The sequence below is a fragment of the Leuciscus leuciscus genome (assembly GCF_965113295.1).
Source record: "Leuciscus leuciscus genome assembly, chromosome: 19".
Classification (NCBI taxonomy): domain Eukaryota; kingdom Metazoa; phylum Chordata; class Actinopteri; order Cypriniformes; family Leuciscidae; genus Leuciscus; species Leuciscus leuciscus.
The window spans coordinates 14124621-14196709 of NC_138743.1; the positions used below are offsets into that span (position 1 = coordinate 14124621).

A 72089-nucleotide genomic window follows, 5' to 3' on the forward strand; every position below is an offset into this window, starting at 1 on the left:
GCGTCTCGTTCCCTATCAGGGAACCAGGGTTACATACGTAACCTGAGACGTTTCTCCAGCCTGTGCTCATTAGCTCTAATGTGACCACACACACGTGCGCAAGAGCAATTGACATGCAAATCGTCCACGTGAAGGAATGCAGACCTGTAAACGCCCTCATTACCTCTAAACAAAGAATCAGAGACTTCAGCACTCCTCTGCTTTTCATCGAGTTTGGAAGATACGTTGTGTTTGTGCTATGCTGTGGTGTTTACCTTGGATTTACCTCAGAAGAATTAGAAGAACACAATTTGAAGATGAGAAAGATTTTTAAGGTAAGAAATTTCCACTCATAATAGTAAGCATGTTATTGTTGCATAAACTTTACATTGTAGATACTAGTTAAACTGGTGCCAGACTAAAATGTATGTATATTTAATATAGGCTATATAGACAGAAACATGTTGAAATACGATGATTAAATCCTTGAAGGCACAGAATTCATCTCTTCTTGACCAAATTGACGATCTTGAGAATAGATCCAGAAGGGCTAACCTGCATATTAACAATATTCCAGAAGGCAATGAGGATGGAAAAGACCCCATCGGATTTATATCAGGGCTGCTTAAAGATACCATGGAGACCGTGTTTGACAAACCTCCTGAACTTGAGCGAGCGCATCGCGCGCTTCGCCCCAAACCTGGAGCAGGGCAATCTCCAAGACCATTAATTGTCTGCTTCCACCGATTTCAGGAAAAGGGAAAGGCACTTCACTGGGCCAGGCGAAAGGTTACTAAATTCAACGGAAATGTCACTGCGGCTATACTTGGATACAAGCGCAGCTTTAGCAAAGAAATAAAGCTAGCGCAAGTTCTGCCAGGGAGACTCAATCATTTACGTCACTAATTGCCTTATCAACTACCCTATCATTTCCTTGCTGTAGTATAAAAGGGCAGCCCTTACTCATATCTGAGTCCGCAGATGCTGTTGTTCCAGCCACCACCTTCCTCCCCACCACCACTAAGACGGATCTTCTCCTCCATCCTCCCCCATCACGACCACCCAGGTGTCCACTTTCACCATCCCTAATATCACTAGATGGGCTCTTCTCTCCAACCTGAAGTCTTCAAGACGCCCTCCTTTCCATCCACCCCACCACCACCAGAGGGCCCCCTTCATCGCCTCGGGGGGTGAGCGGCGCCCCTGCCTTCATCTTCAGTCAGCAGTCGCTGATTCAATACCCCTGGAATTCGAGTCATGAACGGGGCCTCCGCCAAAGAATTTGATTGCTTGCTGAGCTCATTAATAAATGTCTATGCTACAGCATTAATTCTCCCGAGTCTTTCTGGCAGAAATGCGCCGGATTCAAAGAAGTCAAACAATCCCTCTATCAGAAAGGCATAAAGTTTCAACTTCTGTATCCTGCACATCTCCGTGTGAAATTCGGAGAGGAAACTCACACTTTTGATTCACCGAGGCTTTTTACAAACAACGCGTCCTTGTACAAGACTAAAGACCGACTCTGGCCGTAATATATTGTCTGTGAAGTTAAATGGCACAGACAATATACTTCAAGCAATAAGGTGACTTTATCTATTCTTCTATCACAAGTTATCTAAAACTTTAACAAAAGACGGCATGTTTGTTTATGTTTATTGCCTTAAAGCTCATTCAGTACAATGCGTAATAATGACGCTATGCTGTACTCCGTGTAAATATTGTGGTTTGGAGTCTCTCAAGAAGATCGAGAGGTAAAGACTGGATAATCGGGAGCCATGCAATTTAAATAGGTTTCTGCGGCTTGTTTCAGTTGGGGAAGCAAGCATTAGGAAAATGTTGGGAAGTTTCATTTATCCAAAAAGTATTGGAAAAGTTTTGTTTTATGTTATGTTTTTAGAAAAACTGAATAGTGAGGAAACATTTATGTTGCTGATTGCATTTTTGATCTGTGAATGCTTGACTAAATGTATATTTGTCCATATCTGATATGGCCGATTTAACTAAATCTCCTGGGGGGTCGAAAGTTAGATTTGTTATCAGGAATGTCAAAGGCCTATATAGCCCAGTCAAAAGAGTGCAATTTTTGCATACTTAATTTTTTAAATCTGGAATAATATATTTACAGGAAACCCACATACAATCATCTCAGAATTAGGAAATCATGGGTGGGGCAAGTTTTCCACTCTAACTTTAACTCTAAGGCAAGGGGAACTGCCATTTTGATAGCATTAAATTTACTGCCTCTGCTTCTATTGCAAATCCTCAGGAAAGATATGTTGTAGTCTCTGGGGTATTATATATTGTTCCTGTCATATTTGTTCATGTATTTGCGCCTAACTGGAATGATGTGAGTTTTATTAATAAGCTAGTTTCTTTATTGCCAGACCTAAACTCCCATCTTATGATTTTTGATGGTGACATAAACTGCGTAATGGATCCGTCCCTTGACCATTCTAATCCCAAATCTTTATCCTGTTCTAAGATGGCCCAAGCCTTATATACATTCATAGATCAAGTGGGGGTGGTTGATCCTTGGCGATTTCTGTTTCCACACAGCAGAGAAAATTCCTATTTTTCACATTCATCACTCCTATTCAAGAATTTATATTTCTTTATTGATAAATCTCTCCTTCCTTCTGTTGGACAAATCGAATATTTACCTATTGTGGAATCAGACCATGCTCCCTTGCAATTAGACCTTATTTGCAATTTGAGGAATAATGAACGGCCTTTGTGGAGACTAAACATGGCCTTGTTATCAGATCCTGTATTTTGTACATTTGTATCAACAACTATAGATAATTTCTATTTCTATTTCTATTACATTACAGGTCCAAATCTACTACAGCATCTACATTGTGGGAGACACTTAAAGTAGATATCAGGGGAGAAATAATTTCATATACTTCAACTCTCAATAAAAAACGTAAACAAAAACTGGACGATTTAATTGATTCTTTAAGAAGGGTAGATTACCTCAATTCCACGTCTCATGGACTTTATAAAGAAAGGCTGAACCTTCAAGTTCAGTACAATCTGTTATCAACAAATAAAACTGAATGGTATTTATCATGTTCTAAAGGTTATATATATGAACATGGAAAAAAAGCAGGACGACTTCTAGCCCACCAGTTAAAATCTAAAGCTGCCTCTCAACTTATACCTCACATTTGTAACAGTAATAATGACTTAATAGTTAATCCAATTGAAATTAATAATACTTTTAAGAACTACTTCTCAAATTTGTATTCTTCTGAAAGCCCTGAATCTAACTCTGAAATTTTTGAATTTTTAAACAATATAGATATACCCACCCTCAATTCTGTGCAGAAAACTTATTTGGATCAGCCCATACAAATAGAAGAAATTTTAAACTTGATCACATTAATGCAGAGCAAAACAACTCCTGGCCCTGATGGCTATCCAATAGACTTTTATAAAAATAAAAAAATGCAGATAAATTAGCCTCTATTCTTCTTGATATGTTTGAGGACTCTTTGGAAAAGGGTAGCTTGCCACAAACCTTGAATGAAGCAAACATTATACTTTTACTAAGACCTGGAAAGGATCCCTTGAAATGTAACTCTTACAGGCCAATCTCTCTCCTACTCCGATGTAAAAAATTTGCCACAGTAATAGAGAACTTGATTTCAAAAGACCAAACAGGTTTTGTCAGAGGTCGACATTCTTTTAATAATATCCGGAGATTGTTAGGGGTAATACACTCGTCTAAACTTTCTCAGGATCCTGTCCCTCAGGTAGTCATCTCGTTAGATGCTGAAAAAGTATTCTACAAGGTGGAGTGGAAATAATTATTCTTTGTGCTGGAAATATTTGGATTTGGTACATCTCTTCTCTCATTGATTAAGTTATTATACTTTTCCCCTAGAGAATCTATAATTACAAATAGAGTATGTTCAAAGTATTTTCCCCTATCACGGGGTACAAGACAAGGATATCGAACCACCGAGCCCCTATCTATAGCATTAAGACACTCACAGCATTTTACTGGCATTAGCAGTAGGGGCATAGAACATAGAGCATCCTTATATGCCGATGAGATGCTGTTGTATCTTTCAGATCCGATCTTAGGTATTCCACAGGTTGTTAAAATATTGAAACAATTTGGAACTTTCTCAGGCTATAAACTGAATTTTTCGAAAAGTGTTAAACAGTATATAACATAAACAGTAAGGGCCTCCATATTTTGAATACCGATATACAGTACCTTTCAGTTGTCTATATTGGGTTTTAGATATTTAGGGATAAACATCGCACAGGGATTCCCTAACCTTTACAAAGAGAACTTTGTTCCTCTAATCGACAAGTTAAAACTAGACCTCAAGAAATGGAATGCTATTTCTCTCTTGCAGGTAGAATTAATTGTGTAAAAATGAACATTTTACCAAGGTTCTTGTACTTGTTTCAATGCATTCCAATATTTTTAACAAAATCCTTTTTTCAGAATTTAGACAGACTTATTTAATCATTTATATGGGGTGAAAAAACCCCTAGGATTAGGAAGGAATTTCTCCAAAAACAGAAATCTCAAGGCAGATTAGCGCTTCCTAATTTCAGGTATTATTATTGGGTTGCAAATAATGTTTTGACAATGTTTTGGTTTCAAAGACTTCTCCATAGCCAGCCCTATATGCAAGTATCACTTATTCCTTCCAGCTCTATTGGACTCAGTCTTCAGTCAGTGGCAACACTCAGGTCTTGTCAAATTTAGCGATCTTTTTATTGATGATTTTTTCACCCCTTTTTCCAGTCTCTCCTCAAAATATAATCTGCCAAGATCACACCTGTTTAGATATTTTCAGGTTCGTCATCTGATCCAAAATCATTGTCCCACATATCCATCCATTCCTCCCAGTACAGGATTGGATACAATTTTAAACATTCCCTTACATTTGAAGGGAGTAATTTCTAATGTATATAATACTTTAATGTCAATAAAAAATATGAATCTAGACCTGGATTAATCTACCTGGAATAATGCATTATTTAGAGTGAATGGAACAACCTCCTGTACTCGCTTGGGTTTAATCCATGTCAAGGTCCTCCACAGACTTCATTACAGCAAGGTTAGGCTGTCCAAGATATATGCAAATGTATCGCTCTGCTAAAGCAGACCTTGCTCATATGTTTTGGGCTTGTCCCAGACTGCTGGATTACTGGACAGCCAGATTTAAAATTTGTCTGAGGCATATGTTAAGGATATCAGGCCTAGTTTTGAGATGGCTGTCTTTGGAGTACCTGTACAAGGTGTGGTCATGTCCAAAAATTTTGTTTTGGCTCGGAGAAAAATATTACTTGATTAGATATCAAGTAAACCACCTTTAGTTTCACTCTTGCTTAGTGATGTGATGCTGTTTTGGAAACTGGAGAAGATTAATTAATCTCTTAGAGGATCCACCAAACGTTTTTATTTAGTATGGACCCCAGGACGTAACTCTTCCCCCAAACTAAAACTAATATTGTTATAGGCCTGTGCACATTGGAACGAATAACGCAATCCGACACAATGGGCTAACAATGATGTCAATTCTTTTCTCACTGTTTGTAATATAAGAACTTCGAGATTCTGTTTTTCCATTTTGGAATTTGTTTTTATTTTGTTTATACATTGTTTATATATTTTATTATTATTTATTTATTTATTTATTTTATCTGTTCAGTGGGTGAAAGGGGGAAATTGTAAAAACAAGGAGCATTGTTAACTCTTTCTGTATGTGATACGTCACTCTTCCTCAGTGTATTTTACCATTAGAGATGCGCACATCAGCTCTCCAGCAGACCTGTTGAAGGTCTTACATCACGTGTAACACGAATAATTGTAATTTGACCATCGGGTGCGGTTCGGGTGCGGATATCTAAATCAGAGAAAATTATTGGTGTGGGTGGGTGGCGGGTGGATGATTTGTTTTTGGCTGCGGATTCGGGTGACGTTGGAACTGATCCACGCATCTCAAAACATATATATATAGTAATTTTTAAATCACAATTTTAACTCTAAAATGCAGCCCTATAGTTCTCTTACGAGAGGTTCTCTCGTACTGCGTAATAGCTTACGCTATGGGGAAATCTCTTTTCCGCGAGATACTGAAGCCAAAAATTATCCTTAATTTTGGAATAATGTAAAACGCGTTGCGGCAGCACGCAGACATAGGCGAGACAGCTCGCGCGCCTATTGGCTGCTCTGCGGCAACTGCAGCAGCCTATCGAAAGGACCCGTCGTGACGTCAGCTCCAATGAGGGTGCTTCGCGCCCACTGCTTCACGTCCCGCCGAAACGGGCGTGGCCTTGGGCTATAAATATAGCTCGAGAGGCTGGTATAGCTGATTTTCATCTCTTCAGCGGAGCTCACGCATCGCTGGATCCAGAGAGAAGAAGCCGCGCCGTCGAAAAAGCCTTTCAGCGGGACAAGCCTTGCATCGAAGCCGCTGGCCGAGCCGCCTTCTGCCGCCGTTCCTGCTGCGCTATCCGGCGCACTATATCCTTTTGCATACTAGTGTGTGTTCGCCGCCGCGACACACACTCTTTCTCTAAAAGAGCTCGAGCGTCTTTTTTAAGATGTCTCGCACCTTCTGTGGCTCGTGCCGAGCCCCACTCAGCGACGGGGACCGCCATGTCATCTGCGTTTCCTGCCTGGGTGAATGACATGCAGCTCTCGCTCTCGCTGACAGCGGATGCCCTCACTGCGAGCTACTGCCTATGGCGACTCTGAGGACTCGCCTGGCATCAATAGCCGATGCCATCAATAGCATGATGCGCCTGGCATCAATCAGCCGATACAAGCTCGCCGGTTCGCCCGCCAGCTTCACCGCCCGCTTCACCTGAGTCTCTCACTCCCGGACAACGGCCGCTGTCTGCCGCCGCTTCCGTTGTGGATGATGCTGAAGAAGTGGCGATTGTAGAGGAGGACAGCTGCTCTATCCTGGCGTCGGGCAGTGAGGATTGTTTGAGCTCTGTGGATCTCGCCCCCTCTGCTCGCGAGTCTTCCGGGAAAAGAGCGAGCATTGAAGCAGAACTGATGCGTCTGCTCACACAGGCCGTGGAGAGCCTCGGCCTCGAGTGGTCGACGCCTGCGGGGCCTGCGCACAACCGGCTGGATGGTTGTTTCCTGCTAGGAGACCACGTTTCGGCGCCTTCTAGACCCGCGCCGTTTCTTCCTGAGCTTCATGAAGAACTCGCGAAGTCCTGGTGTGCCCCTTTCTCAGCCAGGGTCCGTACGTCCACCTCAGCAGCATTCTCCGTGGTGGACGGTGCTAAAAGCAGAGGATTCCACGGGGTTCCTCCCGCTCGTTCTCTCTCAGCTATCCGCCCAAGGAGAGTCGAGTGCGGACAGGCTGCCCGCTGTGATCAGCGCGCCCCCCGCCTCAAAAGCTGCAGATGCGGCATCTATGTTACAGCATACCATAGCTCTACGGCCGCCACTATGTCACGGCCAGAGCCCAGATCTCATTCAACCCCTAGCTATTCGTGCGAACGCATGGGCAAAGCTCCCCGGGGTATCAGAATGGGTGCTGAACATTATAAAAAGAGGCTATTTGCTACAGTTCGCTCGACGCCCCCGCAGTTGCGCGGCGCGAATCGAAACCACGGTGGAAAAGGAAGTAGCACATCTACTTCGAGCCGAGATTGCGAAACTATTGAGCCAGCGAAGGGGGTCTGTACAGAAGATATTTTCTGGTACCGAAGAAAGACGGGGGTCTCAGAGCAGAGATGCTCACAACCAGGAAAATCCTCTCACAAATTCGCCAAGGGGACTGGTTTGTGTCAATAGATCTGAAGGACGCGTATTTTCAAATACAAATAGCGTCACGTCACAGGTGATTTTTGAGATTCGCCTTCGAGGGCCAGGCATATCAATACACAGTCCTACCGTTTGGCCTGTCCCTAGCACCCCGTACATTCACGATGTGCATGGACGCGGCCCTCACTCCCCTGAGACTTCGGGGAATGCGAGTTTTGAACTACTTGGACGATTGGCTGGTTCTAGCTCAGACTCACTCAGAGCTCATAGAACACAGGACCATGTTACTCGAACATCTCGAGAACTTGGGTCTCAAAGTCAATTGGGCAAAGAGTTCACTGTCTCCCAGTCAGAGAATATCTTTTCTGGGCACAGAACTGGACTCGCTGTCTATGACAGCTCAGCTATCAGCGCAGACTGGACAGCGCAGTCTGGGCTCTGACAGCGCAGACTGGACATTCAGCGCATGACGGAAACCTTCCGCTGCGGCGCTATAGTCTCGCTCAGAAAGTTTCAAAGGATGCTGGGTCTCATGGCCTCAGCATCATCAGTACTCCAGCTGGGTCTGCTTCGCATGCTCCCACTGCAGTTCTGGTTAAAAGCGCAAGTGCAGCGCCGAGTATGGACCTCCAGTCTTTTTCGCCTCAAGGTCGATCAGAAATGCGTCACAGCCCTGAAACCTTGGAAAGCGATCGACTGGTACCAGTCAGGTGTAAGCCTGGGGACTTCCTCGAGTGTGAAGGTGGTGTCTACGGACACCTCCACCTCGGGATGGGGAGCGCTGCTCGAGGGCAGACCGTTCTTTGGCCAGTGGTCAGAACGGGAAAAGCTTCTACACATAAACTGCTTGGAAATGATAGCAGTCGACAACGCGCTGAGGCGCTTTTGTCCCCAGATAGCAGGGCACCACGTCTTGGTCCGTTTGGACAACATGTCAGTGGTGGCCTATATAAATCGCCAGGGAGGTATCAGGTCCCGAAACCTTTACAGGCTGACAGAATGCCTCCTGGTCTGGGCTCAGCACAATTTGCGCTCGCTGAGAGCAGCGCACGTGCCCGGCCACCTGAATGTGGGACCAGACAGACTGTCCAGGAACAATGTTCCAGCAGGAGAATGGTCCTTACACCCACAGACAGTCCAGCTGCTGTGGGAGACATTCGGCAGAGCGGATGTAGACCTGTTTGCGTCTCAAGAAAACGCTCACTGTCCGAAGTTTTTCTCCAAGAGCATGGACGCGCTGGCCCACGTCTGGCCCCGCTGCCCGCTCTATGCTTTTCCCCCCGTCGCGCTCCTACCTCAGGTATTAGAGCGGATCAGGGAAAACGGATGCTCCGTGCTACTAGTAGCTCCGTTCTGGAAGAACCAGGCCTGGTTCCCAGTTCTGATGCAGCTGACAAGCACTGCCCCATGGCCGATACCGGTGAGGAGGGACCTCCTCTCTCAAGCCAGGGGCTCGATCTGGCATCCTCACCCAGAGCTTTGGTCCCTACATGTGTGGGCCATCAACGGGTACCCGCTAGCCTCCCGGAGGGAGTGCTAAACACGATCACGCAGGCTAGAGCCCCCTCTACGAGACGGCTCTATTCCTCGAAATGGTCTGTGTTCTCTAGCTGGTGCACAGCCTGTGGCATATCACCCCCAGATTGTGGGGTGACGGAGGTTCTTTCCTTCCTACAAGAGCTACTGGATAAGGGCAGGACCCCATCCACGCTCAAAGTTTACGTGGCGGCTATAGCAGCGTTTACTGAACCAACACTTGGCCAGTCACTTGGGAAGAACTATCTGGTTATTCGCTTCCTTAGAGGAGCTAAGAGGCTAAATCCTCCCAGACCTCCCCCAGTTCCCGTATGGGACCTTTCCACGGTCCTGGAGGCCATGAAAGGTGCCCCATTCGAGCCAATCCAATCAGTAGATATCAAACACTTGTCTTTCAAGACAGCGTTTCTTCTGGCTCTCGCTTCAGTGAAGCGTATTGGGGACTTGCAAGCGCTCTCAGTGAGCGCGACATGTATGGAGTTTGGGCCAAATGACTCGAAAGTCATACTCAAACCAAGGCACGGGTACGTTCCTAAATCCCTCAACACACCGTTCAGGTCTCAGGTGATTTCCCTGTCAGCCCTGCTGGTCTCTAACGAGGAGAAGGACGCCAGCTTCCTTTGCCCGGTCAGGGCATTAAGGGCTTATGTGTCTCGCTCATCTGTCTTCAGACAGACAGAGCAGCTCTTTGTCTCGTTGTACGGACGTTCTAAGGGACTAGCCGTGTCGAAACAGAGCCTATCCAGATGGATAGTCGATGCTATAGCGCTGGCTTACGCCTCTAAGGGCTTGCAGTGCCCGTTACGTGTTAGAGCGCACTCCACTAGAGGCATGGCCTCGTTGTGGGCTTGGTCTAGTGGGATTGCCTTACAAGATATCTGTATGGCGGCAGGCTGGGCCTCCCCGTCTACATTTATAAGGTTTTATAACCTAGAGGTTCCCGCTTTACAGGCTAAGCTGCTTTCGGTCTGATAAATCGGTATTGTCTGCCCCAATGTTTTCGGCCCAGAATACTGAAACTGCTTGAGCAACGCTCGCTGATCGATCATGCAGCTCTATGGGCAGTGTGTAAGACCCATAATATTCACCAGATTAGGCAGAGTTTTCGCCCTGGCTGTGTGTGAAACACTATCTATATAATGGCTCCTTGTAGGATGCTATTTATTATTAGGAATGATGCTATTCTAGCCCCTCTTCCTGGACTCTCTGTGAGTCCCTTATGATCATGTGCTAATATGGGCCCTGGGCACTTGCCCTTGGGACTTTGGTACTGGATCTCAACACGCACTGCGTTTTACACTGTGTTCCCACTGTGTTACACTGTGTTCCCCACTGTGTTGCAGTACGAGAGAACCTCTCGTAAGAGAACGTACTCGGTTACTAACGTAACCTCGGTTCTCTCTAGAAGAGGGAACGAGTACTGCGTATCTTGCCGTGCCTGCAACACGCTCTGGTTCACTCCGGCGATGAAAACCAGCTATACCAGCCTCTCGAGCTATATTTATAGCCCAAGGCCACGCCCGTTTCGGTGGGACGTGACGCAGTGGGCGCGAAGAGCCCTCATTGGAGCTGACGTCACGACGGGGCCTTTCTATAGGCTGCTGCAGTTGCCGCAGAGCAGCCAATAGGTGTGCGAGCTGTCTCGCCTATGTCTGCATGCTACCGCAACGCGTTTTACATTATTCCAAAATTAAGGATAATTTTTGGCTTCAGTATCTCGCGGAAAAGAGATTTCCCCATAGCGTAAGCTATTACGCAGTACTCATTCTTCTAGAGAGAACCGAGGATACGTTAGTAACCGAGTATGTTTCTCTTGATATCAGCATGTTCACAGTTGTTGTTGTTTTTTTGTTTTTTGTTTTTACAGGGACCAGATGCCACTAGTGAGCCCTGCTGACGTTAAACATTCACATGAGACTCTGTGCATGAACATGGTAAAATGAAAAAATCAAACACCTTGGAAATGTATGTACTGTGTTTCAGGAATGGCACAAAGTTATGTGACTGTTCAAGTCTCTGTCTTTAGATCAGTGTGTTCAATAATGTGCTTTTTGTCCTTTGTTGTGTATCTTTGGATGTTGTGTTGTAAATAAATCCATACAATCAAAAAGCCATTCTTTTTTAAATCTCTCCTCATTCTTTGTTCTGGTTCCCTCACAGTCCCTTCTGATAGGGCCATTATGGGAGGGTCTTTGTCTTTCTCAGGTGTGAAACAAATCAATATTCATGACGATTCACGCCTCCTCGCATAAAGCTTTCTTACACAAAAATTATTTGTATTGTTCTATCTGAATGAGTACGCAGGATGAATTTCACATAGTTTTGAAGCAAATATTCTAGGCTATGTGATACAATTTTCAAAAGTCTTGTGAAGAAATAATCAGTATGGGTTTCATGACCTTATTTCAGTTTTTTTTTTTAGTTTTTTTCACAAACCACGCATAAACATAATTATATCAAAACTACAAACTTGTACATACATGCTACTTACACATTTGTGTAGCAGAGTTTGTGCTGAATACAGTGTAATCAGACTTTAGCCATGAAAATGTCACAAGTAACAGAAATAAGCACAAATGTCAGAGCATGTCAGAACACCTCCAGGGCCCAGAAAACACCTCAGACCCCAGAGGGTTAATGATTCAGGAGCCTGAGGTTGACAATGAGCCTGAGCCCACCATCTTTCTTTGGAATAAGGAAATAGCGGCTGTAAAAGACTGGCTCGGTGTTCCTTAGTGGGACCGTTTCGACGGCGCCCTTCATCAGCAGACACTGCAAAACGTGAGAGTCGTTGTCCTGAACCGAGTCCAGTGAGGGAATTTAAGTGAGTAGATTCATTTTATAGTTTGCAGAACCCAGCGTGACACACAGAGGATGGCTTCCCAAGCCTGAAGCCGGGCAGCAAGGGGTCTGAGTCTTACGAATGGCAGTTCGCTGCACGCAGGCAAGGAACTGATGACCATGTTGTTGCAAAGAAGAAAAGTGCCCTTTATAGTCAGTGGGTCCGCTATCACAGCGTTAGTTTGCTTGGGCACGTACAATGTTTGTGGGATGGGCCCAGTGTTGACAGTTTGAACAGTGCCTCCAACGGTCAGAGCTGAATAGGGGGTCGGAAAGCAAACACAAGACTTCTTCGAGTGTGGTCCGGCCTTGGTGGAACTTAGCCCTCTTCTGTGGCTTGGAGTACAACGTTATCTTGGGACAGGGGCCCTGTCGCTTGGGAAAGGGGTAGCGCTTGGAAAAACACGTTGTAGTCCAAATGAGCCATTTGTTGTAGTTCTTGGAAAATGGATTCTGTTAAATAAAATATCTCCCTTTGGAGTGGACTTTGAGCTTTTGTTAACATTAGAAAATAAGTTGAAAAAGTGAAAAAGCATAATAGGACCTCTGTTTAAACTTACAAAATTTAACAGTCCATGTTGTTTAAATGTCCCCAACTAAGCAAAAGCCAAGGCAACAGTGGCAAGGAACCAAAACTCCATCAGGTGACAGAATGGAGAAAAAAAACCTTGGGAGAACCCAGGCTCAGTCAGAGCCCTTCTCCTCTGGCCAACGAGCGAACAGTGTATGATTATGATCCAGGCAACATTACAGGTCAGAAGTCAGATTGGTCGTGTCGATGGGGCCTTCACAGGGCTGATGAGGCTGGCACTTCAGTGATGCGTCATGGATGTGTCCAGGTGCTGGTCCACCATCTGATCTGGACACGGCCGGGGTCCAGCTGACTTCAGTAAACAGGGAGAGACTGGTTGAGACTTCAGGACTGCGTTGTCATCATGTCCAGGCACAGGTCCTTCATCGGATCTGGATACAGCCTGGATACGGCCTACAAAACGATTTATTTACAAAACTATGAAATTACAGCAATAAAATATTTACCATATTTTGAAAAATTACACTTGCATTTACTTAATATTCAACAATATTATTGATCTGCCTTACTTAGGGTGGACGATGACGCAATTTTCTTCTAGAAACAAACTTTGGTGATTATTTTCATGTTATCAATGTGAAGCTGCTTTGATACAATCTGTATTGTAAAAAGCACTATAGTAAATAAAGGTGATTTGACTTGACTTGACTTGTAAATTAAATGTCTACATGCCAAATTCATCAGTGAGTTCTTTAAAATTGCATTCATAATAATGAGATGTTTATATAGTTTTGTTAATTCATGTTATTTAATATTTATGTATTATAGTTTATATAATTAAAATTAAAGTAAATGTTTTGGCTGGGTATCAATTTTAAATGAAAGATTAAAGAACAGTACAATAGAAATGAACCGGGGCCGTGTCTGTCATGCTGTGTGGAGTGTGCATTAAAGACAGGCCGATTCCGGCTTGACTGCTGCAGTGTTGGCAAGATAACGGCTGCCGCATCTGGCCCGATTGATTCAGGCCGGAATCGGGCGGTGAGCATTCGGCCCGAGTGCGACAGATGGGCCGAGAGGTAAGTCTTCGGCAGGTAAGAATCTAAGTGGAACTGGCCCAAGTGTATTTTGTATCTTGGTTCATAACTTCTAATGTTCATTCGTGTTTTTTTTACTATTAACTAGTGGTAAAGAGGAAGAGATGATCAGTTCATGTGCCGCTTGAACTGAGGCGCTACAGCAATCTGTCACGCCACATTAACCTTGTGGCGAGCAGGATGAGGCTGAGGGCCGTGAGAGACTTGCTTATTTTGCTCAATATAAGGATTTATTGAGTCCACATGTCATGCAAACAAGAAACTGCTTCTAACCACAGGTCGAGAGCTGTCGTTCCAACCACACAACTTTGCGATGCTGTTTGTGAATGTTCGTTAGAACTATGGTTTCGGGAAACACCAAATCGTTGAAATATTGCTGATAACTTTATGGAACAACAATAGTTGGCCAACGATGCTTTCGGGAAACCCCAGAACAGAGAGCAACTTTGTACAATCCAGTGGTTCGCAAACTTTTTAGTGTTGGTCCCCTGAGGCATTTAACATCCTTATGCGTACTCCCTCTCTTCCACTTAGACTGCAGTCACACCTTTTCCCTTAAGGGACAATATTGTCCCCCTTAAACTGAATTTCCAGGGAATTTTTTACTTTCATAAATACCTTTATAAAATAAATTATGTTTCAAATAAAACATTTTCAATAGAGAAATAAGAAATGATGGTAAAACTGAAGTGATACTTTTAAATATTAAAACCACCAGTAGGTGGCGGTACGTCACTGTCTTTATGAGCGAGTCATAGGACCCTATCTTGCACCCAGCGCAATTGACTTTGTACACCGACGCATGTATCATTCCTTATTTTGCACCCGCGCAAAGCGCACTTTTCCTTCCACAGACGCACGTCGGTTAACTAAGAAATACACTTGCGCTCCCAGGGGTGGTTCAGCGCAAAGAGGAGGCGTGTTCCGGCGCAAACGTTCCCTCATGCTATTTTGCACGTTTAGAAAACAATTCCGCCACTAACCGAAAAAAACTAGTTTAAAGTCAGTGGCGCGTTGCGCATGTTATTCATATGCTATTTTAAGAGCGCATGCTTGGCCATAATCAATGTAGCGTGTGCACAACGCGCATACACTTTGATTCTCTCATCTACACAGAAGCAGCAGTTTTCATTTTTGCAAATCATACATTATTACGATAGATAGATAGATAGATAGATAGATAGATAGATAGATTATTATAAAAGCATACATCTAGCTTACACATTTACCCAAATTAAACCGAAGTTAATTTGGGTGTGTTTCTCCATCCGCAACGTCACTTCTCTGTGTTTTACGGCCCTGACGAGAACGTCGGTCTCCTCGTGAACCGCTCCTGGCGCTCGCCTGGCAAATCCACCGTTATAATAGGAATCCGCTTTAGAACAAGCCTGCCTGCTCTTAAAGGGAATGTGAGATGACACCCTGATTGGTTTATTTCACGTTACGCCCAAACCACACCTATGAATAATGAAGCTACTTCAGACCAACCCCTTTTAGATTTGCGCCGGGCGCAAGAGTCATTTATCCCGCCGGGAAAATAGCAACAGCGCCCGAGACCCGCCCACAAAGTTACTTGCGCTTTGCGCTTGACACTTGCGTTTCAGATCGTTAAAATAGGGCCCATAGAGTCATTCATTCAATAAGTAACAAAGCATGGCCCTGTCCCAAATGGCACACTTCATAATGCACTTTCAGTCTTGTGGACTTACAATGGCTGCTGCGTGAACGTGTCCGTTAAGTCCATGAGACCGTAGGACAAACACTATTGCAATTGCTCAAAAAGAGAATGACAGTCATATGACTGCTTTATCTGTAGTTTCATGACTGATTTAAATAGTTACAAATCTGAAGCATTAATGGATAAGAAAAGTAATGTTCAGCCATTATGATATCGCCTTTAATACTGAAGAGATCTTGCAAATACACTACAACCTCTTGGATGAAATTTGAGACACACTTAGACATCAACACTCATTATACAAACCTCAACAATGGTGACAAAAAAATATCATCACTAGTTTTAGCCAGCACAGAGACTGAATCATCGCCCTATATTAACTGTGAACTGTTATCAGTGGTTACACTTTATTTCGATAGTCCACTTTATACATTCTACTAACTATAAGTAACTTTTCAACTACATGTCAACTAACTCTCATTAGAGTATTACTAGGCTGTAGACTGTCAGTAGACTGTTAGGTTATGGTTAGGTGTTAAGAGTTCGGGTTAGGAGAATAAGTTAGCTTGTTGTTGCCAAGTAACTTATAGTCGGTAGAATGTCTGTTGGGGGACCATCAAAATAAAGTCTTAGCAGATATTAAGCAGACAGTCAACTAATCCTCTAATGACAGTTAGTTGACATGTAGCTGCAAAGTTACTTATAGTTAGTAGAATGTCTAAAGTGGACTATCGAATTACCGCCCCTGGTTTTCCTCTGTGACACCTTGCAGCGTGGATAAGCCTCAGGTCATGCACTCACCAGCCTCGCCTTAGCGAGAGGATCCTGTGTCTGTGTCTGTGTCTGTGTCTCCGTCTCCGTCTCCGTCTCCGTCTCCATCTCCATCTCCATCTCCATCTCCATCTCCATCTCCATCTCCACCTCCAGCCTCTGATCCCTACCTTCCTCCTCGGCCCGTCTGCCTTTTATTTTGTTTTCATTGGTTTCCTTTGTTCAGTTTTCCCACCACTCTTTAGTTGTCATGGTAATTAATTTAATCAGCACTGGTGTTTATCATTATTTCCTTCATTTGGCTTAAAGGGGAACTTTCTTCGCTGATTTTTGTTGTTGCATGTCTTCTCAACGAGCTCCCCCTACAGCTGTGGGGTGTATATTTCACAACACTGTCGTAAAAAAAACTCACTTGTGGCACCCTCCTCCCCCTTTCTACCGCTGCTCATGTGCATTTGGTTCACATGTGCACATCTCCGATTATTATCGGAGCTGGCCAATTTAAAATGCAAATCTGACTATATTCTTCCAATATAAGGGACATACAGTCAACGAATATGTAAACCTCAGTTGTCTGGCAAGTTTGCCACATAGATAGCAGCAACCCAGTGCAACAGATAGCAATCTACCGTACTCAAAACAAACCTGTTGGCTCGCTAGCTAGCCAGCTACTGCCGACGGCCATGGATTGAACACATTTACAAACACTAACAATAATAAGGAATAAACAGAAAACAAAGACGAACTTACAATTGCATTAGCAGAAACGCCAGGTCAGCATCTTCACTTTCCCTTAGCTCTCGCCATTCCATGAACACACGACCGATGTTTATTCTTGTGCTGTCCCTCGTTCGGTCAACAGCTTTTTTTCCTCTCCCTCACCTCCTCCGCCGAGAACCGTCTCTTTGGTCTTTTCGCTGGAATATCTGAAGAATGATCCATCGTCGCTTGTTCTTATAGCCGGCGTGGCTAACCGGTATTGAGGGGGGCGTGTGTGTTTATGTCGAATTGCCTTAAAGCAGTTTGCGTTTCTCGCTTGTTCTTGCTTCTCAAGAGACTTCTTATTTCCAACTTACCGGGACGTTAGTCCCCATGTTGCAAGGTTGTTTTTCCGCCTGGGAACGCTAGGAGGAGCAGGGAAAGTCACCATTTTCACGAGAACAGGTTATTTAACCATCCAAATGATTTCTAAACGGTTTTATTAAGATGAAACAGTTGCCAAGTTCCCCTTTAAGTTGCTGTCTGTTCACTCCTCAGTTGTCCAGTCTTGTTAATGTTACATTGATGTTTGCTGCCTGTTGTTATTTGATTTTTTTGAGTGTGTATTATTAAAGCCGTTTTACCTGATCATCATCTTCTTGTTTCTTCCTGCAACTGAGTGTGACGGTCAGTAGCACATTATTGTTGGTGTTGTTCTATTTCAACATCTTTGTTTTCTGAGCACACTGTTAAAGGGTTAGTTCACCCAAAAATGAAAATTCTGTCAGTAATTACTCACCCTCATGTTGTTCCAATCATGTAAGACTTTCGTTCATCTTCGGATCACAAATTAAGATATTTTTGATTAAATCTGAGAGCTATCTCACTCCTCCATAGGCTTCCAGAGGGACCGAAACTCGCCGGCCCAGAAAGTCAGTGAAGAAAATGTTGAAATAGTCCAAGTGACTACAGTGGCTCTACATTAAGTTTATCATGTGACGACAATACTTTTTGTGCGAAAAAACAACAAAAATAACGACTTTATTCAACTATTAGTGTTCTTCAATGTGGGCCTCTGACGAGAGTTCACGGGAGCGCCACGACGCATGCGCGAGAACTGAGATTATGGCGTTCTTCTTCTACTACTACTTGTTACTGGCTGCTCACTCCTTAGGAGTATTATCGCCATCTACTGTACAAGATGACGTCCCGACATTGCCGGGAGCGCAAAACGGTCTGTTTACAAGCAGCTGAAGACGCGCGCTGTATGTAAAACTGTATTCGTAAATATGTCCGCAGATTTCGATGTAGATGAAGATTAGATTTTTTTTTTAACCAACCATACTTATTCGAACCAGAATACACAGACATTGAACTACAAGAGATGGAAGATGCTGCAACACAACCGCAGTCTGCTTCTGAAAGACAGAGAGCATTGGACAGCTGATGGTGTAAATGTAATCAGTGCCAAGCGATGCCTACTGAGGCCATCCTTAAAAATATTTTGGTTTGCCGTAACAGCCAAAAAAAAAAAAAAGGGGTCGGTTGGTCGGTCTATATATAGCCTATATATCTTTCGCAAGTTAACGCAAGTTTACAACCGGCAAGTCGTTTTTTTATCAACTTAAAAACCAAAGGGGACTTTTTTAGTCCAAAAGGGTAAAAAAATTATTAATTGGGTCGGTCCTAAATTGACAGGGTCGGTCGGGTTATGGCAAACAAGACTATTTTTAAGGATGGCCTGAACAGGAGAGCGTGTGCTGCATCGATTGGGATATACAGTTACATACATTACGAATACAGTTTTACAAAAGCAAAATAATATAATATTTGATGATTGATTGAAAATCGTATCTCTCCCCCCACATGCTCACCTGCAAGATGCTCCGACATTAAATTTCTCTGTAGGCTACTGTAGGCATTTTGTAGAAAGCCTTTCTTTAAAGTGAATTTCGTTTTGTATTAATTGTAGCATGCAGGCAATATAATCAGGACATGGAGGCGCCCGCGCGCTTGTCTCTTAAATGAACCAAAACTCTACATTGAATCTTTAAAAAAAAAGAAGAAAGAATATAGACTATATATAGACCGACCAACCGACCCCTTTTTTTTTTTTTTTTTTTTTTTTTTGGCTGTTACGGCAAACCAAAATATTTTTAAGGATGGCCTCAGTAGGCATCGCTTGGCACTGATTACATTTACACCATCAGCTGTCCAATGCTCTCTGTCTTTCAGAAGCAGACTGCGGTTGTGTTGCAGCATCTTCCATCTCTTGTAGTTCAATGTCTGTGTATTCTGGTTCGAATAAGTATGGTTGGTTAAAAAAAAAATCAAATCTTCATCTACATCGAAATCTGCGGACATATTTACGAATACAGTTTTACATACAGCACGCGTCTTCAGCTGCTTGTAAACAGACCGTTTTGCGCTCCCGGCAATGTCGGGACGTCATCTTGTACAGTAGATGGCGATAATACTCCTAAGGAGTGAGCAGCCAGTAACAAGTAGTAGTAGAAGAAGAACGCCGTAATCTCAGTTCTCGCGCATGCGTCGTGGCGCTCCCGTGAACTCTCGTCAGAGGCCCACATTGAAGAACACTAATAGTTGAATAAAGTCGTTATTTTTGTTGTTTTTTCGCACAAAAAGTATTGTCGTCGCATGATAAACTTAATGTAGAGCCACTGTAGTCACTTGGACTATTTCAACATTTTCTTCACTGACTTTCTGGGCCGGCGAGTTTCGGTCCCTCTGGAAGCCTATGGAGGAGTGAGATAGCTCTCAGATTTAATCAAAAAATATCTTAATTTGTGATCCGAAGATGAACGAAAGTCTTACATGATTGGAACAACATGAGGGTGAGTAATTACTGACAGAATTTTCATTTTTGGGTGAACTAACCCTTTAAGGCAGTCAGTGTAAAAACTAACAAAACAGTCAAGGGTCAAGAGCCCAACTACAGGAAACAGAAACACTGATCACCTCAATGGTGACTTAGAATGTTTGATCCTCTTTCTTTAGGTGAATCATCACTAATGGTCAGTCATCTCTTAATTATATAATCTAATGTAATTGTCTTAATTATCTAACTCCAACACTGCTTCAGTGCTTCAGTTTAACACTCTGTACTGTTGACACATGTGAACACTGAGCGGTGTTCATGAAACACAGGGGATTTTGCTGTGTAACATCCAACCTTAAGCCTTTTTTTTTTTAGCCAGAAAGTTAGAGATCCTTAATATTTAAAGGACATTCGAAGAATGTTTTTTAAAGATTGTTTTCTGCCAACATTATGAGAACATTCTTCAAATACTAATGATAATTTTATGGTGATTTCATGAACATTGTTTTGAAAGTGTTTATTTTAACACTTGCATAACCTTTGCATACATTTAAGAGAAACAAATAGGAACAATAGCTATGGGACAGGCTACTTTCCCATGTTCCAAGGATGTCTTTTAAAACAACACACACAACCTTATTAATTTGAAGTTAGTTGTCATTCTACATGTTTAAATGATGTTCCAAGAATGTTTTCTCTCAACATTATGAGGAAATAAAATAAAAATCTTCTACAAACAATTTATAAATTATGTTTTTGTGCCAACCTTTTGAGAACATTATTAAAGACCAGATAACATTGACAATTCTGTAACGTTTGTTCATAACTTTGAGAGAACCTTGCCAGAACGTTAAAAAGTTATGAGAATGTTCCCTGTTAGCTGGGTATAGTTACTGCTAAAAGTAATGAATGTGTGTGTGTGTGTGTGTGTGTGTGTGTGTGTGTGTGTGTGTGTGTGTGTGTGTGTGTGTGTGTGTGTGTGTGTGTGTGTGTGTGTGTGTGTGTCATAAATAACCTTCTCGTGTGGTTTTCAGATAGCAGGCCCTGTATAAAGGTTTTCAGTCTCAGAACACATTGGTTTAGTGTCACACGGACAGGAGGGCTGCAGCTGCTATCACACTTCAATTAAAATGCCAGTTGTAGTGTGAAGTCCTTGGATAGTGTTTCATGACCAGAGATGCGTAATGTATGTGTCCTTGCAAATGGAAGCTCTACACAAAACAATCTATGGCTACAGAACACAATAATACAGATAATGTTGCTTCCAAGACTAATCATTCTAACAATTTCCATGAAACCTCATCAGCTTCTTCATCTTGGTGACGTGTAAATCAGAATTTGCAGCAATGTTCTTTTAACAACATAACATGAATCCAGATGTTTACCTTTTTAAAACATATTTAATACATGTCAGGTAACAGAGACAAAAATAATATACATCAAATTGACCAGTAATGTATAGTTTGGGTATATCTAAATCCATTTTCAGTTTTATTAAAAATGTAGAAAAATCTAAGTATTCAGTAAACACCCTATAAAACACACAAACACTATAGCCTACTGTGGAAATAAAGGAGACCCCGGTGGGATCATTTTAGTTGTCTCTGATTCTGGAAAAAAGGTTCTGGAAAAGTAAGCAAGTACTGCTTTTCTCCAGAAGGTGGTGATAGTTAGCTAAAAAAATATCGTTTTTGATAGTGAAACGTATAATTTTCAGAATTGCAGTCTGTTGTTTGAGTGGGCCATAGCATAGATACAGCATTGGCTTAGCCAATGGTCTGAGTTGGGGTGGGTCTACCTGTTTGGGACTACCTCATTCTTTTTGCAACTCTGTTTAATGCTATCAGTGATGCAGAAATCAATCACATACTACACATTTAATGTGAGAAACTGCCCTGTAAACTGTTTTAGCATTCAGAGATGGCAAGGCCATGTGGGAAAAATGTAGTAGTTTTCTATGCTCAATTTTACAACAGGCTAATATTAATCAATGCTTTTTTATGTTGATTTTATGTATGGACTAGCTGTTCCTCTTAGTGTTGGAAGACAAGTGTGCAGATACTGGAAATATTGGAAAGTGTAGCAGAAAAGGTCAGTCGAAGGGTGAAAATCCTGACTGGACCTTATAGCACAGCAGACATACCTGCATGAGTGCCGGCTGTGAGCTTTTGTAAGAGCAAAATGCTTTGAAAAGAAGTTTGGAAACAGGAGTAGTAAGAAAGTAGTAGTATAAAGCAGGCTGTGTTGAGGTTGGTATTTCTCTTTATAGGAGGTCAATTTTTTTTGAGCCATGTCGTAAATACCAGGTGACCAATTACACTGAAGCCAATGGAATACTATGTCTTCACAATGCAGATTAGTGGAAGAATATAGTTACAGCATCGATAAGCAGCAGCATCAATTTAAAGGATTAGTTCACTTCAAAATTTAAATTTCCTGATAATTTACTCACCCCCATGTCATCCTAGATATTCATGTCTTTAGTATTTGTGGTTAAGAAGTATATAACGGTTTTTATTTTAATTTAATTTTTTATAAAATGACTGATGGTTTCACTAGATAAGACCCTTATTCCTCAGCTGGGATTGTGTAAAGCCCTTTGAAGTTGCATTGAAACTGCAATTTGGACCTTCAAACCGTTGATAACAGTTGAAGTCCACTATATGGAGAAAAATCCTGGAATGTTTTCCTCAAAAACCTTAATTTCTTTTCGAATGAAAAAAAATAATAATTGATGAATATCTTGGATGACATAACAACATTAAAATGTTTAGACGCTCCCGTGTTTGTCACTTAAAACATTTTAAAAGTTAATTCTACCCAGTGAAAACTAGTAAACTACTTATGGGTAATAGAAAAAAAATCTTGTGTTGATGAGTTTGTGAGCATTTCAGAGTTGAGTTAACTTAAAAAGTTAACTCCACTAATTCGCTACAGTTAAAGGCAACTTTAAAAAATTTATGTAATGATTACAGGTAGTCTTTTGAACTCAAGCACTCTTGTCAAGGCAACTAAAGAATTATTAGCATTTAGAAATTTTTCATCTCCATGTTTGATTTTCAAAGCTAACTACATGATATTAACATTATTTACAATGAGTCTTTAAATGCGAAATTAGACCCTGGACTTCAGATAATTAATACAAATAAAATAAAAACATAAAAAATGCCCTCATCATTGTACATTATTGTAATATTATGATAAAAATGCTTCCAAAATCCAAGCTCAGTCATGTATTTCACTTGCCTTCATACACACAGCACTTGACTTGACTATGTTCAAGTAGTCCTGGAAAGAAAAGTTGAAAACAACACATGAAAAGTCTTTCCTTCCGAAATGGTTGTTTGGAGAGAGTCTAATGTGTAATCTGAACCCACTGTTCAGAGGATGATGTCGGGGTTCTGTTTTGGACACTCTTCATACAAAGCATGTTGTGACTTCTCAGCCGTAGCGCTGGAAGGCAAATGAGGGCAAAGATCAACCACATTTCATGTGTATGAGCTTAAAATATGTTCTAAATAAAATATTGTGGTTTTCTTGAGGTGCTTAAATAGCTTCGTTGTTTTGATCTGTGGTTTGTTTTATCCAGCCTTCCTTTTTTTTTTAAGCAAGGGAAAAAACCCTTCCAAATCCAGGCAGGGAAAACCATTTTTAAAATGTCCCTGCTGGCAACATTTTAGAGTCCCTACTGTAAGTGTCAACAACTAACCACCACATTTATGTCAAAATAAACTACTCAAAACCACAAGACACTAATCAACGGTCTCCCAAAAGGTATTTGACCCTTAATAAAACACTGTAAACTGCAGGAATTCACATTTGTGAAATCTCCAAGAATAAATGAAAACTAGGCCCAGGTGGATTCTGCTGATGGTTTCAGCACTTCTGTGTGAATTTCGGGGAGAGTCTGCAGAATGGATTAGGCCTGACGATTGGTCAACATTATCAACAGTATCCACATTTCAACCAAAGGTCAAAATGTTTATCAGTATAGCTGAGGGAAATGCTTATGACTTAACATGACTTTAGCACTTAAATTGTATTTCAATACTTCAAATGTCAAAAAAAAAAAAAAAAAACAAACAAACAAAAAAAAGTTTTGGAAGAGTTTGGAAATACAGTTTGTTGAAAAAAAGCTGCCAAAAAGCTCTTTTTTTTTCTTTTCTTTTTTTTCATCTGACCATAGAATGTTTGAAAAGTAACTACTGGACACTACTGGAACTTCAAATTTTTTTTTTATATAGCTTTTTGGTAGCAAACACTTAATATGGGTTTGGTTCATACAGGGATAAAAAAGTACCCCATGTGTAAAATGAAATACTCTGCTATATCTTTAATGCTGTGGGCCTATTTTTCTGCCAGAGGTCCTGGACATCTTGTTCAGATACAGGGCATCATGGATTCCATAATGTGAATATATATATATTAAAAGGATAAACAATGCAGATTTATTTTTTAAAGCCAGCTTTGATCATATTTACCAAGGGGGCACATAATTCTGACCAGCACTGTATATAAGCAAATTATATATTATTATTACAATAATTTTTTTTGTGAAATTAGCAATCAGTAAGCTGGCCAGTTTCAATTGCCTCATTTTCAATTGCCTCATTACTCTTTCCTTTATAAAAAGTTTTGGGGACATATGGGGTGTGAAAGATACAGAAAGATACAGAATTTGCCAAAATTCTTTATGGAAATTGCTTACAGGCAGGTTTCTCTTCTCCATATTGGATGGAAACGACAGCAAAAATTTTTATACTCTGTTGATAACAGAATAGTGCGGTGGATGATGGTTATTGTGGAATATACTGTATATATATTTTTTTTTTTTGATGTCTCATCTCACAAATAGTAATTTAATCTCACCTAATGCAATGATGCTGACACAGTATTTAAAGAATAGTATGTTTGAATTCACAGTATAAAATTGTAGGTGAAAAGAATTTGAGTGTCACCATTATGTTCCGTTCATAGACTTTCAGTTGTTTTCATTCCTCACTTGTGTTTCCCTGTCTGTTTCCCGCCACTAATCTGTTACCATGGACGCTGATTGTCTTTTTAAAAAAACTTGTACTATGGACCTTCCATTTTGAGTCCTGAATAAAGTCATTATTATTATTATTATTATTATGATCACTTCCTCACAGCTGCCTGTCCTTTGTGTTAATCATCACTGTGTATTTAAGTTCCTGCCTATTGTCCGGTATTGTTTGTTTGTGTTTCACACGCTGTCTCACCTGTTCACTTGTATCCTGTGTTTCCATTATTAAAGAAAGTGTTTGAAGAACTATTAAAGAACTACTTTCATCTCCGTCTTCCTTGCTACGAGCCGTGACATTGAGTGAAGATTCTGAAGTACACATACGATGGATACTTTACTATCCCATGAGGCTACAAGAATTGTGAAAGGAAGTGCAAACAATCTTGTCATGTGGGATACTTGAAAGATGGAACTGGTGTTCAATGGTAGCACAATGTAGAGGTTGAATTTAAAAGAACAACATCCAAAAACATGAATAGAATAAGCCTAATAGAATAAGCCTATAGCTTTTAGCCTATAATGTGGTGAATTCATGCAAAAGTTGCCAAAATATTTGATTAATGATTATGATAATCATTAAATAAATAAACACCCTTTGTCTACTTCATTTCTCAGATGTACAAAGCTTTTATACAGCTTATATTTTAATCTACGGAGCCCAGCACATGACATGCAGGGGGGAAAATGACCACATTTTACTAATCCGTTCCATCGTTTTAAGTAAATCATGCGCAAAATATAAAAATTTGTTCACTCGTTTTACTAAATCATGGCCATGTTGAGATAATTCGTTCCCTTCTTTTAGTCAAATCAAAATGAGGTATAACAAATTAGTACAACGTGGCCACGATTTACTAAAACGAGGGAATAAATTAGTAAATAGGGGACACGACTTACTAAAACGAGAGAACTACAATCTAATGAATGAAAACATTAAGATATTTGATATATTATAGCTCATGGCTCTACAGTGTCTCACCTGACCCTGGGGCACTCCACATCCTCTATAGTGTCTGGCAGGGGATTATGGGCTGTCTCAGGCAGAAACATAGTGAGGGCAGCACCTATGAGCGGGCACAGGCCGAATACCACCATGGGGGCGTGATGGCTGATGTTTCTCAAGAGGTAGATGATGGGTGCAATCACTCCACCTGCCCTTGCACACATCGAACCCATACCTATGCCGTTTTGTCTGAGAAAAAGAAAGACATGTTTCTGTATATCACATCTCAACTGCAAAATCTGTATCCTCACCAGTTGGAAAATGTTGTGAGATGCAACACTAACTGCCAATCACAACATATTTGACTATACAGTTATTTTTAGTATGAGTTCAGTTAAACAAACTTGAGAGTGGTGGTGCAGTAGTTAAGGATAAGCACTACTAACCAAACCAAAGTAGAGGCAACTAATGAACTGAGAGTCACTGTGTTTTTTATTGTGATGGAAAGTCTGATTCTTTTCCGGGAACTTTCAGACAGTTAATTTCAATCATTTACATAATTACACAATGATGTCACATACACGCAATTCTATTATTAAAGCAACCAATAATGACGTGAAATGCGGATGTGTTACATGTCTAAAGCATATATAATGAATAAACTAGTCTTAATCTCACCTTTTTACATAAACTATGAGAAACCATTAAAAAAAAAAAAAAAAAAAAAAAAAAGTTACTGTTTGTAACACTGGTTGTCTGAAACATCGAGTGGAGAGATCCACCTATAGAGGAAGGGCATCCGTACCTCACCTCTGCAGAAGCATCCAATTGCACCAATTCGGGCTTGACAGACAGGAGCGCATGCTCAATGCCAGGTATGGGACCAGGTATGAAAAGCTGGTCGCTCCTCCTGAAAGAGCTGGTTTGTTTAAGTAAACCCGCAAGGCACGTACAGGACACAAAGCGTTCAACCTCTGATACTCTGGAAAAGGGGAAAGGAGGTGGGTGAAAGGCGGAAAGCTCAATCACTTCGCATGTGAACACTGGGAAGCATTTTGGCATAAAGGCCGGGTTGGGCCTGAGAAAAACCTTATCTCTGCTGAGAGAGAATTAAGAGCATGAGGAATAAACCGAGAGTAAAAGAAAAACACTGACACATTTGGCTAAAGCCAAGACCAGGAACAGAGCTGTCTTGAAAGACATAAGAAATATTTCCCAGGGGCTCAAAAGGCTCTAGAGACAAAGCCTCCAGCACCAGGGAGAGGTCCCACTCTGGAACTGAGAAATTATATGATACCAGCCGGCACCCTTCACACCCATCCTCAAACCCAGTGTGTTTAAGTTTGACCTCTCATGGGCCAGGCCCAGAGGGCAAGCCTTTCTGGATGAGGGTGGTACATTTCCCTGTTCTCTTGGGACAAGAGGTTTGAGCATACTGAGAGGGGCCATGGCTGGGCACACCGCATAGGGATAATCTCTGCAAGCCATGGTGCTTTGGTCAAAATCAGAGTCAGGCTCTGTTCTCTCACCCTGGCTAGAGTCGGTGTAATTAGACAAAGGGGACGAAATGTGTAGCACGTCGGTGACACTGATGGGCCATTGTGTCCACGCCGAGGGGGGGCATCCTCATCCCATAGCGAGAAGAACATAGGACAATGGGTGTTTTCACGAGAGGCGAAGATTTAGACAGTAGCCTGGCCGAATCTCTCCCACAGCAGACTCACTATCTGAGGATGGAGGAGCCAGTCTCCATAGAGTGGGTTCACCCTCGACAAGAGGCCTGCGCTCCTGTTCAGTATCCCCGGGACATGAGTCGCCCGTAACGACAGAAAGTGCCGCCTGCTCCATATTACAGCTTGTGAGCTAAAGCATGATGGTTGGAGGAGCACATCTCACCTTGGCGGTTAATATGTGCTACAGCTGTGGTATTGACGCAGCATACCAGCACATGATTCCCCTGCAAGCTGGGCAGAAAATGATTCAGAGCCTTCCACACCGTGAGGAGCTCCAAATTATTTATATGGACTGAGTGAAGTGTGTTTGGTCACACATTCACTGTTCTGACTTCCTCGGTGGCTTTCTGTTGTTTCCACTTTCCGCAACATGATCGCCCAGAGGGGTATCCCATGCATGTAAAATTCTGCATTCCTCCAGTGGTGCAGCATCACTGTGACAGAGTGGCACAGATTGCTTAAAGGTCTAAGATGGAGAGATAAAACCTACTTCATGAACGCATTCATTCTCAAAAGGCGGAAAGGTAGGACCTGGACAGCCGAAGCCATAAGCCCCTGGAACCTGAGACATGTGCTAAATTGTACCCTCACTCCTTCTCTGAATTGTGAGAGGCAATTCATTAAGGAGACAATGTGCTCTCGCGAGAGACATGCGTGCTTTGTAATTGAATTCAGCTCCAAGCCCAGATATATAACATTCTGAGCACGAGAGAAATTGCTTTTGCTCACATTTACTCTGAAGACGAGCGCTGGGATGTGACCGAGCACACAAGCAGTGTTTTGCATCACTTTCTCTCTCGAATCGGCTATAATCAGCCATTCGTCTATGTATGTCAGGATTTTGAGCCCCACTATTCCCAGTGGGGCTAAGCCCGCCTTCGCACACAGACAGAACAATCTTGGACTGAGAGAGAGCCCGAACAGAAGAACTGTGAAATCGTAACCTATGCCTTGGTAGGCAAAACAAAGAAATTTCCTGTGTGGAGGATAAATGCTTATGTAAAAAAAAAAGCATATTTTAGATCGATCAATGTGAACCAATTGTTCTGTTTTACTGAACGAGAGAGAACACTTTGGGTTAACATTCTGAAATTGTATTTCCTCAAATGTTTGTTCAATACTCTGAGATTCAGAATAGGAAAAAAGAACCTTCAATCTTTGGAATTAGGAAATAATTAGAGTAAAAACCATGATGGCATTGATGCCATGATACCACTCGCACCGCCCCCTTCTTGAGATCTCCTCTTTCAGAATGTGAGCAGAGCTCTCTTCTGTGTGAGAAGAGATTACTCAGCTGAAATGCAGGGGTTTTCTGGCAAACTGAATCTGTACCCTTTCATAATAGTTCGAATCACCCATTCGGGAGCCAACACAGACTGCCAGGCTGTCACGTGACTCGTGAGAGTTCCTACACTCACTATATACTTGCTTAGGGCTGCTAATTCAGCCGGATCATTCATTTGTGATACAATGGCCATCTAGTGGACAGGGGGGCTGACCTTGCCGACAGATAGCCTCTGTCTTTTGAACGGGGAATACGAAGCTGGGCTGGTGGCTTTGCCGCGGGATATTATAGCCCTGTCTGCATTATGGAAATGGCATCCAGTAGCAGGGGGTTAGATGGCCACAAAGAGGGCGTCTGGCGCAGCGCAGGCTTACTAGGAAGGAAAAGTTTGAAAGCCTCTTCCTCATTCTTGTCATCGCAGTATTGTTGCATTAACATGACAGCAGGACCAAAGAGATCCTGGCCAAGCTCAACTGGCGCTCCAGCGATGATCAGGGAGACCAGATAGATTAAGCCACAGTGCACATTCTCCTAAAGCAGGGAGGAGATGTTGAGTCCAAGGCAGACGACTTACAGCCAAGGCAGAGGCTTTATAAGAGGGAAAAGCGACCTATTTTGCTGAGGAGAACAAGTTTGGGGTGGGGCAAGCAGCCCACCTTGAGAGAGGTAAAGGTGCCTGGCGATAGAGGGTTCGATGCCGAGAAATGACATATCCTTAACGTCCAGACCCACAAGAGTGGGGTTCCCATTAATGGGGAGTCCCCATTAATGTTTCATGTGTTTAGCACATGCAAGGAGGACCAGGAAAACCTGCTTTCTAGGGCCGAGAGGGGGTCCCAGAAGTTTCGGGGTAAAGCAGCGGGAGCGTCAGTCTGAGGCTTCACAGATGACGGGATGACAGAGATGACTTTGAGCCTGTGGCACTGGAGTTTCTTGGGGAGCACCAGGCAATGGCTACAGTTCTCTGGTAAATCAATAGCCTCTTCGGCATGATTAAGGCCCATACTGTCAGGGTTTACAGAGGAAGCAGACAAGATGGTAAGTTTAACTCTTTTAATTGCAGAATGAACGGAGATGCAGGAAGATGGTGAGTAACAGCAACACAGAATAACAGTGAATGCTTAGCTGATTGGTAAAGTCTTTGTCTTTCTTTCTCTTTGTAGATGATGTCGGGCTGAAGGCAGAACAGGATGGCAGGCAGGACAGATTGGAGAGGATGAATGGCAGGTAGGAATCCAGATAAGTGATCGGAAGTCTGTGGGTCATGTTAAGGTGAACATCGACGAGACCAGACAAGGAGTGAAGGGAGAGTGCTGAATATAAAGGGTGGTTAATGAGGGAGTGCAGGTGATGATGATTGGTGATTGCATGAGTGAGTGCAGGTGTGCGCCACGGAGGATTCTGGGGAATGAAGTGCACACACAGATGAAGGCCGACGAACGTGACCGTGACACATACACACCACACAGTAAGGATGGGAATCCCTAGCAGCAATGAGGGCGCCGGTTGTCCCTGGGGGTAGCCGTTGTGAGTTTAGAGAAAGCCATTGATGAAATAAAAGAGTAATCTGACAGGCGGGCAGCCGCAGAACATGGGGAAATAGAGAAGAGCGCAAGGTGGGCAGCCTGATACAGAGTGCGAGCGTGGTCGGCTTGCAGTAATAACTTCAGCTAACCTGGCTGATAGGACAAACATGTCCGACAGAGGCTATTCCAAAAGATGTGTCCTCCTGCAGAAAATAGTGAAGTCCATAAAACCACAATCTGAGTGTAAAATATTCCAGGGACGTGAAAAGCAAATGACAACTGAGGAAAGGTAGCGCGTGCAGGTGCTTTATGCACTTTGGTACTCGCTCCTGTCTGTCAAGTCAGAGGTCAGGTACGGATGCCCTTCTTGAAATCTTGAACACAAGATAATGAAAGAGAACCTTTCATTTCACCCCTCATTCAAGTCAACTCCTCGTTCACACATATGCTCGTATCAGCAGCTAATTGGTTCTTCTCGGACATATCTGAGTCAAAACTGTTTCCTCAGTTCTGTATACTGGTGACTCGAGAACTGTTAAAAAACATTATTTGGTCCGATTAGGTGAACAGGTTCAGCCAGTTCACTAAAAAGAACCAGTTCAAAAGAACAATTTGTTATTAATTTGTTATGTGGTGACCTTATATAGGCTTATTTCACAAAGCAGTCTCATACAGGCACACTGCAACAGCAGGCTTGGTTGGTACTTTCATACGGACAGTGTGTCTGTATAAAAACAGTGTAGGTTATGACATTTAGTATTTCTTTTGATATTTGGACATAAATGATAAAATTGGGTTATACTTTATTTTGATAGCCTACTATAGACATTATTATAACTATAAATAACTTTGAACTAACTCAACTAACTCTAACTCAACTAACAACTAATCTCCTGTGCTTATCTTTGTGGTTGCACTGTTAGTTTTATTATGAAGTGCATGCTGCCTATATAGAGTGTAAACAGCTTAAACCAGCCTAAGGCTACGTTTACACATGGCCGGCTATTTTCATAAACGGACATTTCACCCTCTCCGTTTTCAAAAATAACATCGTGCTCACCAGTCAGTTTTCAGAAAAGTGTTTGTTTACATGAACCCGTGTATATATGCCGTCAAGAGCATGCCAAACCTGTAGGTGGCAGTGTAACGAGAAGCCCAAGCCCACGTTAGCCAATCAGAATCCTGAAAATAGCAACAACAGCCACTAATCACTTCCTCTTTTTCTTTTGAACAAAGATGGCGCCAGGATCATCATTCGAATGGACTGACCAGGAGGTAGAGCACCTGTTAAATGTAACTTTAGATTACAAAACCAGAAAATTACAGGAGAACATTGACTGGGAGACGTGCTAAAGTAAATATGCAGACAAACTGACCCTCTTTTTAGAGCACTACCCCAACGCATCTACCGATGATTTTCCTCATCAAAAGGAGGACATTACCCGCGCCGTCCTCAAATGAAAAGGGTTTGCACCAACATAAATGTGACTGCTACTCTGAATGCATCCACGACCACCATAGCCAAATGAAAATGTGAACATAGGTCGCACTTTTGACACAGGTGCAAGTTCTGTCGCATACTGTGATGTCGGCTGCCTAAAACTCTGTTTTTCTCAGATTACATGCAAACGTGCAAACAAAGTTTTCCAAAATCTCCACTCTGGCCGCAGTTTTTAGAAAGAATCGTTTTCAGAGGCGAATTCTCCGTTTGCGTGTAAACGAAGGGAAATGTCTCATTTTTTCAAAATAACCATGTACGTGTAAACGGGGCCTAAGAGGGTTTGCTGATCTTAGATGTTTTATTTAATCTTGGCCAAGCTGGTGTTTATCTTATTTACCTCTCATCTTAATCAGGTGAAAATTGGCCAAAACTCTTGTAATGCCTTCAAAACAGACCTAACTTTGCATAGGAGAACAACTAACAGCCATAGGCTGTTTTTGTTTTTTGTTCAGCAGAGTGTGAGCAGTATACAATGAGGTAACTCACTAGTTTTTTGGAACAGCTCAGATTATAGAACCTTATGATTATTCAGTCTGTATTAATGACTGAATTCTATTACTGTCCAAGCTTTTCATATTTTTCATATTTAAAGAAAGCCAAGCAGCTTTGAGTATAAAGTTATTACACTTTATGAAACACTTGCCCTTGCTCACCTGATGACTGTTGGGAAGACCTCTGCCGAGTAAATGTACACAATGGACAGTGATGCTGTGATGCCAAACTTGCCCACCATGGCAAGCACAGTGCGAACAATAGACAGATCTATGAGAACAGAAATTAAGGATGGGTGAGGTTTGTTATGAAAGAAAGAGATTATCTTGTTTCACAACACCTGATTGCTTGGAGGGGAATGTTACCCACACTAATCTTTATTTTGAATCCTTATTTCAATTATGGTTGTTTTTTTTCTCCTCCAAATTATATAAACGGTTTGCGTAAGTCCCGGTTTTTAAATGTGACCCACAATTATCCAGGCTTTGCTCCACCAACAGTAGTAAACAATGGCATGATCACTGAGGAGCTATGACATCATTACATCAAATGGAGACTGTGGTCTGTTTATTGGAGGGAATTATTATGTATCAAGTAAAACCAATGGTAACTTTTCCACACTGTTGCTTTGCATGCCAACGTCCTTTGGGTATCTTTATTTTTCCAGAGCATCGGCAAGAAACCACAAACTGTAGGAAAAGGACGTTCTTAAATTTGAAATGTTGTGAATTTCTAGATACAGTATCTCAACAGCCTATAGAGAAACAATAAGCATGCTCCCCTTTTATTTCCCACCAACAGTGTGCCAGAACTGGTGCTCAACCTGTAACTGTTTCTACTACAGAAAATGTGGTTCTGGGTTGAAAAAAGGAAAACCTGCAGATCTCAACCCAGGAAACACTAATGTCAAAGGCACAATGTCAGTAACCAACTTAAGTTTTCAGAAGTACTAATACAAAACAAATATTACTGGCACAACATTAGATCAATTATAACAACCAGTGAAAAGGGGGACCTTTAGAGTCAATATGATTTTAGAATTCTAGTTAAAGGTTAGGTTTTTCACCTACCATCTGGTATGAATATGGTTAGAAGGCAGGCCAGGCCGCCTACTGTCAAGAATGCTAACTGGGATATCCTGCGTGAGCGGTTTAGGGTGAAGAGAGTAATGGTACGTGCTGGCATCTCCACCAAGCCAAATATCATCTGTGTCAGGTAGATATTCATACCAAAGTCTGAAATATTGAGTGACAGCCCATAGTAGACCAGGACGTTCACAAACCTGTAACAAACAAAATCAGCATAATCAAATGCCACCATCTTGTGAAGCAGGAATGTAGGTAATTCCTGTTATGAAGCACCCTCTGTAAGTTCTAAAAATGAATGAATGAAAGGGGGAAAAAACAACAACTTCAGAACTATGGCAGAAGGTTTTATTGTTATTATCATCATTTTTATGAAACATAAAAGAGAAACATGCAAAACTTAGGGAAATGAGAGCCACATTTCCCAGCAGGAAAAGCTGGAATATACGACTGAATTAGAGCATTACCAAACCCCCTTTACTCAATAGCTGCAAATTAGCTTCAAATTCATACTTACTTTGTATTGTTACGTTTTTACACTGAGAATTCTAGACCTGAACTTTGAACATAGGAACAATGGTTCCTAAAAGTCCAAATGTTAATTAATTAATTCTCAACCCAATTTAAGTTGGGTTGTTTACAGTTAACTGTGCATTTTTACCACAAGTAGAAGAGAATGAGGGACTGCTTCCTCATTCTGGGCGTTCGGATCAGATCGATGACAGTGTACTTCCTCAGGTGTTGCATTTTCTCTGAGTTTTTAGCGCTCTGCAAAACAAAACAAACCCATTTTAACTTAAGGTATTCTTAAACTACATAACTCCGTAGTACAAGTTGGAGACTATTTTGAATATTCATTTCTGAAGAGAACTGTAACTCTGTTACATGCCAGATGCAAATACAACTCCATAGCTCCATAATAGGTAAGTTTATCCAAAAATGAAAATTCGGTCACACTTTATATGAGGTGTCTTTAACTTCTATGTACTTATATAAAAAAAATAAGTACAATGTACCGTAACGGTCATCAGCTGGAGTGCCCTTGAGAGCCACCAGAGGGCACTCCACACCAGACTATTATCACTCCCTCACAAACTACATTTCCCATAACTCACTGCCCGGACTGATCATCACTGATTGCATTCACCTGTGTCTCATTACCCTGTTAGTCTCAGCCTATTTATACCATGTTCACTCATTCACTCTCTGTGAAGTTTTGTATGTTGTGGCACTGCATTTCTGAGCGTTTTTCCTGGTTTCATGTCGCTTGGTTTTTGGATTTCTTGCCTGTTCTGTAGATTACTCTTTTGCCTCTGACCCCTGCCTGTTTTATTTGTTTGTTTGGACGGCCTACCTGTGTTTTGACCTATTGCCTGTATATTGGATTACGTGTCTGGATTGCACCTTAATTAAAACTGCATTTAGATCTCAACCTTCATGTCTCGGAGCAGTTCGTAACATGTACGTAGTTTTGATTTATTGCAAAAGGGATATGGGTAAGGTTAGGCACAGGTTTAGTGGTATGGGTAGGTTTAAGGGTGGGTTACGCCTGGTTCACACCGGAAGCGGCGCGGAACGGAAAATCACGCGTGGTCCGGCGCCTGCCTGTTCACACCAGACGCGTATTCTTCGCGGAGGTCGACATGCGCTTCTGCTCAGTTGTTGTTTATTCAGAGCTATTTTTTACATCATGGGTAAGTAAATAACCTCATAAAATGAATACACCATGTTTCTGTAACCAAGAAGTTTGTACACTTCTTTTATTAATCCGTTGTCGAGACACACGCAGCCAGAGAGAGAATATGGTAGACAGTAGTAGTGTAGATATACCGTTGAAATATACATCCTCTCTTCAAATTTATTAAATCTATTTTCCTCTTCCTGTTTCCCAGTGCCAGTAGATAGGAGGAGAGCCCTTGCCCTATATCTATTGCTTCGCAGTTGTCACTCGCGGAATTTTAATTTGAAAAATGCTTATATTTTGACGATTGACCGGATTGTCTCGTGTTTCTTGGTGTGACTTCCTGCCGGAATTGACGCGGATCACTCGCGGCTCGCGCAAAAAATAGACCAGACGCCGAAACTGGCGCTTCACGGCGCGGGCCTGCCGCGGCGCTCCGCGTCTGGTGTGAACGACACCATAGGTTAACATGGGCGCCGAAAGGAAGCGGCCTCCGTTCCGCGCCGCTTCTGCGTCACTTCTGCGTCCGGTGTGAACCAGGCCTTAACCTTTAATTAGTGTTTGGGGTCATACAGACCCCAATGGATTTTTTCCTTCATTTTTTAAAAGTGTTAACTTCATCTCAGGGGCATGAAACTCTGTGACTTTTCCTAAATAATCTATCTAAACATGCACAAAAAAACTGGGCTTGTTTTGGTTGTTCTAAAGGTGTGTACATTTTTTTTTTTACCTTTTAAGGTGTTTGGGGTCAAAATGACCCCACATTGAAAATGAATGGGAAAATGAAAAAAATTACTTTTTTTTATTTTATTTGTCAAAAAAATAAAAGTAAATCCATTATAAATCTGAAAATTTCTACATAGAAACCAAGGTCTGGTCCTAGAGCATAAATAAAAAGTAGAGCGAACTTTCTATCTCATACACACACACACACACAAACACATAAACAAACACACAAATGTATGTGTTTGCAACAGAGAGCATTTTTACAGAAATTGGCAAATAAAATAAACAAAACTGGCATAAATCTAAAAAAAATTTACATTTAAATCAAGGTCTGGTCCTAGAGCATAAACCCAAAGTGGAACAAACTTTATATCTCATACACACACACACACACAAACACACACATGTATGTCACTGCAACAGAGAGTATTTTTATAGAAATTGGCAAATAAAATAAACAAAACTGGCATAAATCTAAAAAAAAATTACATTTAAATCAAGGTCTGGTCCTAGAGCATAAACCCAAAGTGGAACGAACTTTCTATCTCATACACACACACACACAAACACACACAAACACACACATGTATGTCACTGCAACAGAGAGCATTTTTATAGAAATTGCCAAATAAAATCAACTAAACTGGCATTAACGAGTTTGCTTGCCCATAAAATCTTTAAGATATTAGGTTAAACTTATTTGGCTTGCTGTCCACTGAAGAGGGGCTCGATGAAGCAGCTTCAACTTGAGCTCTGATATACCCCCCAGTGGCTAAATGTAGGATATGATAATTGAAGGGCCAAGGTATCTGAGATGAAGGTGGAGTTTGGGGAGGTGGAGGGATACTGGAACAGCTGATGCTAGAGAGAGGTAAGCGGCTGCTTATATACTCAGGCTGTTGATTGAAAGATTAGATGGGCTCACTCCTCCCTAACTTGCGTTTAGGAACTTCATTTAACGAGTTTGCTTGCCCATAAAATCTTTAAGATATTAGGTTAAACTTATTTGGCTTGCTGTCCACTGAAGAGGGGCTCGATGAAGCAGCTTCAACTCGAGCTCTGATATACCCCCCAAAAGTGTCGAATAAAAATTTGGGACAGCAAGTTAGAATAGCATGATCGAATAATTAAGAAACTTAGAAAATACAGAATGCCTAAGAGCTTTAAAACATTCTACCCCCCCAAAAAGTGGAAATCTAAAGCTGTATGGGGCATGGATAGATGCTGGTGCAGCAGGGATGTTTAACGGGGCACCTGTGGTAACTCTGGCTGGACTGCGTCTCCCTACTATGCCCACCATGTGGGGCTATGAGTGGAGCTCCGGCGGGAGCTGTGTTTGAAAGAGTGTGCCTGGAACAAAATGAGCTTATGGAAATTTTACTGGGGTACATCTCACCGCTGTACTGCTGCGGCAGTGACTTTCAGAAATTACTCCTGCGGGAGTATTTTGGGACTGGAGGTTTGAGTACGAGGTTGGAGAACGCCCTGCCGCATCCATGACATGGAGCCCCATGGAGTTAAAGAACATAGGGCCTCCAGATGTCACGAACGGGGGAAGGGGTCCTCGTCCCTAAAGGCAAACGGGCCACCAATATCTGAAGCGAAACTCCCTACGCAGCGAGAGGGAGCCTACGGTATACAGAGGAAATGCAGAACTACCGTCCTTCTGACGCAGGGAGCCTAGATCACGTAACTGAAATGGCCCGTCGCGCTCGAGGGACGTGCGATCCTTGGTACCTCCAGTCCTCTTTTCGGATAGGAGGGCCCACACTGCGATCCGAACGGGAGAGTCTCCATGGTTAAAAAACATGGAGGGTCACACAGCGATTCGGAAAGGGAGAGCCCCCACGGCGCCCGAACGGAAGGCTCACACTGCGATTCGACCGGGAGAGCTCCCGCTGCGTTTTGAAGGAGAGAGCCCTCCCCCATGTTTATAAATAGGGAGTTCAACTCTGTGATCAAAATGGGGGAGCCCACACAGCAAGTCGAACGGGAGAGCCTACGTTGCATCTGGATGGGGGAGCCCACACGGCGATTCAGATGGGAGACCCCACTTCAGGAGTGGTATGTCACACACATCTGAAAAGGGAGAGCTCTCACTGCATCCAGATGAATGCACGCCCAGCGGGGCTAGGTAAGCGGGAAGATGCAAATAGTAGGGAGAAGCGGTCCGGACTCAGAAGGATGCTAGTGTTTGTTGTGCTTGTCTAATGTTATGCAGATCTGAACGAACATATGTTTCAAAGGCGTGGGACGACCATCGACCTAGCATTTTGATTTGGTGATCGGAAAGGCCCCTTTGCGCTGCTGTAGTGGCTGCACCTATTCGGAAGGAATGTGAAGAGAAATGTTTGGTTGGGATGCCGGAACTGTTGAGGATGGATTTGAGTTTCTTTTGAAACCAATGTCTGGAGGCAGGGAGGTTTTTATCATCGATGAAAAGAGGGTCGAGAGAAGAGGTGATTTGGGATTTCCTCTGGTGAAGAAAAATGTTTAAGGACTGGTATGGTTGGATGGGGGTTGGCAAATTGAAAATGAAAATCGAATGACCATGTTTCAATTGATCGGTTTTGCTTTGTTTGATGTTGAAACGTATAGTGTCATGGTTTATTATTTGAAGGTCGGAGAATGTAGGATGGATGGATGGGTTGAATTTTGAGTTGGTGGTGAATTCTGAGACTCTGAGGAAACCAAAGAAAGCCAAATTGAACATGGCGTCTAGGGTTCTTGTTTTGTTGGGAGAAAAAAGACCTGAGCGGAGAGTGGTTAGGCAGATGCTAAGAATGTCGATGGTTAAAGGTTGTCTAGAGTCTGGACGAGGGGGATTGGTTTTTTGTAAACCTTTGATGAGGAGGGATATCTGAGGATTCGAAATGTTGGGGCACTGTTGGCCGTGGAGGAGCTTGAAAAAGAAATGGATTCCGCTAAGGTAGACTTTGATTGATCCTGGTTGAATTAAACTGGTGTGATGGAGGTATGTGATGAAGGAGGATATTGAGAGGAGGGAAAACTCAGGAAAAACCATGTTGTGAGCGCTGTGGAAGTTTTTGAAGGAACCCCAAGCTGTCCAGTAAGTTTGGAGTGTTCTGGGAGAAACGGCTTGTAAGATGGTATTCGTGGATAGGGTATGGAGATATCTGAGGGGATGGTCTAGAGGAATATGAGTTCTGAATAAGGTGGAACTGGAGTTGGATCGGAGTCTGCTTCCGGAGCCAATGTTCTGAATTTCTGATAGAATTAGGGAACGGAGATGGGCTGAGACTGGAGGTGGTTCCATGGCGACTGCGTTGGGAGGAGCTGGAAGATGGACTGCTGTGGAGAGTGAATGGGCTGGCAAGCGGATGGTATCTGAAGAGCAAGTGTTAGTGTTGAAAAAAGTTGATGAATGTTGATCGATGGGTCCCATTACTGACTGGTGTCCAAGATGGCTGGCATGGGCTGGAATGAGAGGAAGAGGGTTTGTGGGAAAGAAAGGTGTAGAAATCCTTTGCGGAGGCAACCTCACGCTCGGATGTGTATTGGGAAGGCTATTGGGAGGCAACTGGAGGATAGAAGGGGGAAGAAAGGATTGAGGTGAATTGGAATGGAAGGAAAGAGGAGGGGGGATGGCTAGCGAAGGCAACCTCGCGCTAGGATCCGCAATCTGAGTAGGTTGGTTTGAGGGTGAGAGAAAAGTAACTGTCTGTGAGAGTGACCTGGCACAAGGGTTATTATAAAGAAGATTAGCGAGAACTGGAGAAGCAGAGGGAAGTGCAGTAGAAAGTGTTTGTAAGTTTGGTTCTTGCCTGAAGAGTGGGGCTGACTGCAAGAAGTTTGTGAGAACTGGAGAAGAAGCGGAACTGTTTTTTGCGGCCGCTGTTGTTGGCCGGGTGGAAATACCGGCGGACAAGGAAGTGCGAGCCGTGGCAGCGTCGGCGACCTTCGAATCGGCGCGTTGGGATTGTGTGGGTTCAGAACGCCGGACCGGGAGAGAAATGGAGGTAGAAGAGGGGCGAGTCTTGTTTTTATGAGCTGTTGAAGTGTTTGTTGGAATGCTGGAACTGATGAAAAGATCGTAGAGTTGAGCTTTTGATGATCTGCGGGAGAAATGGATTCCGGAGCTGGAGAGGACTTGACGTAGGCTGTTGACTGAACATTTTGAAATGGGTGGAAACGGTGTAATAGCAGCGGTAGAATGGAGTGATGAAGTCTGAGAAGATTGACGAGGCTCAGTTAAAACTGGCGATCTTGAAGGTGGAGGAGAGCGTTGCCTTTTGGAACGTGGTTTGTATGAGCGCTGGATTTCCCGGCCAGAACGCTCATGAAGATTATCCGTATTTGGACCCGTAAGATCCGATCTTACGCGGGGAGTGACTGTCGGTGTCTCAGGAAGACTTGTCAGTTCGTCGTCTGAAGGAAAGAGCTGGATTTCCGGGATGTCGGACATTATTCCGTACGGCAGTACCGGATACTGGAACAGCTGATGCTAGAGAGAGGTAAGCGGCTGCTTATATACTCAGGCTGTTGATTGAAAGATTAGATGGGCTCACTCCTCCCTAACTTGCGTTTAGGAACTTCATTAAATCTATAAAATGTCACATATGCAACATGGAACAAGCTTGTTCCCCCCCCACCCACACACACACACACACACACACATACACACACACACACACACTACAGTCATGTCATAGTGGTAACTTGTAGATAATAATAATAATAATAATAATAATAATAACAAAATCTATAATAATTTGCAAAAGCAGATAATTCAAAATATATCAGAAAACCACAACAAATTCTAACTCTGACAAAAATACAGATTTTTTATGCATTGCAAAATGTTTACATAAATATTCATCACAAAATATATAAGTTCTGAGGGGAGGTTGAATAATTGAATGAATGAATGATTCTCTATGGCCCTCTATTGGATATCTTTGGCCATTGCACTTTAATTCCTTTCCTATAAGAAATAAAGTTTTTCAACTAACCTTTAGATGGCAGTGTTCTATCCCTAACACATAGAGCAATGTCCAGAAACTATTTATATTTAATTATGATCATCATTTAAGTGATTTTTTCTTTTAAAAATCATTTTTCATGAGCCAATTTATGGCCTAGTTATGTATTTGTGCAGTAAATAGGTAAAAAACTTCAAAATTTCCACAAAAACACAGCATAAATGGATAGTTTAGAAGTAAATAAAAAAAAAGATATATAGTTTTCCATATAAAAAAATTATATTTCCTTATGCAATTGCTCTTTAAAAGTTTGGGGTCAAAATGACCCCAAACACCTTAAGTGTTGTCCTTTTTTAACAGTGATTAAGGTGTAAGGGAAGGGTTAACAGTGTAAATATAGATGCAATTACTGAAATTAATTAAAGGTATAATTACATGCAGGTAATTATAATAATATAAGTACAACGTAAAAACATGTACACAATAAGTGCATTGTATAAAATGTTTACTTTAAATGTTAGTATAGCCTAGTTAAAGACATCTAATATAGAGTGAGTCTGAAAATTCTTCTATTATTTACTCACCGTCATGTTGTTCCAAACCTGTATGCCATTCTCCCCCAGAACAAAATCACTCTTCCATTCAATTACAATTATAATGAATGTGGACTTTGTGTCACAAAACACAAATGGACACAAATGCAATATGAAAGTATCATAAAAGCAGGTATTGCACACCAGATGTGTCATTCATTATTCAAATTCACAGTGGCAGTCGAAAACAGTAAATCTAATCCTCATACAGGCAAAAGTTCACTTCAAAAATTAGCAAACTGGTGTCAAAGGTTAGGTTGGTGGTGGTTTAGGCATTTTTCATCTCTTCCCTAACTTCCGGACTTCTCCAATCACTCTGCTTAAACCCTGCACCTTTCTTACTATCGACTGCAAGCTTACATTCAGATCTGCCTCCATCCAATCAAAAACTTTTTAAATAATCTGTTTCATGGTATGTCTGTCACAGAATGGAAGAAAAGATCAGAAAATTTGGGATGTTTCTCTTGGACATACCCAGTTCAGGTCATGGAGTACCCAACTAATCAGCTCAATTAATTCAGTTTTGTTAAATAAGGTAGATCTAAAATGAGCAATGCTGGGGAAGGTCTTTTTTGCTGTTTTTTTTAAGCTAGAGGTTCTATTTATTGTATTTCATTCAATTTTTTTGCTCCATGGGATTAGAAGCGACATAAGTAAATGAATGATGACAAATTATTATTCCTTTAAGATTTCTTTTCAGCTCGATTTCCAAGCTAAACCTAACCCCGTGTTGTGCAATATGAATATGATAATAGTATGCTCTATTGCATACAGAGAGGCCTTAAAAGCTACTAGGTCTGCTTATTTTTCAACCCTATTAGAAGAAAATAAACAAAACCCTAGGTATTTATTTGAAACAGTGATTAAACTACCGAATAATAAAGCTTCAAGCCCAGAAGTTTACAAGCAGCACAGCTGTAATGTCTTTATGAACTTCTTCACTTATAAAATTGATAATATCAGGGAGAAAATTATAACTATGCAACCGTCTACATCAGTACCGCATCAGGGAGTGCATTGTAGTCTCCCTAAGGAAAAATTCGATTCATTTATTGCTATAGGAGAGGAAGAATTTTCTAAACTCGTTAAATCATCTAAATCGACAACATGTATGTTAGACCCTATACCAACTAAGCTACTGAAAGAGATGCTTCCAGAGGTCATAGATCCTCTTCTTAATATTGTTAATTCATCTTTGTCATTAGGATACATACCAAAAATTTTTAAGCTGGCTATGATTAAACCGCTTGTTAAAAAAACGCAACTTGATCGTACAGAATTAGTAAATTACAGACCGATCTCGAATCTACCTTTTCTGTCAGAGATACTAGAAAGGGCGGTATCCTCGCAACTATGTTGCTTTTTAGAAAGAAATTATATCTGCGAGGATTTTCAGTCAGGATTTAGACCATACCATAGTACTGAGACTGCTCTCAGAGTCACAAATGATTTGCTCTTATCCGATCGTGGTTGTATCTTGCTATTGGTGTTTCTCGATCTTAGTGCTGCATTTGATACTATTGACCACAACATTCTTTTAAATAGACTCAAAAATTATGTTGGCATTAGTGAAATTGCACTAGCATGGTTTAAATCATACTTATCTGACCGTTATCAGTTTGTAGCAGTAAATTAAGAGATGTCTTATCGATCACAAGTTCAGTATGGCGTACCACAAGGCTCAGTACTAGGACCGTTGCTGTTAACTCTGTACATGCTACCCTTGGGAGATATCATTAGGAAGCATGGCATTAGTTTTCACTGTTATGCTGATGATACTCAGCTCTATATTTCTTCACGCCCTGACGAAACTTACCAATTCACAAAATTAATGGATTGTATAGCTGATATAAAAAATTGGATGACTAGTCATTTCCTACAACTTAATTCTGAAAAAACAGATTCTAATTATTGGACAAAAAAACTTCCTCACGTAATAACCTAGAATACTGTCTAACACTTGATGGCTGCTCTGTCAAGTCTTCGTCGTCGGTTAGGAACCTGGGTGTGCTCTTTGATACCAATCTTTCATTTGAAAGTCACGTGTCTAGTATCTGTAAAACCGCATTTTTCCATCTTAAAAATATATCTAAATTACGTCATATGCTCTCATTGACAAATGCGGAAAAATTTGTTCATGCGTTCATGACATCAAGGCTAGATTATTGTAATGCTCTTATGGGTGGTTGCCCTGCACGCTTAATAAACAAACTACAGCTGGTCCAAAACGCAGCAGCTAGAGTTCTTATCAGAACCAGGAAGTATGACCATATTAGCCCAGTTCTGTCAACACTGCATTGGCTCCCTATTAAACATCGTATACATTTAAAAATATTGCTGATGCACTAAATGGTAAAGCACTAAATGGTTTAGCTCCGCAGTACTTGAGCGAGCTCTTAACGCATTATAATCCTTCACGTCTATTGCAATCTCAAAATTCCGTCCAGTTGATAATACCCAGAATATCAAAATCGACTGCTGGCGGTAGAACCTTTTCCTATTTAGCACCAAAACTTTGGAACAGTCTTCCTAACATTGTCTGGGAAGCAGACACTCAGTTCAAAACTAGACTAAAAAAAACACATCTCTTTGACCTAGCATACACATAACACATTATAGACTTCTATAATTCAATGTTAGGCTGCATAGATTAGATCAGCTGGAACCGGGAACACTTCCCATAAATCCTGATGTACTCGTTACATCAGAAAAAGAATGGCGTCTACACTATTATTAGTCTCTCTGTTTATCCCGAGGTTTACCGCAGTCCGCTGGATCCAGGCTGTATCCAGAAATGATGAAGGACCTGCACCTGGACGCGACAACAACGCAGTCTTGAAGTGTCAACTAGTCTCTCCCCTGTGAAGGCCTCCCTCCCCTCCCTTTACCTCTCTACAGATAATGCGTTGTCGGGATAATTCCGGTTTGCGTGGCTACGCGGAAACGATAAAAATTCTGTGTTATGCATTAAGGCCAGACAAGTAGTTTGTTGAGGGTTGGTTTGTTGGAAAGGACTACATGCCTGCGCACATATATTCAAACGCGCAAACCTATAGCCTGAACTCGTAATACGCATATGCATGCCATCAGCGTTCTCACAGGTTCTCGTTTTTAAAGTTTAGGTAGAGAGAACTTAAAGAGTTTTCTGTTAAAACGGTGTCGTATTAGTGGCCCCTAAGTTAATAACTAATGATCAATGTTAAAAGCGCTATATAAATGAAGATGACTTGACTTGACTTGTGCCAATGGGCACATAACGGCAGTGCCTGAAGCCGAGGAGGAGTGAAGTGATGCTTTAAATCTTCTTTGAAAACAAGTTTGTACACTTTACATGCAAGTAATAGTCAAATAGTACGGAGCCCCTAAAGGGACATGGTGGTGGAAAAAAATATTTTTCAAATCTTTTGCGTTCCCCCGAGAAACTTTGCGTTCCCGCGCAAAGATATTTGTGCTCCCTAACAAAAACTGTTGTGAGCTCTGACATACACTTCCTGTTTAATGATCCGCTGGCAGTGTTTCAGACAGCTCTGTACATTAACATTGGAGCAGTTCATAGTGTTTAAACTTGGACTCAAATATAAAGAAATGCAGTCAGTTAGTGCTTAGGAGTTCAGTGAGGATGGCAATATATTCACAGATTCGATCTTCCCAGATCACTCGTGAGCTAAAGCTTGTGAGCTTGTTAAAACACAAATGACAAACACAAATGATTTACAATCATAGTAACATAGACAATGAGCTACAACCAAATTTTCCTCAAAACGAGTTTTATATTAGAAATTGATCTCTATTTGCAGACTGCTGAAAGACAAGTACGAAAGGACCTGCACAGTGCAAAACCCCGAAAAAACGTTAAATAGTCATTAACTTTAATGTTACACACTGTAGTGTCACCAAATTTAGTTTACACATCAATGGTCTCCTACTGGTCATACTACAACACTTAGTTTGATAAAATGTGCTTTTGCACAACCATAGCTTTTGCATGATATTTGGTTACTGAATTTGATGGCATTACACTGTATAACAGTGTGAAGTTATTGAATATTTTTTCTAATAACGGTGACGTTATTGGTTTTGTTTCATAATAAATAATCATAACAACTATGAAATAAATATTGAATAACAATTATGCATATCAAACTAAGTGTTGTAGTATAACCAGCAGGAGAGCAGTGATGTGTGAACTGAATTTGGTGACAGTACAGTGTGTTACAGTGAAGTTTTTGAATATTCTTCATAATATAAAATGTGCAAAAGGGTTTTGTGTTTTGCACTTTGCAGACGGTCCCTTATTCGGACTTGTCTCTCAGCTGCCTGCTTAGAGACCAGTTTATATTATAAAGCTTGTATTGAGGAAAATTAGGTTTGTAGCTCCATTTCTATGATTGTAAATAGGTGTCATTTGTGTTTTAACAACGTTTAGCTCACGAATATATTGATCTGGGAAGTTCAAATCTGTGAATATATGGCCAACTTTACTTAACTCTTTAAGCACTCACTGACCGCATTTCTTTATATTCGAGTCCAAGTTCAAACACTATGAAACGCACATTTTTAACGTACGGAGCTGTCTAAAACACTGCAAAGTTGGACATTAAATAGGAAGTGTCTATCCGAGGCGAGCTCACCACAGTTTTTGTAAGGGAACCCAAATATCTTTGTGAGGGAACACAAAAGATTTGAAAAATTAATTTTTCTCCCATCCCAAATTTTTTCCACCACCACGTCCCTTTAGGGGCTCCGTAAAAAATGTCAGTATAGTAAAAAATCTGACAAGGAAGACTAAGAGAAAGCCACACCTGACAGAGTTCAAAGTCGTTGTCCACCAGAGGTTTGCCATTAATAAGTGCCGCCTTGCGAATTAGATCCAATGCCTCATCATGCTTCTTATTGGCCATCAACCAACGGGCAGACTTAGGAAGCACCCTGAGAATACACACAAAAAACAAAAACAAAAAAACAACATGCATATTAGGAACACATCTACACATGCAAGAACATAGGCTCCAGTGGCCTCAAAAGTACCTGAACAATTTTGGACACTTAAGTCTCATGTCTTTACATAAGATACATTTATAAACATCCCAAATTGTCCTCGTCCGCTCTCTCCTTCCCTCTTCATGTGCAGTATTAGAGAAGTGAATATGTGCCTATGTGGCCTATTTGTGTTTCCTGTAGAAGAGTTTTCAGCTCCTCTGCAACTCACCAGATGTAGAACACGAAGAGGAAGCCAGGGGCAGATATGGCCAACTGCAGTTTACGCCAGTCTCGGATGAGGTAGGCCACCCCTGCAAGGAGGATGTAGCCAAAACCAAAGAAATAATCTGTGATGATACCTGCCAGCATGCGCTTTTTGGGGCCCGTCCACTCAGTACCTGCAAAATTAAAAGACAAAATGCAGACATTATACGATAATCTCCACTCACATTAAATCAGAAAGTCCCAGTCCCAGAAACAATTGAGTTGTAGTTGAGCTTTCCCACAGCTTTTTTTATCTACATTTAACCAACGATCAGTACCCCACAATTTCCAAATCATTAGACACTGACTGGGCCTGGTCTCAGACTAAACATTATCTCAGATTCTGATCGAGTCTGGACCACAGTAGTTTGAAAGGATATATTTATTGGGTAACACTGTAGAATACTGTTCTGTCATTAATAAATAACTACACAGGAACAAATGAGTAACGCATTACTAACATTCTAGTAACTACTATTAACTAACAAGAAACAGGATAGTAATTCCTTCGGACGGATTTGGTTGCATTACTAGTGGGCTACCATGATCCTCACTGCAGAATACTGTTCCAAATAATTAGTAATTCCTTTAGAAGGATGTAGTAATATTTGAGTCATCACTATCTAGAACCTTTCACAAATCTCCAAAGCTTACAGTGACTTCAGTCATTACTAGAGAGTCATCATGCTTTTCACTTTAGAATACTGATACAAATAATTAATTCCTTCTGAAGGATTTGGTAACACTTGTGTCATAACTAGTGGGTTACCATGATCTTCACTTTAGAATTAATTACATATTATGCCTTATTCACCTTAATTATGAACCTGACCTGTATATAGTAGTTCTCAGAAGTCCCTTAATAGTATGAAAAACTAATTACTAATTAGCTAATAGTGAACTACCGCATTCAACTGAGTGATATTACATACTAATTTATCAGAGTTTCTTGTTAGTTAATTGTAGTTACAAGAGTGTTAATATTGCGTTACTCATTTGTTCCTGTGTAGTTAATAAATGGAACAGTATTCTAAAGTGTTACAGTATATTGTTATTATCAAGAATATCCTCTCGCTACTAAAATGATAAGAATTGCTTCAATTTCTTTTTAAAAGTCAATTTTCTCTATTTCCAGATAGCTTGACAAAGTAGAACAAGATTTTGGAGTCTTGGATCTCTTACTTACCCAACACAAATGCATTCATAATCACTGCAGACACAGTCATGCCCACCACGAAGCGAAGCAAGACATAAATGTAGAAATTTGGGGCGAAAGCGACCCCCACTCCAAAGATGGCCTGTACTGCTAAACCAGTCAATATGATAATTCTGCGGCCATACCTGAAACAGCACAGAAGCGTAGTTAATTAAGCTCATATAGTCATTAATTTCCTATAAAATAGGTTCTGATGTGTCTACCCTTGTGAAAAAGAAGCGTGCTTAATTCTATTGATTGTACAGAACACTTGTAGTGCACTTCAGATCTAAAAAGTAAAGCCTATCGCAGAGAATATAATATTTAGGAAATAAAAGGCCACTTAAGTGTACTTAGAGTACACTTTCATTACATAATGACTAAATCGTTATGTTTTGATAATCTTTTGTCATGCTTTAAATAAACTGTAGTGTGTTATTTGATAATACAATTAAGGTTAATATATTTTAAATGTACTAAATTGCAGCTTTTACCTATGTGCAAATACAAATATATGTCAATACATGATTGAAATATGCAATTGATCCAAAAACATTACATTCAGTTCACACTTAAGTATGTTATTTTATTATTTTCATAATAAGTATGCTTTTTAAAAGTATGCTAAAGTGTACTACTTTTTCACAAGGGTGGACTGGACTTGTCTGTTCTAAAATGGCTGCGTATAATATTTCACGCATTCCTGTAGCTCAAACAGTAGACAATGGTGCTAGTAACACAACATGAGTTTGATTACCAGGTAATGCTTGGACTGATCAAATGAACACACCCAGGATGCAATGTAAGTTGCTTTGAATAAAATAGCCTGCCATGAAATGTATACAGAAACATTTCAAATCAAATCATCTTTGATTTCAAAGGCCATACATCGAATCAATCAAAAACAATATTTGAGAGGGTCCTTGCTATAGACTGCAGACGTAAAACATTAAAATATCCAATCCATCATGAAAACACACTATGCAGTGGATTTGATCCTTTATGTCATCGTTCCACAGTCTGTAACGAGGAGTACTTGTAAGATTTTGGCTTAAAATCATATGACCCAGACTACATTAATTACATGTGCAATTCACTTGCATTGAAGATAAGCATGATTTGTGCTGACCACAATAATGTTTGCGTGGTGAATTGCTGGCTGCCAAGTGCATGAAACCATCAAAGTTTAATTTTGAGCAATAACCTATTTTAGTACTGTCTCATCTATCAACGTCTGTCGTCTTTCCCCTATTTTAGAGAATTCCATTCTATATTCTCCCTTCAGTTCATTCAGCTGTTAATATTTGCTCACCACAGTGGTGCTATTGTCTCTTCAACTCTGAAATGTGAACATGTGCTGCTTATTAGAGCTGCTCTCTAAAACCACTGCCTTTCCAATACCTCAGAAACCTTCTGATTTAGCAACAGCACAAGAAGGCATTTTAAGTCAAATCACCACTTCTCCCTATAAATATCAGTAAATAAAACCAAGACCACTTAAATAGAACTCCACATACTGGACAGAAGCCATCCTAGACGTCTCAAAGTTGTGACCGAGCATTAACTGTGTTTCTCACAAACAGAGTCATATTTGCCAGCTTGCTGATTTGCTGTTTAGCTGAACGTGTGTGTTGTGTATAGAGTTTTCCAGAAACCAGTTTGTGTAAAATATCCCAAACTTCCTGGTATTTAAGCTTGTCAAGACACGCAAAAGTTTTTACGCATTTAAAGTTACCTTGAGGTTCTGCTACTTACTTATCAGCAAGGGCACCAAACAGCACAGCTCCAACCAGCAGCCCAAACATATAGATAGAAGAACCAATGTTGTTCAAAGTGGCATTTTCACACACAAGATCCCACTGTAATATAAGGTGACAAGGAAAAAAGAAAATTAAACAGTGTTATACTTCATAACCAGGTCATACAAAGTTATGGCGGCTGGTTGTTGTTGGTCCAAGGTCATCTATCATTCCTAACAAGCTTAGCCAAGATGGTCTTCTAGCTCAAAACCCAGTCCACTATTTGGTACAGTAACGCACTAATCGTCCATCTAGATTAACTAATGACAAGCTCATTACCATATAAATCAGCTACTGGAAACTGACTTCAGTAAAAAAAAAATAAAAAAAAACTTTCAGCAAGGATTTGAGGAGTCAACTTCTAGGAAAAAAACATGAGCAAAACTTGTACCTTTAGGGGTACAACAGCTTGTCTTTGACGCACAACTTTGTACATTATCTACCCCTAAAAGGTGCATATTAGTACATTTAGGGCCAGATTTACTAAACAGGGCAAATTAGCTTAAGAGCACAATTCCAAAATAGCACAGATGTGAGTGGAAAGTTCTTTGAATGATCTACTGACGAAGTGCAAATAAAATAAAGAACACAGATGCAGCCGGATCATTTCCATAATGAGCAACACAATCTACCAAGAGAAGCGCAAATTAGCGTCTGGTTTAAGACATGCTTTTTTTGGTCGGTAAATAATGTTGCAAATACCAGTAAATTGACTAGTGCAAACATTAGTAAATCACCATAAATCATTTAAATAATCTCCTCCCATAAATTTTTCATCTGAAAAGAAACTCATTTTTAACGCCAACAGAGGGTTTGCACTGGCGTAAGCTGTTAGTAAATCTGGCCCTTTGAGTAGTAATATGTATCCTTAAGGATTATATAAACCATTTAGGGGTAAGTAAGGTACAAAGATGTCCATTTGAGGGTACTGCCATAGTGACAAGCTACTGCACTCCTAGAGGAAATTTTTTTTTAGTTTTTTTTTTTTTTCGAGTGTACATAATTATTTCAGAATCACATTTGGGGATTAACTCTCATCTCCCTTCACCACAGAGCAGAGTGTCTTTGGCAGGATCTTAGAATTACTTTGGTTTAGAAGCTTTCTCTTCTCACTATATACACCTGGACTACAGAAAGATCGGTGTCCTCTGTGACCCTTCCCCAGGCCTTTCCTCCACCTCAGCCCAGCAGCTGGACAGCAGAGAGCAGTATCAGATAGTAGGCTCCTGTTGTGAGGTTGGGCCCAGATCCAGTGTTTGTAAATCAAAGCAGGTTCTGAGGTCCTGGCCAAAAGGTCCTGCTGTAAGCAACCCATCTCGCTGGTCACATGTCCCAAAAGGAACGCTGTTCCATTGGTCCATCTTGCAGTCCTGTGAGCTATATCTCTTTAATGAAGCAGATTTAGATGCCTTCACTACAGGAGGCCAGAAACTCTCAATGCAGTCTGCACCCAAACCATCTAAACCACAATACATGACTAGCTCCGACAACACCAGAGAGAGAGAGAGAGAGAGAGACTTAGAAAGCTTCATGCGAGAGACGTTGTGCATGTATCATAACAAAACTACCACATCCTGTTATACAACCAAAATATTTTAAGATTAGTACTCACCTCTGTGACAATAGTGCTGAGAAAGACTTCCTTGCTGAACTCCCATCCTGCGCAGCTGTTTGAGGTAGACGGGTGCTCTGTAATTGGTAGACTATGATTAAGCTGGGACAGAGGGCCATCCTGAAAGGATGTGCAGGACTCCCGAGGAGCAATGCTGAAGTTGAGGCCCGGCCCAGGGCCACCACCGTTGCCCGTTGACCAGGCGGATCTGCACAGGTGAGGGGGCACGGCCCCAGTGAAGACAGACACCAACATGTGGAAGGCCAAGAAGATCTGTGGCAGACAGATCCAAACATAAAGCGTCTTCTGGAAGCGTCCAAACCCCCCGATCCGGTCCAGGACCTCATCAAAATTCATCCTGCCTGTATTGAATGTCACTTCATAGAAACTCACACTGTATCTATTCAGGTGAAGCTGACTGGGCCCACGGGTCTTAGGACAAAACAGAAGTTGGTGTGTAAGAGAATATGTGTGTAATGCTCTAGATAATGTCAGGTCAGTATTGTGATATTATTAATGCTATGTGATGTCTGGTTTTGGCCAGGAGTGACAGGCGCCTGTGAATGGCTGGTTTAGTTCTCCTCACACCTGTAGCAGAGAGAGAGAGAGAGAGAGTGAGAGAGAGAGAGAGAGAGAGAGAGGCGGAGAGCGCTGCAGCAGAGTTCTGGCTGTTTGAGTTGTTTGAGGGAAATATAAGGAGGGGAGTGCTGGGAGTGACCCAGATATCTGAAATGAACCAGTGAGCATGAGAGGGAGGGACCATTGTGTGAAGGGGTGGAGATGATCTATTCCACAAGGGGAGTATTACTTTCACCCTATCTCTCTATCTGCATTACAAGCTCAAGTGCACGTTCGTCTCCTTGCCAAACTCCCCCCTCCACTTGTTTCTTCCTCTTTCTTTTTGTTTCATTCACAGACTTTATGTCTGTGTGAAAGAGAAGGGTGGAAGTGTAAGAGAAAAAAAATGAGGTTTAATTGTTAGTTTGTCATCTCTTTCAATCAACATCTTGTTTTGTTTTTCACTGTAACAAAATGTAACAAAATTGTAACAAAAATATAACAAAAGAATTTGTTGCACACAAGAATTAAGTCTCCTGAGCTGTGAAAAAGCAACAAACTTTTCCTCTTTAGTGAGGTATTTTGGCGCTAAATGTGCCCTTTAAGTGGATATGCACATGTATGCAAGATTATTCTGAAGAAAGGCAAATTCTGCATGATAGGGGCCAGTTCAGGACCAAGCAGTTGATAAAACTGAGAAGACAGCCTGCTCTTTTGTGATGATCTAACTACCTCTCGCTATCCGACTATATTCTTTGCCTATTTTTCATCGTCTTTTTGGCTGGAGTCAGGAGTTTGAGGATGGAACAGGTCAACTGGACAGATAATGTTGAGAAAAATGCAAAGGGCTAGTAGGACCATAGAGGGGGAGAAGAAATTAATTAAGGGGGAGTAATGTGGCTGCTGTATTCCAGCATTCTTCAGAGAGGCGTGGATGTGGGTAAGCCACACACCCATCCACACTAACTCAATAAAAGGGTGTGTCTTAAATTAAGGGAATTTGTAATTGCCAGGGGTTGATTTCAACCCATTCATGTTGTTATATGAAGATGCATTGTCATTTAGAACTTTTTTTCCATGCCTTGATTTATTTTACTTTGCAAATGTCATTTTTTGTTTGGATTGTCCTAGAACACGACTTTAAATCTTAAGATAGGAAAGTTAATCAAATATTATTACATTTTAAAAACTATGGCAATTTAAATTGGAACACAATCAATTATCAATTAATCAACTTTAACACATAATATCAGTCCCCTGGTTGTGGCATCATTTCTCTTATAACCAACAATACTGGCCCTTACAAAGTTTTTTTTGTTTTGTTAGTGTACTTGGTTAGAAAGGTGGCACAAGTATCGATAAAGAGCAAGGATAATAATAACGGAATCTAAACAATGTCACCTTATTACATCATGACATGACAGGCCAAGTTTCTGAACACTCTGTACTGTAGATGTGTAAATACTGATAGTCATGTATTCTTGTAGTTTGACTTCAGAATGTTAAAGAAGTTCAGAGCAAGTTGTTTTTTCGTTTCATAGAATATTCTTTTTTCAAGGTTTTGATTTCTGAATGTTAGTGTATGTTTTTATAATATATCAAACACGTTACATTTTTCATTATATGGCCCCAAATGTGAATTACATTCAAATGACATAGGAGAACTGGAATGCAGGTCAACAGGAACCACACTGTAGCCCCTCTCAGCAGGGTTGAAATGCTTCCTTATACTTCTGTGTTCAGAGTATTTAAACAGACCTCTTCTGTCGTAGGTTGGTCTACAGAGCAGGTTCTAAAGAGAATACAGCATGCAAAGACTAACAGTGCCTGCATTCAGTTTTAAAAGCTATAGTAATTATAATTTACTGCCATTCCTCGAATCACACAAATTTTTACACAGAGAATAAAAATACACAAAGTGCTAGTGTAAAGTGCTCATGGGGAACGATTTACCAGAATTCCTCAACTTGTTTCTGAATTCCTATTTTGGGGGAAAACACTTATTAAGCAGGATTACAAAGTTAGTTCTCTGCGCTGGTCTGTTTCATTTGTGAAATGAGTGTGTGTTAACAGAGGTCAAATGCCTAATATTTCATTGATTAGAGCCCTATCCAGCTCTGCCATTTTCTTGGTTGTTAAAAAAACTGTTAAAAGCTTTATTAGGGAGCAAGAGGAACTCCAAGACAGTTTGAGCTAATGCCACAGGGGACTTCATATAAAATAAAATAAAAACTAGTGCTGTCAAATTCATTTTTGTGATTAATTGCATTTAACATAAAAGTTTTTGTTTTGAAAAAAGTGTGTGTGTGTGTGTGTTAATAATTATATATATATATATATATATATATATATATATATATAATTGTCTATGTGTGTGTGTGTGTATACTGTATACACACACATATTTATACATATACACCTACACACACACACACACACACACACACACACACACACACACACACACACACACACACACACACACACACACACACACACACACACACACACACACACACACACACACACACACACAAAAACCATCAAAGATTTAATTCTCAAATATCTTTGTAATTTAACCATGATGTTGTTAAATAGAAGCTATTTGCTTGGTCAGGTAAGTACAGAATACGGAATGAGCTCTGTAAAAGCTTAACTGATGCTGTGAATGAACAAACTGAATTAATTTATTTTCTGACTGACCCATCTGAAAGTGAGCATAGTCACAAAAATAATTATCTTTAGGATTGGACAAACAAACAAAACTAGAGGGTCTTCACATTTCGTGGAAAAAGAACATGAAAGGCCAGAAAGGCCTTAAAAATGGCTAGATCTGCTTATTTTTCGACTCTCATAGAAGAAAACGAACACAACCCTGGGTATTTATTTGATAGAGTAGCTAAATTAACAAGAAATAAAGCTTCAACTCTGATGTTTTCAAACAATACAGCAGTATTACTTTTATGAACTTCTCTACTTGCAAGATTGATAATATTAGGGAGAAAATTATAACTATGCAACGTCCACTACAGTATGTCAGATTCGGATTCATTCCTTGACAAAATGTTTAAAGTAATAGAGTTAAAAAAATGGTATTACATTACAGGTTCTACAGGTCTGTCTGTTGGTTTCTTGAAGTAGTAGCTGTTATTTTCTACTAAAGAACTTTTAAATAGTTCTCAAATGACAAGCTTTTCGATCATTTATTATTTGGTTAGTATAATTTATTATTTCTTTATTATTTTGTAATATTTATTCTACTTTGAACTTTTGCACATATAGCACTTGCTTAAAGTTAAGGAGGGTGATATAGTTCAGGAATCCCCCCGAGGCCAAAATGCAAAAGCCTATCTAATTAAAATGTTGACTGACACATTCAAAGCCTCCTCTGTTACTAAACAGAACAAGAGGTTGTCAAGACTTGTAGTTGTGACACAGCTTAGAGGTGTTTCTTAACAGGTAAAATCTCTTTGAGGGAATGCCAAACAGACTGTACAGACAGAAGAATTAAGATTTTCAGTGTCAGTGTTTCCAACTGACTTGCATGCTTTTTTAGTCATGAGAACATGGACATGTAATCCAGCTCTCTAAAATATGTATTGTTTGCTTGAATAGAGTAAAACATTTTACATTTGAGCTCTTAATGAATCAAATAGTGAATTCTGATTCTTTTCTGCAAACAATTTCAAAAAACCATTTCAGCCGTGGTTTTTTAGGTAATCACGTAATTATGACATTCTGGCATTGTGTCTCTACTCTCAAATTCATTAAAGCTATATGTGGACAGATTTTTGCTGTGAAGTTATAATAATACGGTTGTTTAATTTCTTCTGTGAAATTCAATGAAATTTCCTATCTGCTGATTGACTGATAGAAACAAACAAAGAGGTATGTTCTGTGTCCATTAATAAGCAAAATGTAACATCTAGTCCTTAACAACATCCAGCAACTTAATGTCAAATAACTGACATGCACAAAATTATTTCCAGATTGTTGTATTTGTTCCATATGCTGCTATAAAAAAATAAAATAAAAACCTTATTCTTGTTTTTTTCCCGTTCAAATCATATGACTTCATACGAAACCCCACCGTTTTTCGTGCGATCAGGTTAGAACTGTTACAACAGTTTCAGTATACTGTTGACTCAAGAACTGCCATGATCGAATCATTCAGTCCGATTGTTAACTGGTCAGAGAAGTTCATTTCAAAATGAGCACTGCAAAAACAGACATCACTAATAAAACACCTGATTTATTTTTTTATTTTTTTTGCAAAATACTTTTTTTTCTTATGTTAGGTCACAGTCATAGAACCGTCTTTAAACATGCATCCTGTACATAGGCTATTTGCTTCTTTCGGCTTAAAACGCTCCTTTCAACCCATCATAAACAATCATACCATCAAGTATGTATACCATACTGTACATTTTTCCAACATGTTTTACTTGTTTTAATCTCTGCTGTTGTACTGCATACATTAGAACATTTCAGGTTTCCCCCTCAGTCAAATCTGGTACTCATTTTCACTGACACAAACTATTGTAAACAATCATGTTCAGTTTGGTGAACTAGTTGATGGACCCCATTGACTTCCATGGCAGAAAAAAAAAAAACTGTCAACTGTCTGGTTTCCGACATTCTTCAAAATATCTTCCTTTGCGGTCAGCATAAGAAAGAAATTCATACAGGTTTGAAACAACTTGAGGGTGAGTAAATGATAACAGAATTTTCATGTTTAAGTGAACTATAATGCCTGTAATGATTCTGATGGTTAATATAATATATATTGCCAGAATACTTACCTGTTTGGTAATTTGTTTGAAGAATAAACTGCACTTGAGTCCATATATCTCTATCAGTGTAATCTACAGTATATTGTTACAAATTGGTTGTTGTGCTTATCAATCCATGCAATTAGTAGAATGCTTAAAACGGCAGAATTAATAGTCAGAATGGATAAACCCTCCATGGCAAACAGTTCACAAGTAAAACCAATAAGAAATTTGTCACAAGTTCCATAGCTCATCTCAACGGACTTAACATTGATTGAGTTGTCAGACACTACAGTTATTGTATTATTACTAAATGATATAACAATAATATTATACTCTCACTTCATTTGATGGAAGCCCTTGCATTACACAATGAGATTCAAGCTGCCCCCATGTGGCAAGATTCATCTTTATGCAAGAGTTACAAAACAGCAGTAATGAGTATGTAAGAAGTATACACATGATCATATTTCAAGACGGAATAATGTGGGCTGGCCATAGAAAGGAAAGTAGACATAACTAATACTATCACACAGACACAAATCAGGTTTTATGTTGACACTTAAAGCAATAATAAAATTCTGTCATTATTTACCATCATATAATGAAACCCTCATGACTTCCATGCCTCATGGTTTTTTCTTTCTTTCTGTGAAGTAGAAAGGGAGTTTTTGTTCTTCTTTTTTTAATCCTATAAAGCACTGTTAGGGTAGTCCATAGTCCAAGTCTTCTGAAGCCATACGATAGCTTTGTGTGAAGAACAGACTAAATTTCAGCTGTTATTCACTGATAATCTTCCCCTTTGCAGAAGCTTGTCTCTAGTGAGATTTTCGTAAAAAAAATATATAATAATGTTACTCCAATGTCATTGATGTTAAAATGTATTTTATTTTATTTTTTTCATTTTTCCATGGACCATTTTTTCATCTGGACACTGGACAATGCCGATTAAATGTGATCTATAGTGGAGAAGATTTTCAGAAAAATAAAGAAAATGTTCGTTCCACACACAAAGCTGTCGTATGGCTTCAGAAGACTTTCTGATACATTTACGGTTTTCTTTGAAGCTCTGAGGACATGTTCAGTAATTCATTATAATTATATATAATTATATGGAATTGGAAGATATGGAAGAGCTATGTGAAGATTCTTCATAATTTCACATTTTATGTCTCACATCTTATGTATATAATGAGTAAAAGAATTTTCATTTTTGGGTAAACTATAGTGTACCTAATCCAGGGATTTTCAAACCGGTCCTGGAGCATTCCCAGCACAGCATGTTTTTGTATGTCTAACACACCTGATTCAACTGAACTCGGTGTGTCAGATACATACAAGGGAGACATACAAAATGCGCAGTGCTGGGGGTCCTCCAGGACAGCTGTGAAAACCCCTGACACAATTAATCAATCAATCAACAGTAAACTGTGTAATTACATAATGTAATCACATGCAATACTTTAAGTGTACGGTAAGTACACTTAATAGTTAAAACACCTAATGTAAAGTGGGTCCTGGCTTTGTATTTATTTGAAGGTTCGAGTTTATGTTAAAAGATCAGGTGATGAAAGGGATTATATGATTTTCCTACAGTTAAAGTCTCTATAGCCTAATTAACTAAGCCAACATGAATCTAGCTGGCTGTGGTATCACTTAGTCAAAGTGTGTATGCTGTGCCTTTAACGTTTCGGTCCCTCAAGGTCCTAAACACAAACCTGCTGCTTGTGTAACAGCATCACATGCACGTGAGAGAGCATTATGTATGCGCATAAGTGTTTGTGTAATGTTCGTATTTTGCTCACATGTTCGTGAGCGTCACTCAAAAGGCATTTGCTTGGACCCATTTCTCATTTAGCCACTGGCTTCCTGTGGAGCCTTTCATCTTGTGTCACGCATGTGAAATACGAGATCCCAGATCCCAGAAGGGCCTTCTTTAGAAACCATTACATGTCACTGCTGCCAGTTCAATATCTCAGCATAGCAGTATACCCATTAAAATAAACAAAATAAACAGCATAACATTTGACAACAAGGAGTGATATAAGATGAATGAAATAAAATAACAGTATGTAAACAACACAATACAATAAAACAAATTTTAAAATGTAAGAAAGTGGTTGCGTGGACATTGCTGGATGGTTTCCAGATGGTTGCTCACTAGAGCTAACTCCAATTTCTCCCTGGATATATAGGTTTTTTTTTTTTTTTTTTTTTTTTTTAGCTAAAAAATGTAGTCAAATTGTTCAGAAAAGTAAGAGCACTCTCCTCAACAATTCACACATTTGAGGTACCATTCATGAAGATTTGGGTACAGAAATGTAATTCTTAGAGCCAGAGGTTTGTTTAAATCTCTTACCATATGGGCAATAATAATGGTTTCCTTAAATAACACCAATAATACAAAAAAATAAATAAAGCTGCATTATGTAACTTTTGCCTTTCTATCTCTTTTTAAAACATAAAATTGCAAATTACTTAATGAGGTTTTTTTTTTTTTTTTTTTTTTACATGGGTTGTGCTTCAGCACTGCTCCTCTTTGTGATGAACATGTGATCACCACATCAGAGCAGATCTGTCATTGTACATGGACATGACAATAAGAAGCATATCCTATTACGCATATATCCCAACAAAAATGTCCTTTGAACAAGTTATACGCATCTGCTGCTAGTAGCTATTGAGCCACTGAAATGCCTTTACTGTTTAGCAGTAAAAAAGCCATAATTGTCAACACTTCTCAAAAGCCATGCTGATATTTACTCTCGTTGTGAAGGTAGGATGAGGTACTCTGGGTGAGGTAGGGAGACAGTTCTGAACACTGATTTTTTTATGTATTTGCTCAATAACTGACTTTTTTTTAACCAAGTAAAAGTTACATACAGCAGCTTTAAAGTGATGTAGGCTAATAACCATATCCAGACGTTATATCCACTGAAAAACTCTGGCATCACACATGGTTGAGTAACATTTAAAAAAAAAAAAAGGTACATGAGTTGACAGTTGGCTTTACATCATTCTGGGACCAGTTGTTCAAAAGTAATCTAATCGGACTTCGGCTATCGGATTGTATCAAATCTTGAAGATGGGTTGTTAAAAAGAAAAAGACGAAAAAAAAAAAAAGGGATTCTGAAATCAGATTAGATCTCAAAATCCAATCTTGGTTTTGTTCTGGGTCAATAATCAGTTTGTGTTGTTCAAAACCTTTTAGTAAGATTGGGATACCTTTGATCCAAAAAAAGAAAAAAAAAGAAAAAAGAAAATCTGGATTATATGATCCCATCAGAAGGGTAGATTTCAGGAACAAAAATGTAATAAAATGTACAAATTTGTCAAAAAATACAACATTTGTATCATGTAATATATACACACACACATATTTTTTATTTTGCTCTTGATTAGTTTTACTCTTTCCTCGCCAGCATTTTTTTTTTTAAGCCACCGCCAGCATTTTTGATCATTTTCACAAAAAATCGTATGACCCCTGGAATATTTTGCATGAATATCTAAACATGCCATATATCAAAGGAAATAACAGACCCTCATGTATTCTTTTTTTTAATCAACACTTAAATATGGGTAAGTTTAAGAAAAAAGCAGAGAAAATCACATTTTTGTATGGGATTGTTTGGATGGGATTCAGAAAGATGATCTAAACATAGATGGAATAAATTGAGTCCATCAACTTGAGAATGCTTGTACAGTCCTGTAACTCATCCTGGGTCGACATTTCACTCATTAGGTAGTTTTGATCAATATGCTGTTTAATTTTGATGATATATTTTACATATGATATGATATGAGATCGCTTGTTTCTGCTTCTTCGCATGTGTTTTGATCAGGAGATTCAGAATGATTTACTATTACTTATGATTAAAAAAAAATATTATTACTGTACTGTTTGTAAACTACATTGGCACAATCATAAGAGATGAACCAGTGAAAAGTGATTTGCAAGCGAACACAAAGTTTCTCGGGTGAACACTACAGCATGTGAAACTTTTCTGAGAGAATGCAAAAGCATTGAAATTTTGTCTATCCCCATGTCCCTTTAGGGGCTCTGTAGAGCACTAGTATCTGGATCAGGGTGTAACAAAGGGACAGTCAGGCAGGCAAAGGAGCAGGCTGGGAAGAGGATCCACATGCAGCTAATTGGTAAAATCCACAAGAGGAACAAAACACAGGGAAACTAGGGTAATTCAAGATTCACAAGGCAAGAGAAAGGTATGGCATGATACAACTGACAAAACACAAGAGAGACACACAAGGGTTATTTTTACAGATGACAAAACAAGTTTAACAAGGTAATGAGAGTGAGTGGCTAATAGGAAACACCTGGGGAAAAATAATCAACAAGAAAGACTACAAACGGACTACAAAAATAACAAAGCAACCACTTCAACATAAAAGTCCAATGACAGACACAGAGCACATGTGACACAGGGTGATTCAATCCAATTTTGCATTGAAAAACCGGCACAAAAGAAAGATAGATTACCTGATCTACCTGATAGCTGACCATGGAATTTCCAAATCCAGATTAAACTTTTTGAACAACTGGCCCCAGGTGATCTTATAAAAGAGGACAGGCTGCTTAACATGTGCTTTACATTGCATGTGTGCACATAAAGGTGGTGTATCTAACACTCAAATCATCAAGGAGCTAGTATAATACCTGGAGAAAACTATTAGTACTGCAATTCATTTCAATGGCAGTTACAGTACTTGGCTAGACATTACATAACTTCTAAAAATATATAAAAAATTAATTTCAGCTTTTAAGATTCCCCCAAAAAAGGGTAATGGCCAAAACATATTGTGAAATATTTGTGATAATGGCATATGCCACCAACAGGCAAACTGGACCACGCTAACCAACCAAACTTTGGCTAAATTTATAAGATTGAAGAGCTTAGCATTTTAGGGCACAAATGGGAGGAAATTTTCAAAGGTGCTGACTGAGGATGATTAGAATAAGCTCAGAGAAACAGGGAGGTTTCCAGTTTCCGCTCTTCCAGGAATTCATATAGAGCAGACAGCACCTGATCTTCACTAACCTTTTAGGGAAAATTGTAGTGTTCAGTGAAACTTTAAATGGCTTTACTACTTCCCACCTAGAAAGGACACCATATGCCGGTAATCTTGGAAACCATTTAATTACACTGCTGTGCTGTTGTTGTAATTTTCAGGTGTGGCTTTAATAAAAGTGTATGATGAAGGTGTAAACAACAAAAGCAGACTTTAATGAAAAAAAAAAAAAAAAAAAAGGGAACACTCAGGAGATCACACAGAGCAATAAGCAAACAACCACATAACTAAAGACGATATTGGACACTGAACAGAACAGACTTAAATACACAGAGTCGGCCTCTGTCATTCATCTTGAGAAAATGAGGTTTAATGAAGCAAAGTCTCTTAATACATTTTCTAAGATCTGGAGTCCCTTCCTCCATCAGCTTAATAACAGTAGCATGTAATGGACTTTGACACATTTATAATACTGTGATTTTAATGCTGATTCTATCCCCTTTTTGTATGTGTTTGGTCTTTTTCCTTTGTAATTATTTTAGGCACTTATGTCATTCTTATTGTACTCTGGCCCTTTTTTTTTTTTTTTTTTTGTGGGTGGGTGGGTGTTCATGTTTTGTTTTTTTCTTTCGTTGTTATGTTGTTGTTGTTGTTGTCATAAAACCAATAAAAATTAATAATGAAAAAAAAAAAATACACAGAGTCGTAATCAGGGAGAACAGAAACAGGAGTGTGGAACTAACAAACAGTCAGAGAAACTAACTAGAAGGAACTAAGGCAGGTAAACCAGGAACAGAACACAGTGAAACAAAACCAAAACTTTACGTTTACAAGTCTTAAAGGTACATTTAACGGTCATTGAGAGAGGTGGAAAAGGTTTTCCTTTATCTAGAGCCAGTGTAAAATGCATCATCAGCACGCTTTTGTCAGTACAATTTGTGTTGTTGGCTAACAAAGCTATACAAAGAAAGCCTGGACACTTGTCTCTCTGCTGCTTGTTTTTGAAATTATGTGACAAAGTCTTGTATGCAGGGTTCAATCTTATCAGGGGAAGGATGGCACAGCATAACTGTAATGAAATCCACTAATGGGGAGCCAGAGTTGAGAACCCAAGTGCAGTTTTATTTACAAACGGTGAGCCAGATACACCGTCAGGGCAAACCATTCTCTTTGCTTAACCGTTCTATTCCATGCTGATTTAGACAAGCCGGTCTGGATATGGTTTCATTTTCCACTGTGGCACTGATAATGGAGCTCTTTGGAATTTTATATAAATGCATTAGTTATTGCCTTCGTAACAGGAGAGTTTACAGACGATATGCGATATACATAGCGACCATGTCATGGAGGTTGATCAGACATTTCTTTTCAAGCAAAATTCACTTTTATAAGGTGTTTGAACACCGATGTGTGTTGGCAGTGTGTGTGAACAACCAGCCTATAATGGTAAAAATCCACGAACAATTTTTTATAATTCCCATCAATCAAAAGCAGTCTCTTCAAACAAGCTAATTCAGATTCCCCTCTACAACGACGTCATTGTTGGGAGGAGCCCCGCCAACAGCCGGTGACGATGCCCAAAACAGCCCTGAGTGAGAATCACAGAGGCATTACAAGTGTTGTGTTTTGGGAGGTACCAATGCACATAAGAGTCTCCATAGACTCCCGCCATCGGAGTCATTGAGGACATTGTGGTTAATTTTATTTATTTTTTCAAAGGAAATGTCCCAAAGAAAATTGCTAAAGAAAAATTGCGCAGATCCTTGCAAAGTATCTCACGTCATGTTGTGAGTCCTTCCAAATTGCACTTCTGAAAGAGCTTGTTTGTACAACTGATGTTGCTAAAGCTACTGTACCATTGTTTAAAGCTGCCTGTTTTCACTGATGCTGCCCTCATGTGCTATCAGAATTATCGTAAATATGAGTTTCCTAGTTAAAAACTGTACATGAACGCCATTTGAAGTCACAGACCTGAATGTGATGAGCTACTGACAGTTTCTGATATTTTTAGAGCGTGAAAATGTCCTGTTTTGGTGTTGAAGCTCCGCCCTGTTCTTGAAAGGGGGCTGGGAGCATCAGCTCATTTGGATTTAAAGGGCCACACACACAAAAAGGGCGTGTTTTTGCTCACCCCCCAAAAGTGGCACTGTTAACATGCTATAACAAATAATCTGTGGGGTATTTTGAGCTAAAACTTCACATACACACTTGGGATATCAGAGACTTATGTTTGGGACTTGGGTCTTGGGACATCAGAGACTTATTTTATATCTTGTAAAAAGGGGCATAATAAATAATACCCCTTTAGATGTATTATTAATTTGTGTTAATGTCACTCAAATAACACAATTAGCCAGCTAAGAGAGAAATTGGCAGCCAGGCAACAGACAAGTGACAAATACTGAGTAGCGACGTCACATTCATTCTACCAGCACAGTAAATATAGCACAAAAAATAGCACAGCCAACCGTGCTGAAAATTCTGGCCAGAGAATAGTTTGTAATCGTGCCGTGCCATAACAGGCTAAAGTGGAAATACAACTGGAACCATTCCTAACTGTTCTTAGAACCGTTCTGCCCAAAAGTGTAAAGGCAGATTTAGCTACTCAAGAAACAATGGAAACAAGGGATATACACTCACCTAAAGGATTATTAGGATTATTGAACACCTGTTCAATTTCTCATTAATGCAATTATCTAATCAACCAATCACATGGCAGTTGCTTCAATGCATTTAGGGGTGTGGTCCTGGTCAAGACAATCTCCTGAACTCCAAACTGAATGTCAGAATGGGAAAGAAAGGTGATTTAAGCAATTTTGAGCGTGGCATGTTTGTTGGTGCCAGACGGGCCGGTCTGAGTATTTCACAATCTGCTCAGTTACTGGGATTTTCACGCACAACCATTTCTAGGGTTTACAAAGAATGGTGTGAAAAGGGAAAAACATCCAGTATGCGGCAGTCCTGTGGGCGAAAATGCCTTGTTGATGCTAAAGGTCAGATGAGAATGGGCCGACTGATTCAAGCTGATAGAAGAGCAACTTTGACTGAAATAACCACTCGTTACAACCGAAGTATGCAGCAAAGCATTTGTGAAGCCACAACACGCACAACCTTGAGGCGGATGGGCTACAACAGCAGAAGACCCCACCGGGTACCACTCATCTCCACTACAAATAGGAAAAAGAGGCTACAATTTGCACGAGCTCACCAAAATTGGACAGTTGAAGACTGGAAAAAGGTTGCCTGGTCTGATGAGTCTCGATTTCTGTTGAGACATTCAGATGGTAGAGTCAGAATTTGGCGTAAACAGAATGAGAACATGGATCCATCATGCCTTGTTACCACTGTGCAGGCTGGTGGTGGTGGTGTAATGGTGTGGGGGATGTTTTCTTGGCACACTTTAGGCCCCTTAGTGCCAATTGGGCATCGTTTAAATGCCACGGCCTACCTGATCATTGTTTCTGACCATGTCCATCCCTTTATGACCATGTCCATCCCTTTATGACCACCATGTACCCATCCTCTGATGGCTACTTCAAGCAGGATAATGCACCATGTCACAAAGCTCGAATCATTTCAAATTGGTTTCTTGAACATGACAATGAGTTCACTGTACTAAAATGGCCCCCACAGTCACCAGATCTCAACCCAATAGAGCATCTTTGGGATGTGGTGGAACGGGAGCTTCGTGCCCTGGATGTGCATCCCACAAATCTCCATCAACTGCAAGATGCTATCCTATCAATATGGGCCAACATTTCTAAAGAATGCTTTCAGCACCTTGTTGAATCAATGCTACATAGAATTAAGGCAGTTCTGAAGGCGAAAGGGGGTCAAACACAGTATTAGTATGGTGTTCCTAATAATCCTTTAGGTGAGTGTACATAAACAATGTCTAATGATTAACAAGATATAGCCTACCTGAAAGTAAACAAACAATGAAACAATCTGAACAAAACACATGAAAACAAAGCAAACACATGCCAAGATCACATGAGGGGGAAGGGAATCACATGACATGACAGGAAACATGACTATGAGAACTTCAAAATAAAAGACATGAAAACATGAACATGAACAAAATGAACAAGATGTGACAATAACCTGTACAAGCGGTTTTATTTTTAAAAATAGGAAAATCCAAGCAATCCAACACAAGGTGTATACAAAGCAAGGTGTAAAACCCTCAAAAATGAAGAGGAAAAAAGAAAGGAAAAAATATATGAAGAGTTCAGATGCAAAAGCCTCTAAGTGCCATCTGAAATTTTCTTCTAGAAAGATAATTTTTTATCAAGCTCGTATATTTAAGTTCAGTAATTTCACTTAAATGGGAATGAAAATTACCTATTAATTGTCATTTAAGTGAAATTATTGAACTTAAATATACGAGCTTGATAAAAATGATCATTCTAGAAGAAAATTTCAGATGGCACTTAGAGGCTTTTGCATCTGAACTCTTCATATATACTACTGGGAAACAGCATAAAGTTGACATCAATTCTGATTTTACTTTACTTTACTTTTATACTTTATTGTAACTTAAACCTTAAAACACTTAAACCTCACACATTATGCATTCATCTACAACACCTTCACGATACTCTTGATTTCTGATTAAGTGTTTTTGTTCAACGCTAAGATAGCCTGGGGCACAAAAGAGTGTTTCAGCCTCACTTTGTTAAATCTGGGGACTCCATAGGCGTAATTCTATGGGGGGACAGGGGGACACGTCCCCCCCAATATTCAAAGGACAATTTGTCCCCCCAATATTTGATCATACTGTATGATTATGCGGGCAATATCGATGTGATTGCAAATACGTCTTTCTTTCCAGCTCCGAAAATATAAAATCCCGGCCGGGATTAGGAGCGCAAAATCTGACAGACATTTGGCACATATCTATGAATGGTAAATATCCTGTATTTGGCTGACATAATCCCTTAGATAACGACCAGGTGAATTCAGCGAGTTTATTTTTAAGCTGACAAGTTACTTTTGTTTAAATTTGTACAAAATAAACAGCATTTTCCCTCATTAGTACATAACTGTTTTACTATCATTGCTCAAGACTTGATATTAGAATATTGTTATCCTGTAACAGTAATTTAATCAAAATGTTTATAGCCACTATATGTTTATAGAAGAATATAAGAGAGAGATCACTGGCCGCTTTGTTGTCAATTCAGGCTTGTAATTGATGCCGATGCTGTAATCATTACAGGGTGAGTATACGTTGGTTTGACGATCAGATGTAATAAAATTCCTTGTGTTATACAATTACAAACATTCGGACTCTGACTTTTATTTTATTTTGATTAAAAAAATGTGTCCATGCGCCAACACAAAAAGTCCCAAGCTGTCCCCCCCAATGTGTGATTGACAATTTCGCCCTTGGGGGACTCTATACCTCCACTTTGATGGTAGTAGTTCAAACTCATTATGCAGAATATGCATAGGGTTGGAAGCTATATTATTAGCCAGCCTTAGCAAATTGTTATGATAGGCTGAATCATAAAGCTTCTCAAGAGGCTGACCTACAATCTTTGAGCAAATTTTTTATTGATTAAACAACTTTGTTTTTAGCATAACAGACAAACTCTTATACCAAATAGAGTTGCAATATTGCAGTATACTCATTATCACAGACCTAAAGAACAACAAAAGAATCTGTTTTCTTACTCCAAATGACCTAAGATGACGAAGAAAGTAAATTCTCTGCTTTGTTTTTTTACTGAGAGTATCAATGTGATCTTTCCAAGATAACATATCATCTATAATCACTCCTAAATATTTATATGTCTCAATCTGATTTTCTCCTTATGAATAAAAACAGGCATTATATCAGATGCAGACCCAAATACAATCTCCTCAGTTTTACTCGTATTAATGACAAGAGCATTATTCTCACACCACTCAATCAATTTAGTCACACCTTGTTGATGAAACCCAGGACTGTAGCTCTGCATACACAGAATATGCAGGACAACAAGCTGTCTGCATTACAACAAGCCATACAGCCATTATCCTAAGTCAGAGGTGGGCTACTCTTGCCCTTGAGATCCACTTTCCTGCTGAGTTTAGCTCCAACCCTAATCAAACACACCTGAAGCTAATCAAGGTGTGGCAAGCAGGGCGCGGCCAAGAGCCGTGAGAGAATGGCGCAAGGCCGGTGGCGATTGATAAGCATAACATGCGCACCGGACCAGTCTCGTATCTCTCGCGCCTCGCGGAGGAGCTTCTATGGAGCTAGACTAACATTAGCGTGGATGCCATTCTTCTTATGATGTAACGAGTACATCAGGTGTTATAGGTCAGTTCCGGTTCTGGCTGACCTAATCTATGCAGCCTAATAATCATTTAACTGATTTGAATAATAGAAACGTAATGTTCTATATGAATGCCAGGTAAAAAGAGATGCGTTTTTAGTCTAGATTTAAACTGACTGAGTGTGTCTGCTTCCCGGACAATGTTAGGAAGACTGTTCCAAAGTTTAGGTGCTAAATAGGAGAAGGATCTACCGCCAGCAGTCGATTTTGATATTCTAGGTATTATCAACAGGCCAGAATTTTGAGATCGCAGTAGACGTGAAGGACTATAATGCGTTAAAAGCTTGCTCAAGTACTGGGGAGCTAAACCATTAAGTGCTTTGTAAGTAGTCAGCAATATTTTACAATTTATACGATGTTTAATAGGGAGCCAATGCAGTGTTGACAGAACAGGGCTAATATGGTCATACTTCCTGGTTCTAGAATGAACTGTAGCTGCTGCGTTTTAGACCAACTGGACTTTGTTTATTATGCATGCAGGGCAACCACCCAGTAGATCATTACAATAATCTAGCTTTGATGTCATGAACGCATGAACTAACTGTTCCGCATTTTTCATTGAAAGCATATGTTGTAATTTAGATATATTTTGAAGATGGAAGAATGTGGTTTTACAGATGCTAGAAACGTGGCTTTCAAATGAAAGATTGGTATCAAAGAGCACACCCAGGTTCCTAACCAATGGCGAAGACTTGACAGAGAAGCCATCAATTGTTAGACAGTATTCTGGGTTAAAGTTGTCATGAAATCAAAATTGACCTTATTTACTTTGTTAGCACATATTACTAGTCTTGTGGTGAACAGTTAATCCGTGCAAGTTAATACACAGAAAAAAAATAGTTTGTTGTGGTAATCTTTAATCAAAATCGGAAAAGTTACTTCCGGTCTGGAATGGTGTTCCTTCTCTGATGACGTCAGTTTGACGGCTTGGGTTGAAAACGCTTAACCACTCCCCTCAAACCGTTAGTCTGCTATGAGTGAGAGATGGAGAGGAGGTGCGCTTAAGTAAAACCCCGCCCTCAATTCAATATTCCGTTTCTCTTGGAAATACATCACAACACTGGAGAAAAGTCTTTTGCAACTTCTGGTTCACGGGGACTTTAATACGCACAGAGGTTTTTTGCCCAATAATTAGAAACTCCGTTTTTTCTGAATTAAGTAGTAGGAAATTACTAGTCATCCAAATTTTTATATCAGCTATGCATTCTGTTAATTTTGTGAATTGGTGCGTTTCGTCAGGGCGCAAAGAAATATAGAGCTGAGTATCATCAGCTTAAAAGTGAAAACTAATTCCATGCTTCCTAATGATATCTCCAATGTGAACAGCAACGGTCCTAGTACTGAGCCTTGTGGTACTCCATATTGAACTTTTGAGCGATATGACATCTCTTAATTTACTGCTACAAACTGATAACAGTCAGATAAGTATGATTTAAACCATGCTAGTGCAATTCCACTAATGCAAACATAATTTTTGAGTCTATTCAAAAGAATGTTGTGGTAGATGGTATCAAATGCAGCACTAAGATCCAGTAACACTAACAGAGAGATACAACCACGATCGGATGATATGATATGGTCTAAATCCTGACTGGAAATCCTCGCAGATACCATTTCTTTCTAAAAAGCAACATAGTTGTGAGGATACTGCCTTTTCTATTAATTTTGACAAAAAAGGTAAATTCGAGATCGGCCTGTAATTGACTAATTCTGTAGGATCAAGTTTTCGGTACATATCCTAGTGACAGATGAATTATGGATATTAAGAAGAGGATCTATGAACTCTGGAAGCATCTCTTTCAATAGCTTAGTCGGTAAAGGGTCTAACATGTTGTTGATTTAGATCAGGGGTGCCCAATCCTGCTTCTTCCGATGGACTGTCCTGCACAGTTCATCGCCAACCCTAATCAAACACACCTGAAGCAATCAATTAAGGTCTTCAGGTTCACAAAATTAAAGACAGGTGTGTTTGATTAGGGTTGGAGATGAACTGTGCAGGACAGTCGATCGGCAGGAGCAGGATTGGGCACCCCTGATTTAGATGATTTAACGAGTTTAGACAATTCTTCCTCTCCTATAGCAATGAATTAATGCAATTTTTCCTCAGGGAGACTACAATGCACTGTCTGATGCGATACTGTAGTAGACGGTTGCATAGTTATCATTTTCTCTCTAATATTATCTTGTAAGTAAAGAAGTTCATAAAGTCATAACTTCTGTGCTGTTTGTAAACGTCCGGTGTTGAAGCTTCATTTTTTTGTTGTTAATTTAGTCACTGTTTCAAATAAATAGGGTTGTGTTTGTTTTCTTCTAAAAGTGTTGAAAAATAAGCAGATCTAGCAGTTTTTAAGGCCTTTCTGTACGCAATTGTGCTCTCTTTCCACTTCGCTATGCTCCATTTTTCTGGCTGCTCTCTTAACCCCTTACATGTCAGGGATCACTGGTGATCCTGGATTATTTTAGTTCAAAATATGTTTGAGCTTATATATCTCAATATTAATAACAGTCTGGTTATTTTTGAGTCTTGAACTATAAACTCTCAAGGGTTGGCTTTCTAAATGTATATGTGTTATGTTTCTATTCAGAATTACTTATGAGCAGTAACCTTTTTATTTTGGGCATTTCATGCCCATAACTTGGTCAGAAGCAGGTTTTCTTCAGTAAACCCAGAGTTTCTTTCGGTCTCCTCCCCCATTTTTAAAGCGCAAGTTAGAGTCCTGCACGGGTTCGGGTACCCGCGGGTACGGTTGCTCAAACGGGTGAAAAATATCCAACTGTGTCGGGTACGGGTCGGGTCGGACACGGGGGAAACACGGGTCTAAACACGGGTCTAAACACGGGTTTAAAACAATCACATGCAAACGTAAAAATATATGCATATTTTTAGGAACACATCTACAAAAATATTCCTGTATTTCAAGTTGATAAAATTATTTAAAATCCACATCAGTTTATTTGTGCCCACGCGCCACGCCCTCACAGGATCTATAACGTTACCTAGGCTACTTTCACTTTTAAAAATTCCTCATAACCGTGCGCGCGATCTGCTTGCAGTCGTCGAGATGGATGCTGAGGAGTTGAAGAAAAGAATAGCTAGTGGAGATTGTAAAGTTGTCGACAACACGTCATCAAAAATCAAGTCCAGTGTGTGGGAGAAGTTTGGAGTTATCTGAAGAAAATATTGTGAAAGGCTTTGCTGTCGTGTTGGATAGCCGCACATGTGGAACTTCATCGCCGAGGAAGCACGCAGATAACTGTGGTAACAAACCAAGCAGTTCTATCGAACAGTATTTTTCAAATGTAACACTGTTCAGTATGTGTGGTGTGCAGGGCGTGTTTGAACCTATTTTTTACAGTATATGGTTTGAACCCAAAATTGTTAGATGTAGGCTAGACGAAATTGCGTGGCAGATATAGTGTTGTAGCGCGTCTGTTAGGCTACTCAGTTTTGTGGTAACGTTAGCCATCATGTACCGGCCTTTTGACAGCTTCGGCTGAAGTTGTCCTTGTGTTAATTGTCGTTATAACTAATTAATTCTGTATGACCTGGCAATAAACATTTTTGTAATTGTGTCTATAATGTGATTGGCTAAACTGATTTTATTTCGGGTGCGGGTCGGGTGTCGGTTCTATTTTAACCCTCTGGGCTTCTTCGTAAATGGGTTACACTTAGCTTCCTCCCGGACTAAGGACGAAGCCTTAAAATTTTACTTTACTTTTTCCCAGGATAACCAATCAAATATATTTTTGTTCTATAATGTTTTCTGATTATTATTTTGAATTTTTTGAATTTTTTATGATATTTTGCATTAATTATATAATTTTTATGAGCTATTTTTTCCATTAGAATTAATATATATATATATATATATATCTATATATATATATATATATATATATATTTTTTTTTTTTTTTTAATAAATGCAACATTTCACATCAAAATAGAGTGCAGGCCTAAAAAAAAAATAGGGTTGAGAAAAAAAATCAAGTGAGAAGAGCGCCATCTAGTGGCTTCAAAATGTATAAATATGTGTCATGTCCTATAACCGCCTATAGGCGGTTTTATTTATTTATTTATTTGATTTATTCCCATTCGGAAAGAAACAAATTAATTACTAAGCAACCACTGAATGGAACAACACAAATTATATATCATTTTAAAGCTTAGGATCTCAGCTTTTAATGCATCTAATTACATTTATTAACTCCTAACGAGTGCTGAGTAATCCCTCTAAAACCGAGTGTACCGCCAGCAGGCGCCACCTAGCTGC

General features: G+C 40.1%; 1 protein-coding gene across 3 annotated transcripts; it reads right to left on the bottom strand.

The window, feature by feature from the left end:
* Positions 1-20763: 20763 nt before the first annotated feature.
* LOC309482894 (organic cation transporter protein) lies at positions 20764-51795 on the bottom strand. Of its 3 annotated transcripts, none has more exons than XR_014200415.1 (11): positions 51134-51795; positions 49478-49581; positions 47714-47868; positions 46493-46661; positions 46086-46212; positions 34002-34108; positions 33326-33537; positions 32417-32525; positions 25755-25967; positions 24972-25125; positions 20764-23184 (listed from the first exon to the last, which is right to left on the bottom strand). XR_014200415.1 is itself a non-coding variant. In XM_082148488.1 (11 exons), the coding sequence occupies exons 1-10, from the start codon at positions 51488-51490 to the stop codon at positions 23112-23114; spliced, it is 1626 nt and encodes a 541-aa protein (XP_082004614.1). In that variant the 5' UTR covers positions 51491-51794; the 3' UTR covers positions 20766-23019; positions 23109-23111. The 3 variants fall into 3 exon arrangements, 2 of the variants coding, with proteins under 2 accessions (XP_082004614.1, XP_082004613.1); XM_082148488.1 differs by lacking the exon at positions 24972-25125 and having other exon boundaries at positions 20766-23019; positions 23109-23184; positions 51134-51794; XM_082148487.1 differs by lacking the exon at positions 24972-25125 and having other exon boundaries at positions 20768-23184; positions 51134-51793.
* Positions 51796-72089: the final 20294 nt, after the last annotated feature.

Excerpts from the sequence above, each read along its gene's own strand:
- LOC309482894 (XM_082148488.1), bottom strand. The coding sequence starts at position 51,490 with ATGAATTTTGATGAGGTCCTGGACCGGATCGGGGGGTTTGGACGCTTC. Across the intron at positions 34,109-46,085 it reads ACGACTTTGAACTCTGTCAG|AGCGCTAAAAACTCAGAGAA; the intron begins GTGTGGCTTTCT and ends TTTGTTTTGCAG. Across the intron at positions 23,185-25,754 it reads GTGGAGTGCCCCAGGGTCAG|CGCTACGGCTGAGAAGTCAC; the intron begins GTGAGACACTGT and ends TTTGCCTTCCAG.